Source organism: Vicia villosa, linkage group LG3, assembly GCF_029867415.1.
Source record: "Vicia villosa cultivar HV-30 ecotype Madison, WI linkage group LG3, Vvil1.0, whole genome shotgun sequence".
In the NCBI taxonomy this organism is placed as follows: Eukaryota; Viridiplantae; Streptophyta; class Magnoliopsida; order Fabales; family Fabaceae; genus Vicia; species Vicia villosa.
In genome coordinates, this window is record NC_081182.1 from 77,595,478 (window position 1) to 77,667,566 (window position 72,089).

Here is a 72,089-nt window from a genome sequence, read left to right on the forward strand (position 1 = left end):
GCGTCTTTTAGGGAGTTTATTTTCTTATCATTTTCTCAGTATTCAGGGGCTTGTTGTTATCTCTCTCGTTAGTTATCCTAATAGTTTGATAGAATATTTCATATTGTTACAGTTTTGCTGGATTATTCATGGTATGGTTAATTTGTTTTTATGTTCAAATACTTTGATAACTTTAAGAGTGCTTATTTTGGTGCTTACTCATTTCTGATGGAACTTTTTGAATTTACAAATCAGATGTAATCAAATAGTATGGTTCAACATGAAAACTGTTAAGTTTAAAGAGTTAAGAGGTAATAAGATTCATAATTAAAAATTCATAGAAGTTCGACCCCTTTTGTCCTTTGTGTGAGTCAGTCTTCTTCCATTTTGATATGAAGTTTATGAGTTACAATCATCATGTTTCAGTCTTCAAACAATTCTGATTCTGGATCACTCTGAACCATATTATTTCTTGGATTTTAAACGCAAGAAAAATCTCTTGGGGGAGAAAAGTATCCATCTTTTTCTTAAGGATCTGTGAAACCTATTGAATTTCTAACACCTCTTACTTGAAAATATTCTATGAGTGAAATTTCAGAGAGTATTTAAAGATTTTGGAAGAAAGTTAATATTCTATGTGTTAATATTCAAATCGATTCTCTTGCACATGGATCGATTCTCAACTCATATAACTTGAATCCTCTTGCAAGTGAGTAGTCAAAGACTCCATCATGGATCGATTCTCATCTCATATAACTTGAATCGATCCAATGACTCAAGAAAGAATGCATATATTCATATTTTGATGCAATAAATTGATTTTAAAGCATCTGCATATGAGATTATTAGATACATATACATTAAACAAAGCTATATAAATATGCTTAAGACCCAAAAAATATATGAGAGCACATTTATAAGTCCAACTTAAATTTCAAAAGGTATTAGATCATATATTTAAATATGGTTGAAACATCCATACAAAAAGCGATAAGAGATTTGAATAAAATTATATATCAGATATATCAATTATTCAACTAATCTAAAAAACAAAATTTGCTTATAATTTGTTACAGAGGAATATATCTATTTGTGAATTTGTTTTTCTCTTATTTAATATCTAATTTTTTACTTATTAATTATTATCGTGGTCATACAACAATCATTGGCAATTGATTATTATCTATCTTCGTACGGTAACATAATTGTGTTATGCTTTTTAGACAAACAACTTGATTCAATAATGAAAGTTATATGACTATGTGATTAACGTGTAATGATTAAATTGTTTTAAATATATAGAGTTGGGGAATGATACAAGATATTGAAATGACTTAGAAAAAAGTCCAAATTTTAAACCTTGTAGTAAATATTTGTGATATTCATTTATCTATAATTATGTGTGCTATGCTTTTTAGACAAACAACTTGATTCAATAATGAAAGTTATGTGACTATGTGATTAACGTGTAATATTTAAAGGGTCATGCTAACATGTGCCCTAAGGGCATATGTTAAGGACACTATAATTAGAAAAAGTTAAATATAATTAAATGCAATGAAGTCATATTTAAAATTTTGATACATTGAATACACGCGTTCCAAACAAATATTTCTATAAATATCTCTTTATTTTGTGCCCTTGGGGCACATGTTAGCTTTTCCCATATTTAAATTGTTTTAAATATATAGAGTTGTGGAATGATACAAGATGTTGAAATGACTTAGAAAAAAGTCCAAATTTTAAACCTTGCAGTAAATATTTGTGATATTCATTTATCTATAATTATGTGTACTTTTTGTGTGTATTATTAGTTTATTAGTCTTTTTATAAAATTTATTTCTTGACAAGGAGAATGTCAGGAGGACAAAACTTTTAATATTATGCCATAAACACGTGATAAACATTGTCTCGACCGACATTATTGATTCTTGGGAGAAAGTAAAATATATTTACAATTACATATTAATAATTTTTACTGCATAATAGTTTGTTATTATTCCTAATTAATTATTTTTCCATTTCGTTCAACTTATAAATGTTTAACGACAAGACATCATTCACAAAAGAAGACTTAAAAGACGCCTGTTCACGTTGGGCATTTTGTTTCCATGAGATTTATAAGTCAAGTCAACACTAATTTTGTAATATGTGTGCAATATTGATTTTCATATTTTGGTACAAGATGCATGACATTTTAGTGCATATATAATGTATAATTTTGTTCCACATTTTGGTGCATATTTTGGTTTCATTACAGTTATGGTAAAAGTATGGTATACAAAATACAAATTATAATGAAATTATATGTAAAATTAAAAACATTGGAATTTCCCATGGTTGTTGGATCTCCCAACCGTGGTGAAATGTTATCCCCCGTCACACCCACCCCCTCGGAAAAATGTAATAAATTGTGGATAAAAGTCGACGCGCCAAAATGCCACAATGATTTAGCTAGAAATTGAACAAATTATCAAGCCACTTTTCACCTCGGTAGACAAGCCTGATTATGAGAAAAGTGGTGCACTATCCAGTTTTCCATCCCATTCATTAGTCTGAGGGGAAAAGTAGCACACTTTATATGACACTCTCTGTTACCACAGACAACCAATCGTGGTGAAACTCTTTTCCTAACTAAGGTGATAGATACTTTTTTGTAGTAGTCTCTCTCTCTCCCTCTCTCTCTCTCTCCCTCTCTCTCTCACGGAAAAATCCTTCTTGAAGTGACATGTCATATGACAAGTAAAACCATTTAACTTCGACTTATCATCACTCAATGCATGGTTGTCTTGTAGCATAGGGCGCTCAAACTTTTGGGGCCCAATTTTTTAAAGACGTAGCTTGATTTTTTATGTTCCACTCAATGCATGGTTCAATTCATAGGGTATTGTTCATTTATAATATAATACATTAACATGAATATATAATTTTAAATCACTCTCTTAGTTTACATTTGAACGTGGCATATACTAGTTTCTAGTCTCCAAATATAACACTATTCAATAAATATTTATTTTTAAATATTATATTTAAGATTATCTTAAAATTTTCTTTGCATTAATTATTTTTCGCACATACTTATTTATTAAATGCTTTTTAAAAAGATAATATTATAATAGGGAGACTAAAGTTGCAATTAAGTTTAAAAATAAAGTTAATTATTATTCAATTTATTTATTTTTTACTAATTTTTTTATAACATTTCATCATGATATACTTGTAGGAATATTAATAGGAGTTTGAAAGAATGGTGAAATAGATTAACCTGAATGTTCTAGTTAAATTTGAAGGGTGTAACGGTAACTCAGCCCTTATCCTTCACAAATGTAATTAGTTCTACAATCTTTAGGACTTCAATTTTTTTATTGAAAATAAATTTATTTAAAAAAAATAGAACATTAAAAATATAAAGTTTAGATTGCTTTTCCAAAATAAGTATTAAAATATATATTTTAAAAAATTTAGCCTCATTTATAAAATTAGAACAGGGCCTCCGAATCGATTGGGCCGACCCTGATCATCACCCCTTTATATGAAATTTGATCAAATTCTCCCCCTTTTAGCTTTTCTTTATTCTCACGCATTCCTCTTGAAACACTCAAACCTTCATCTTGAAACACTCAAGCCTTCATCACTATAGCCAAGCATTAAATCTTGCATACTTGATAGCGCATTAGACCTTATAACTTATTAGACTTCATCTAAAGTGAAACACCCTCATTTCCATAAATATGGGCATCCTTGAAATGCTTAAAGGTTCTAGGTAATGAACTTAACTAGAGTAAATCCTTGTTTGCACCGTCAATCTTCACCTTAATATTTTGCAAATCATTAATAATCTTGTGAAATTTTGTCATCCATATTAGATTTGTTCTCCCATTTAAAATGAGAAGAGTTTTTATTTCAAATATAATGTGTGAGCCAAGAACTTGACCTTATAAGATGATTCAAGGTTGACCCATATCTTATTCGTAGTCTTCTCCATGTCGACTTCCTTTGGGATTTTATCTTTGAGGCTTAAGAAAATGACACTCACGACCTTATCTAGCATCTCAGTTTTATCTACTTATGTTAGGTTTTTATGTAACAATGTTTTTCCATTCAACAAACTTTCGCTGAATTAAGATTGCTTGCACCTTTGTTTTCAACAACCAATATTTTTCGCATCTTCACCTGTAAACTTAACCCATTTTCTCCACAGTGGGTGTCGCTTGTTGTGAAATAGGTGCGTGGGATAAATAACATCGACAACCAAACCTTGAACGGGCCTCCAACAAAAATTAATATGCTAAATAATGTAATAAAAATCAATAGAAAAATAAGAAATAAATACGAAGACATATACATGATTTGTTACAAGAGATTACAAGATGAGTTACAAGAAAATAACTATCCAAATTCATAAGATCATATCTTAATTTTTACCCCGAGTGTTTCTCAACCTCTCATTATCTCAATATATGAATTATATAAATTCAAGGTATTTATAAGTATTACGATTGTAGGATTCAAACTTACACTTAACATGTAGCTTACACATTTAATGGTGATTTTGAAAATAACACCGAATTTGAATCTAGTTAGACAGACAAAATTGATTGAAAAGGATTTCAAGATTTGTGTCGCGAAAATATTACATAAATGCAGTAAAATCGACAATTGAGCCTAAATAGTAGAATAATAAGTGTGTTGAAATGTAAATGACGTAAATGCAAAATGCATATTGTAATACTCTAAACCCCGCACATGAATATTTGTATGAATTAATTGTAAATACAGCCACAAAGGGTGTCACATACATCATAAATACACATCTTGCTCCATAACACAAGTTTCAACATAATAATTGATAACATCTATTTTTATTCCCGCTTCTAATTTAAAGTATCATCCAAGCCTAATCATAAACTAAATATAGTCTCAACTTTGATAATCAAGATAAGAGAGTTGTAAAAGGCCAACTCAACAACCAAATACTCAACAAAATAAAATAGTCTTACGACTTCAATATAACAAACATAAGGAATAAAAACAATTGTTCCCCATCCGATGTTACATAATCAGAGCAATACATTACTATATAAACGATGAACTATGGAAGTAACTTCAACACAATCTTCCACTTACTTCAACAAGCTACTCTTGAGTATATGCCCGATGCCTATTAAAGGAAACATTCAAACAGAAGGTGTGAGAATACAATTCAATAATCAGCAGTAATGTTATACCCAAAAATTTGCCCGCATCTTTTTCAGAAAGAAGGCAACAGACTTCTGTCTAAAAATTGGGAGTTTCATATAATTTTGGATTTTATTTCATAAATATCCTGATTTTATGAACACTCGGTTTTTAATTTTTCTTATACGGTATTTTGGTTCGCTGTTGAATTTATTCTTACACAAACACCAATTGTTGTTTATCACTTCACACACGCTATTTATTTGAGATTTATTTGCAGATAAATAGTACTGACGCAATTGGTACAGAATTAAATTTTTGCAGGCGCAGAGTCCGGGGATTCAGACTGTACTGGTAACGAGTAAATTATTATTAGTTTTTTGTTTCCAACTAATTTTTGTACTATATTCTATTATTTTCAAAATCTTTTCCTTTCTTTTCAAATCTCTTTCTTTCAAAATCAAATCCTAACTTTATTTTATACATCTCTCTTTTCAAACCCTACCATACACTTTCTTTCAAATCCTACTACCACTCAAATTTTCCTCTTTTGTACGGAATCACTTCATTCCCCAACGTCTCTATCTTTCTTTTCACTCTATAAATACCTCTCATTTTTTCCATAAATTCTCACATCAAATTTCAACTCATCTCTCAAATTTCTACTTCATATTTATTTTCTCTTCTTCCCCAGCAAAAATGACGAAGTGGATGGATACGTGTTTTCTTATGGTCATCACCATCGTGGTGGTGATCATGTCCTTTTTCTGTCTGCATAGTCCTGAAAAATGCGGACCTGGGTTGTTTACACTCCCGATCATCTATATGTTGTTATTTATAGCATGGGTTTTTAATCGTCATTTTTAAAGTTTGTCGTATCTTTTGTTCTCAAATAATGTACCGTTTATTTGTCGTACTGTTCATTATATTATGTAATATTTGTACTGTCAGTATTAAATGTCGTACTATCTGTCGTACTGTAATTTAATTATCCAGATAATATTTTGTGTGTTTTCTGCCAGTTAAATATTTATTTTTCTGTGCCTTAAATATTTTTCAAGGTTATTATCGGTAATCGTTCGCGTACAGTATATTTTATTTATTATGTCTGTGTTTTTCTAACAACTCATGTAAATAAATTTTCACCATTAACACAACAAAAAAAAAGAAAAAAAGAAAAAAAATTAATTTTAACTGTTGAATTTTCACTTTAACTGCTACGTTAATGCCTGAACAACCAGTTGACAGTCAAACCCGCTGACAGTGCAATTCTCCGTGTTTTTTACCATCAATCAAATCAATCTTTTGCATTTCAAAATTTCAAGATTTTTGTTCTAGAAGTCTTCTGATAATCACATGATCAGCAGAGACTCAACACTGCACAAAAATCAGGTACGCTTAACTGTCTCTTACACAAACAGTCCCTATCTAGGGTTTTTGTTTTTTTCAGGAGAACGAGTTTTTTGAGACCTCAAATGGATTTCATGGACCTCCATATGTCTCAAAGTACCACCATACAAATTTTCAAACTTCAATTCGCTCAGACGCACAGTCAGCAACTCAAACAGTCAACAGACGACCAGTTTGACCGAAAAGTCAACAGACAGTCAAAAATGAAATTTTTTGTCAACATCCATATTTTGTCAAAAGATTCATCATTTGATCATTGGTTGATCATAATTCATCAAGGAAAGATCAAAAATCAACAAAATCCTAAGTTTCAAAATTAGGGTTTTCTCCTAAAAATTTAACTGAATTTTAACCGGCCATAACTCTCTCCTCGTTCATTCAAAAAATTCCAACCAAAGCTTGTTTTGAAGGAAATTCAATTATCTTTCAAATTCAATTAATCCCATGGTCATTGGATTCACCATTTGAAAAATATGAGCTCTGACATTACAGGTCATTTTCAAAGTCAACAAAAAGTGGTTTTTTATCAAAGGCCATAACATCAAGATAACTTCTCCAAATGAAAAAAAGTTTCCAAAGTAGCTTGTAGAGGACATCTTGAGGTTTCTAAAAAGTACAAGAACTCCTTCATATGATCAAAATTGAGGGATATATGCCTTGTTGAAGTTGGCTATTTTTTGGGAAAATGCATGAAACCAACATTGATCAAAAATGTTTTTTTCAAAAAGGGGCCAAGTTTCCATGATCCAAACATGATTATAACAATGTTAAGGGCCTCCCACGACCAGCCTAAGGCCCATAACATTTTTATTTCTTTTTTGGTTTAATTTTATTACATTTAAAGTTAAATTGAAAAAGAAATGGTGCAAGATCATTATCCAAAGCTTTGTCTCTTGTTTGAGTCATCAAGATAGCTTATTTTCTGCAACAAAGAGAAGTACAAAGCAGGCCTAGAGCAAGAGAGACCAAGAAGATCAAGCCATGGTCAACAATTCAAAGATTTTTAATATAAAAAAATCAAAAGTTCAACAAAGCAATCAATGCTTCTTAGCTTCAATTTTAAGCACTTCATTGCTTATAAATGAAGTAGAACACTTCAGTAGGAACACACACAAGTTCAGAACCAATACTATGCTTATACCACTCTTGTAGCAACTTGTAATTTTGAAGAAAATTTGAAATTCGAATTTTAAATTCCAGCCCACTTCAATAAAAACTAAACACTCAAACACGTTCCCTAACCTTCATTGAATATATCCCAATCATTTTCAACAAGCAAAGCACTCATAATCAAGCTCCATAGCTCACGGTTTGCTCAAACAAAAACTAACCAAAATCTCTTTATACATGCATATTTAGCACGATGTAATCATATATTTGAACTTGGTTTAATGTTCTGATTGTTTCTGGACATTTAATTAAGGTTTGGTCAAGTATTCACGAAGCCACCATTTTAGGGTTCTTGATCTCAAAATTAGGGTTTCTCGAATTATGCAAAATTACAGGTTCAAAGTGGTCTCATTGAATTCGTATGAACCAGACGAATTGAACCATGGCCTCGCGCCAAATTTCTTTCACGTTTTGCTTGTATTTGTTGTTGTACAGGTGTAATAGGTTGAAGTTTTTTACAGCACCTGCAAATGAGCGGTGTAAAAGATCCATTCTGATGAGGAAGACGAGACGTGGCGTCCTCTGAGTGGTTGGTTAGCGCGCGCGTGTATTTTGAAGTTCAGACCAATCATGTGCTTCACATTCCACTATCATATCATGTGCCCTATGTATGCAGCCATCTGATTTCATTAATTCAAGATCCAATGCTCACGAATGCACATCCATATCATGGACTCCACTGATTATCACACAGGATCACCATTAATATATTTTTCTATTTTATTTAATTTTCTTTCAATAATTATTTAAAAAATAGTTTTAAAAATCAGAAAAATATACAAAAAATATTTTTAGGTTTATAAAATAATCTATTAATTTTTGACACAAAAATATTTTATTTTTCTTAATAATTAAAATATTTTGTTTAATTAATTAGTACATATTTAAATATTTGCTTTTTAATTATTTTAACCCATCAAAAAAATCAAAAAAATATTTTCTTTTTATTTAAATTAAGTTTATATATTATAGACTAATTTTGTACATATTTAGAATATTTTTCTCTTTAAGTTTTAATTATGTGTGTAATTATTTGTATAATTATATGTTAATTTAACTTAATAATTTTCAAAACAACTTCTAAAAAATAAAAAAAAAATAGTTTTATTTTAAAATTAATTAACAAACAATATGAACATATTTTAGACTTAATTTTTAGGTTTAAATTTTATTTCTACCTTTTTCTCATTTTAATTAAATTAATTATGCATTAATTCTAATTAAAATCAACCATCTAAAAATCCAAAAAAAAAAAAATACTTCCTTTTATCTTATTGCAATTTAAATTCATAGATGAGTGTATAGGTTGTCAAAATCATGTAAATAGCGTAGTTTACATTTCCCGCACAATCGATGTAATAGCGTAGATTTACTTTCCGCATTTTAGATTCCTGCACTTTAATTTCTGTACATATAAAACTGCGTGTATGTCAAAGATAAAAACTGAAGCGTTAGGTCACTAACTTCAAAGATAAAAATATCTAAATCAAAACACAATCACACTTGCACCTCTTAGGGTAATCCCTCTGTTACTCTTTTCAAAATCAAATTCTACTGTTTCAAATGCAAATCCAAAACTTTTGTTTACATCCGGTCAAAGGAGAATTTTCTAAAAGAAATGGGAAAGGACCTTATAAACTTAGGGTAGATCTCCTAATTGCTTGCTCAAATCAAAACAACAAATGTCTCATATATCATTGTTTTTTTCAAAATAAAACTTTCAAAAAAAAAAAGACAATACTTGGTATATATCCAAACAAGGATCATTACGAAGTTAAAGCTCTTTTTTTCAAAACATCTTTCGAAAGATAAAACACTTTGTGTACATCTGCACAAGGATCATTACAAAGTCAATTTACAAAAATGAATTTTAAGACCACGTACAAGCATTTCAAGGCAAGACAAATGATTCAAACAAAGTGAGCTAAGCAATTAAGAGCCCATGGATAACCATGGATACAAAGGGGTGCTAATACCTTCCCTTTGTATAACCTATCCCCGAACCCAAAATCTCTTAAAGGTCTTTTTCTGTTTCTTTTATAAACCTTTCCTTAATTGGATAAAATAAAAGTCGGTGGCGACTCTCTGATTTTCAAAAACTCAAAATAAAAGAAGAGTCTGTTCGTATCTCTCACGAGATATAAAAAACCGAGGGCGACAGAACTGGCGACTCTGCTGGGGATTTCAAAAACAAACTGTTTTCAAAAGGGGTTACCTTAGAGTTTAGATCATTTCGATGTTTTCAATTGCTTGTCTTGATTGTTCTATTTTTCAAAGGTTTGTTTGGGTATTTGCTTGTGTGAAAGATTCTAACCCGAATCTCGAGATACCTTAAGTATGTGACAATAGACCAAGGAAACTGTACGACATGTACCGATACGGTTGATCTGGTAGTCACCGTTAGTGCGACACTTTAGTCTGTACTGATATCCCTTGAAAACGATCAAGGAGTATGTTAGGCTTCCGAAGTGTCATCAAAAACTAATTTGTCTTAGAACCTTTAAGTGGGGAGGGTATCACATACTAAGTGACTTGTGGCTTATTAAGTGACTAGCTTTGAAATTGATCGAAGTTAGTTATCCTCGAGAAATATTTTGATCGACCGTCCGAGCGCCGTATTGAGATGTGTCTCCAAGGATCATAGAACCCGAATACTATTTTAGGACAGGTTTAAACCAACTCAACTTCAGTGGGGAGGGTATCACATACGAACCTCATGCAAGCCTTTAAACCTAAGGCTATTGTTTGGTTTGTTTGTGTTTGCCACATGTTTGACATCATGACATCATAAGCATCATAAACATATCATTTTCTCACTAATCATTTCAAGGATCAAAGAGTTTACCTTTGTTCTGTTTTTGCAGGTAATGGCTCCCACTACCAGAGATTATATCCGGATCAACATTTCAACAATACCATCTGAATTAAAGGACTTAATATCAGAATTTCCCAGAAATGCTCAATTCACCGAAAAGCACGGTCACCTACTCCATTTGGTTACCTCAAAATTTGAAGAAGACTTGATACGGGTCCTATTCCAGTTCTTTGAACCCGAACATCATTGTTTTACATTTCCTGATTACCAGTTAGTACCCACTTTGGAAGAGTTCTCTGAACTGATTGGGTTACCTGTTCGAGATCAATTACCTTTCACTGGTTTAGAAAAGATTCCAAAACCTGAAATCATTGTTGCTTCCTTACATTTGCGAAAGTCAGAAATCGAGTCCAATTGGGAAACAAAGAGTGGAGTCAAGGGTTTGCTTGCTAAATTCTTAATGGAAAAGGCTCGATTACTACTAAAAAACAGAAGTTACCTAGCTTTTGAGGAAGTTGTGGCTCTTTTGATTTATGGGTTGGTTTTATTCCCTAATCCCGACCAGTTCATAAATGTGCACATTATCAACATTTTCCTAACTCGCAACTCGGTACCTGCCTTGCTGGGAGACATACTACATTCTCTACACACTCGTACCACGAAGAAACGAGGAATTCTTATGTGTTGTGTACCATTACTGGCTAGATGGTTTACATTACACCTTCCCCGATCAGTGTTGAGAAACTAACAAAGGATGCAATGGTCTCGCAGGATTATGTCTTTGTCTCATTCAGATATCCGGTGGAACAACTTCTTTCAAAGAGACATCACTCTCATTGACCATTGTGGGGAGTACCCTAATGTGCCACTCCTTGGCATCAAGGGAGGCATCACTTACAATCCCTCTCTAGCTTTGCGCCAATTCGGATATGCACGAAGAAACAGTCCTCATGACATGATTATCCGTGGTATTATGTTCGACTATGAAGATGATTCCCAAAGACATCGACGAAGGTTTATACATGCGTGGGGCAGTGTCTACAAAGTAGAAAGCAAAACTTTAGGAAAATGTAACTCTATTCCCATTGAGCCTTACCTCAAATGGGTGGGTGCTCGTGCTCAGAAGCTCTTCATGTCATACCCCGCTATTCTACCTATGACTATTGAGCCAGAAGTCGAAGGGAGTGAACCTCGAGTTGTTCTACATCCGGACATGCCAACTGACCTAGAAGAGCTGCAGAAATCTTGGGTTTAACTAAGAGGAGAAAGAGACACCTTCAAAGCACACTATCAAGACTATGAGAGGAAAGTGTTGGAGCTCACCAGTAGGTGAAGGTGAAGGAGACAATCACAGCAACCAGGGTTCTGCCAAACCCTCTCTTTCTTCTAACGAAGAAGATTATCATTCCGAAGACGAAGAGGGTGATGACAAATACCAGCAGTTGGAAGAACGCATGAAAGCTATGGAGATACAAAAAATACCTGGTCTAGACTTCAAAGATCTTGGACTCGTCTCAGATATTGTTATCCCTCCGAAATTCAAAGTTCCTGTCTTTGCAAAGTATGATGGAGTTTCTTGCCCAAAACTACATCTGAGGTCCTATGTAAGGAAGATACTACCCCATACAGCAGATAACAAATTGTGGATTCACTTCTTCGAGGAAAGTCTGTCGGGTACACAACTCGAGTGGTACTACCAACTGGAAAGTGCAAAAGTTCACACCTGGGAAGATTTGGCTGCTGCTTTCTACAAACAGTATCAATACAACGCTGACCTTGCACCAACCCGTACTCAACTACGGGGCATGTCTATGGCACCAAAAGAAAGTTTCAAAGGGTATGCACAAAAGTGGAGAGATCTGGATGGAAGGGTTCAACCACCCTTATTTGATCGCGAGCTGGTCGACATGTTCATGGGCACTTTAACTGGCCCATTCTACAGTCATTTGCTGGGAAGCTCATCATCAGGTTTCACTGACCTGATATTAACTGGAGAGCGTGTCGAAAGCGGTATTCAAAATGGAAAAATTCAAATAGGCTCCTCCTCTGGTACTACAAAGAGGCCCATCAGTGGGAGAAATGAAATCAATACAATGCACAGTCAGAAAGGTCGCAAAAGTGAGCATCACCAATCTGTAGGGGCTGTTCTGATCTCTGCATCTGCACCTCAAAAAGATCAACCGCCGAAGTATACACGTCGACCAGATGCACCAAGAAGAAATTTCACCAGAATTAATATGCCAATCTCTCAAGCATTGCAGCACTTGTTAAAAGCAAATCTGATCACATTGAAAGACCCTCCAAAGAATGTCAACACTTCCTCTCCGAGTTATCGCCCCGATGCAACATGTGCATATCATTCTAATTGTCCAGGACATGACGCAGATCACTGTTGGGCCTTGAAAAATAAAATACAAGACATGATAGATGCTGGGGAAATTGAGTTCGATCCTCCAGAGACTCCAAATGTCATCACTGCACCTATGCCGAAGCACGACAAGACCGTTAATGCTATCATAGACACTGTTTACATCTATGATGTGAGAGAATTGTCAACTCCGCTTCTTGAAGTCAAAAGAAAGCTAATCCGAGCTGGTTACTTTCCAGGTTGTGACCCTGATTGCTTTTATTGTGCACACCTACCCAATGGTTGTGAAAATATGAAAATAGGAATTCAAAAGTGGATGGATCGCCGTATCATTATGTTTGAGAGGCTCCCTTCTATGGACGATTTATGCGAAGTTTTTTTAAAACGGGATGAGAATAGAAGACGTCTCAATGGTTTCTAACATACCATTGAAAATACCTACCAAAACTCCTTTCAAAATTTCTGCTGCACCCAAAGTGGCATCTGTAATCATCACCAGTCCGACTCCATTTCCATACTCCTCCGACAAAGCTGTCCCTTGGAGTTATGACACTAATGTTTATATCCATGGAGTTAAGCAAGATACCTTGGCTAAGGAGGCCATGAATTTTACTACTCCAACTGTTGATAATATTGTGGGTACTAGTAAGATTACGAGAAGTGGAAGGATCTTTTCACTAGAAATTTCTCCAAATGTTGCTACTAATCCGGTCCAAATCCCGGTTCCTAATCAAGATATCAACGCTCGAGGCAAAGAGCCACTAGTTGAACCAGTTCAAGTACCGGTGGAAGTCACTGTTGAAGATCCGTCAAAGCAAGAAATGGAGGAAATATTGAAAATCATCTGCAAAAGTGATTACAATATTGTCGAACAACTGGGGCACACTGCTTCAAAGATCTCAATGATGTCTCTGCTGAAATATTCAGAAGCTCATGCCAAGGCCCTGATGAAGTTCCTGAAAGCTTCCCATGTACCACAGGAGATTTCAGTCGATCAATTTGAAAATTGTGTTGCCAATCTATCAGTGAATAACAGTCTCGGTATCTCTGATGCTGATTTAACCCCTGCTGGGAAAAATCACAATAAAGCCATGCACATCTCTATTGAATGTAACGGCACCACTATGTCTCATGTGCTGGTAGATAATTGTTCTTCTTTGAACGTGTTACCAAAAGCAGTACTGGAAAAACTTGACTTCGAAGGAGTTGTGTTACAACCAAGCGATGTTGTGGTAAGAGCCTTCGACGGGTCAACAAGAACAATGTACGGAAAAGTGAAGCTCCCAATCAGAGTGGGCTCTCAGATCTTTGATTCTACCTTCTACGTAATGGAAATTCACCCAGCATATTCTTGTTTACTAGGACGCCCTTGGATACATAGGGCAAATGCTGTAACTTCTACCCTGCATAAGAAGTTAAAATATCCGGTAAAAGGCAAGGTCGTCACAGTTTATGGCGAAGAAGAATATGTGGTTAGCCACTTGAGTAACTCCAAGTATGTTGAGATGGATGGTGAATTCATCGAAACTCCCTGCCAATCTTTTGAGGTGGTCCCTCCAGATGTCTCTACTGCCAAACATATTTCTGCTACTCCTGCTACAAAAATAACTCCAACTATGGCTTCTCTCAAAGATGCTAAAGCTGTGATCAAAGAAGGTGGTTGCACAGTATGAGGACAGCTCCTCGATGTGCCTTACAAGTTCGATAAGCTAGGTTTGGGTTATGCTAATGGAAATCAGAAGAACGATCAAAGTCCTCGTTCTGGAGGATTAATGTCACATTTCATCAGCCAAGGAGTGAATGCTATTGAAGAAGATGGAGTGATCTTGAACCATATTATTCAGAAATATCCAAATGAAGTTCCACCTGTTTCCATGGAAGTTTGGGATACTTTGGGAGAACCAAGTGGCGGGTATGATTTTCTAGTAAAGTACACTGCACCTCAGAGTTCTTTTATTGCCATGGAAGACATTGCCCTAACTGGATGGGGTGATCAGTTTGAAGATTGCAAAAGTTTCACAAGTTCCATCACTGAGCAATACCAAAGTCCACCTTGTCCAAAAGAAGTATGGGATACACTAGGAGAACCAAGTGGCAAGTATGACTTTATGGTGAAGTATTCTGCTCCCCTGAGCTCGCAGATTGCTATTGAAGACATCACCCCAACTGGATGGGACAACCATTTCGAAGACAATATGACATTCACAAGCCCTGTCGCTCCTGAAGAAGTGTGGGAAACACCAAATAATGAGAATAATTTCCTGACACAGTACACTGCTACCCAAAGTGCACAAGTCTCCCTCAAAGACATCATTCCAACTAGATGGGACGATCTTATCGGGTATCTCTCTCAGCCAACAGAGGTATCTCAGCCTGGGCTCTCGTATCCAGCAGAGTATCTTGCTCTCCCTGAAGGATCAACAACTCATTTCACTACCAAAGAAATCAATGCTATGGAAGACGAAGAAGACAACTACAACTGGAGCAGCTGGGTATTCCCTACTCACAACAAAGGATTGAACAACTGGGAAGCTGGAGATGTGATCTCCTTTGACCAGGAGTAAATGCAATTTCCTGTTTTCATTGTTTATAATTTCAAAGATAAAAATGGTTCCTGTACTATCGAACCATGAACTTAAAAGCCAGGTGCCTTTCTTGAAGCACACTAGTCCTTTTTATAAGGGTTTGTCATATCATGATCATGTTCATTCAATAAAATCATGGGACGTTTGCATATTCAAATTCTGTGATCCTTTTTCTTTCTTTGCTTTATTCATTTTCAAATAGCTATGTGTTCTTACACACACCCACATAATAAATGCAGATTCACATTCACTCTGGATCCTGTTGATAACGATTCTGCTATTGCCAGTCATGACTTTGAAAATCCGATCTACCAAACTGAGGACGAAAGTGAGGAAGATTGTGAAGTACCAAGGGAACTTGCAAGGCTATTAGAACAAGAAGAAAAGACTATACAGCCGCATGAAGAACCAATTGAGGTTATCAACTTGGGCAGTGACGAAGAAAAGAAAGAAGTCAAGATAGGGGCTGATTTAGAAGACAGTGTCAAGCAAAGACTGATTCAAATGTTACAAGACTACGTTGAGATATTCGCCTGGTCCTATGAAGATATGCCTGGCCTTGACACGGATATTGTGGTTCATCGCCTACCGATCAAAGAAGGTAGCATTCCAGTTAAGCAGAAACTGCGAAGAAGTAAGCCCGACATGTCCAAGAAGATCAAAGACGAGGTTGAGAAGCAATTCAATGCTGGCTTTCTGAAAGTTGTAAGTTATCCTCCTTGGATAGCTAACATAGTGCCTGTGACTAAAAAAGACGGGAAAGTCAGAATGTGTGTGTAGATTACAGAGATCTGAATCGGGCAAGCCTGTCGCTACCGCGAAAATTAACAGAGTCGTCACTAACATATTTATCCTGAAAAGGAAGGGAATGCCAGCAAACCACAAAACAAAACAACGGTCTCACGACCAGAGAAAAAGGGTAAGGGAGTCGGTTACGCGAGGGGAAGGTATTAGCACCCCACGCGCCCATCGTACTCGATGGTATCCACGCTTGTGCCTAAATCTATGGGTGTGTAAGTAAACTACGTTAATCTGGACTAAAATGAATGCAAAATGTAGGGAAAAGAAAGGATTATGCTTGCACGGGCCCTACCCCGCTGCCTACGTATCTGTTTTGCAGAATCAGAGCTACCGTAGCTCGGCTAACTAATTTCAGTTTGTTTTGTGTTTTTTAGGTGAACAAGTTACATTCACACTCCGCTGGTCGACCTTTGGAGACTTATGCTAGGAATGGAGCGGAAATAACAAGCTCTTAAGAAAAGAAAATCAAATAGTGTGGTTTGTGTTTTAGAGAATGCATGAGGAAAACCTAAGCTAAGGGGGAAAGCTTGCTACCTAATGTTATCATACAAAGGGTACAAGTCTAAGCTAAGCTAACAACCTACGAGGAAAAGGGAAAGCACACAAATAGCACACAAACGAGCATCCGCTCGTAAAGCAAACAAACCAACGGTACTGACCGAGTGGTAGAAAAGTGGTCCCGCCATAGGCAAGGGGAGCAGCTCAACCCAAGTCAACCAAGCATTAGACCTCGTGAAAATGATCGGGCCATAGACAAGAGGAGCGGATCCCTCTCAGCAACCAAGCCGTCACGGATCGTAAAGGAAAACGGTGCGTGCGTACACCGAGCATCAACGTCGAGCGACGCGAGCTATAGGAAAGACGGGGGTCCGGCTACATGAACCCTTTTCCTGACATACTCGATAACAAGATCTTGTGCAGGTTCAGAAGCAAGCGACATGTAGTGTGCGCATACCGAACAGACTCGATGAGACTAGGCGGGGGTTGATTGCTAACCCTTTCCGCGTGCCTTCTATGAGGAATTAACGGAGTGCCATATAGGACTTATTACACCGTGACTCCCTGCCGCAAAGCACAAATATAAACACACCAACAAAAACATAGCCTCTTTCGAGGACTTGGCCAGATGCATGCCTAGGTCCTACTTCTCATGTTATAGGATGATGCGGAAAGCGGTAAAAGGGACAAGGAGACAATACTGAATGGATAGCAAATCCGCAATGAGCTAGCAAGCGTAAGCAGAGAGGTCTGGAATACCCCGTGTAAGCCATCATCAAGCAAAGCGAGTCAGAAAGCGTCGTCGTGAAAGTAAATCACGAGTCACATGTGGTAGACGTCGAGCATAACCACACAAACCTGCAAGAGAACACAAACCAAATAATACAAGAGTATACATCTCAATGAATGAGAGATCAGGTGACTGGCATCGGAAATAGGTTCGTGTCCCACAAATAAAGTGGAACACGAAGCAAGTCGAATCACAATCAAAGGCTCTCTCGAAGTATCTCGCACATCTCAACAAACAAATCAGTGATAACAAGGAGGCAAGCACCCGCCGTAGAAAATAATAGAAATTAAATTCTAATTAAATCCTAAACAAAAGTCTAACAAGATTAAATGGTTTGTATGGTATTTCAACTAAAACTAAAATAGAACTATGTAAGAAAACAATTAAAGTCTAACAAGCAAAATAATACATGTTTTTGATTATTTTTTATCAAGCAAAATCTAATCAAACATAATATTTTTCAAAGATAAAAACTGAAGCGTTAGGTCACTAACTTCAAAGATAAAAATATCTGAATCAAAACACAATCACACTTGCACCTCTTAGGGTAATCCCTCTGTTACTATTTTCAAAATCAAATTCTACTGTTTCAAATGCAAATCCAAAACTTTTGTTTACATCCGGTCAAAGGAGAATTTTCTAAAAGAAATGGGAAAGGACCTTATAAACTTAGGGTAGATCTCCTAATTGCTTGCTCAAATCAAAACAACAAATGTCTCATATATCATTGTTTTTTCAAAATAAAACTTTCAAAAAAAAAAGACAATACTTGGTATATATCCAAACAAGGATCATTACGAAGTTAAAGCTCTTTTTTTCAAAACATCTTTCGAAAGATAAAACACTTTGTGTACATCCGCACAAGGATCATTACAAAGTCAATTTACAAAAATGAATTTTAAGACCACGTACAAGCATTTCAAGGCAAGACAAATGATTCAAACAAAGTGAGCTAAGCAATTAAGAGTCCATGGATAACCATGGATACAAAGGGGTGCTAATACCTTCCCTTTGTATAACCTACCCCCGAACCCAAAATCTCTTAAAGGTCTTTTTCTGTTTCTTTTATAAACATTTCCTTAATTGGATAAAATAAAAGTCGGTGGCGACTCTCTGATTTTCAAAAACTCAAAATAAAAGAAGAGTCAGTTTATATCTCTCACGAGATATAAAAAAACGAGGGCGACAAGTAAGAATAATCAAAAGTAGATTAATCACAACATCACATACATATCACAACGACATGAACATATTAAGTATTCTCATACATACATCATAATACTAAACTAAATCATCAAGATGAAACACAAATACAATCGACAACTGACTCATCATGCATGTGGTACCAAATTATAGACACTTAGGTTAATTTCACTCCATGATCCCCACCATAGGATTAATTCCCTATTGGAACCGGAGCATGCCAAAATCAATACCATCACCACAGACAACACTTACTAATCTCCTAACATAGGAATTAGCTACTCGCACCCAAACCATCACCATAGGATCGAGGCTCAACGTAAAGAACTGAAGTTCAGACCATATGAATGCATGGACTCTCATTCATGCACCAACAACAACATATACACTTAATCCATCTTATGGCCGTGTATGCCACCAAAAATATAATCATCAAAATTATATCATGAATATAACAGAGCATCTATCATCATTAACAACATTATCATGATAGTAACGACATAATTACATCATTATCATACAACAATAGCACACAACACAACGATTCATTAATAAAATAGATAAAGCCAATCAAATCATCAACATATTCAGTCTATGATTATACTACCATTAGATGAGAAATCGCGTTAGCTTTCCAACACTTCAAACAGAAGTTAGTTTGGACTTACGGTTCAAAAGTTATGATCAAAATGTCTGGGAAAACAATAAATTGATGTTGTAGAACAATCGATTGTTCTGTTGTTCTGTCTATATTGTATTCATCCCTTAAACCTTCAAAACTAACCAATGGGGAATATACATGAACACCGTCAAGAAAAGCATAATTTTATTCAACCAATACCAACACTCATCATCAATTCAAAAAGAAAGTAAATCTTAGTCTACCCCTTTAATTCATACCCATAACTATTGAATCGGATTCCCATCCTTACTTGATTATTTCGGCAAAGATAAAAGAATCATTTATTTCTCCTAAGCCTTTCTTCTCTTTCCTCTTGCCTTAGTCTTTCATTCTTCTCTTTCAACTTTTCACATACTGACAAAAAAATCTCCTCTAATCCCTAACTCTCATCTTATATACAAATGCAAGGTTGTCATGATGGCAACCCTAGCCACGTGTCAACCTGATAGCAAATCTAAGAGCAAACTCTAATTCTAATTTTACCAATATGACCCTACACCCTAATTTTAATTTTACTAATTTAACCCTACATTAAGAATAAATATAATAATAACAATAAAACCAATTAAAATAATAATTAATTCAACATTAATAATTATTAATAATAACAATAATAATATTATTTATTAAATTATTTCTACATTATAATAATAATAGAATATTAAGCTATAATATTAATATAATAATAAAATGAGAATAATAATATAAAATAATAATAATAATAGAATATTAAACTATAATATTAATCATAATAATAATAATAAAATGAAAATAATAATATAATATTCAACTACCACTATCAAAAATAATATCATCTATATAAGTAATTTAGAATAATTTTAAAAAATCATGTTTTCTCCTTTATTTTATATATATTATATTTTATAATAATAATAGAATATTAAGCTAAAATATTAATAGAATAATAAAATGAGAATAATAATATAAAATAATAATAATAATAATGATAGAATATTAAGCTACAATAATAATAATAATAATAATAATAATAATAATAATAATAAAAAATGAAAATAGTAATATAATATCAACTACCACTATTAAAAATAATATCATCTATATAAGTAATTTAGAATAATTTTAAAAAAAATCATGTTTTTCTCCTTTATTTTATGTATATAATATTATATTTGTCTCAAAAAAATTTACGAACTTTTATTTATTTAGAATCATAAAAAGTACACAAATCAATTAAATAATAAAACATTTTTTTCTCTCTAAATATTAAAAAAATCAGTATTATTTGATTAACTATTTTAATAACAATTAATCTTATTTTTTTAAATTTTTTGTCTTTCACATTAAAAAACTAATAGTATAATTGCAAACATAATTTAAATGGTCTACAAAATAATTTTATAGGCAAATAAAAAATTAAATATCAACTATTATAATTTAGTCTACTTTCTAATGATACTGATTTAAATATATTTTAAATTTTAAGTAATGAGTTTTTTAAATTTACTACATTAAGGTTTACACAAAATTTTGGTTTAATTCCTCAACTTGCCATCAATTATTCGCACATTATATCAGCCAATATAATCTATTATTATTATCTGTATTAAAATAAATAGCGATATTATTTACCATATAATCTAATATTTGACATGTCAAGATATTATTTATCATATAATCTAATACCTGCCATGTTAAGAAATTATTGATTTGGCAGCAATTATCTACAAATTTTCATAATGTCATATATATTTTCTATAACTTTTAGGCACATATTATGAAACATATTTCTAAATAAATATATATATATATTTATTTGAAGCATCTATTAGTTATATCTCCGAATCCGTTACTCTTTTATATAATTAATTTGTTATAAATTAAATTTATGTGAATATAAACTTTTGTATACCCAAAAATATTAGTAAATGTTATGAATTAATTTTCTTAATAACTGCCTTTATGTATTTAAGAGAATTAATTGGTTTTAAATTAAATTTATTTGAATATAAACTTTTATATACCCAAAACATTAATCGTTATGAAATTAATTTTTTAAATAAATTGTTTTTGTATATTTATGTCCAACCTATCTTTTTCTATTCATTCCATAAGAATTTTTTTCTTAATTCCTTTACCGTAAAAATATTGCTTTGATATGAAAAAATAAATTTTGAAGCGGTAGAGTAGTGGTAAGTGTTTGAAGCAACTTATCTTGAAATTCATCAGTATCGTTGGTCTTGGGTCATTGTCAAAGAGTCATTAGGAGTCATTGTTTCAACCATGTATATGCCTTCGCTATCAATGTTACAATGTATCAGTCTACCATGTTTTTTTTTACTATCAATGTTGGTTCAGTTGGCAACAACTCCTTTCGTCATCACCGTTTCACTGGGTGTTTGTCATTCTTATGTGATGTTGCTCTTTGATTCTACTATGTAGGGAAATTTTAATCCTATTCATCATCATCGTCTCACTTTTGTCGCCGCCATTCTCATGAGATGCTGTTTTTTTAATCAATTCCATTATATAGAAAGAATTTTGAAGTTTTGTTCGTGGGAATAATTTAAACCCCATTCACCGTTTTTCTCATGTGATGTTGCTCTTAGAATTGAGATTAATGATGTCTTTTTTTTTATACATTCTTTTTTTTATGGATATTGTCATGTTGAACTATTGATGAAAATAATATCATTTAAAACTCAAATTGGATTCCATAATTCACGTAAGAATGTGCTTATAGATGTCTGATCTATAAAAATAGACACTTTAATTATAGTAAAATTATAGATACATTAATAAAAATATAGATACTTTTCACATATTATTTTACTAATGTAGAAAAATAGTAATAATTTCTACATTGAAAAGTGAGAACGACAATCTTTTTTAAATAAATTTTATTTACGCTAATTGCATTTTTACTAAAATAATAAATGATAAAATAATAATAATAATTTAAATTATTAATTAAAATTTATATTAATACAATAAATGAGTGAATGAATATAATTAAAGAATTACAAAATATCAACAAAAAAATTAATTCAAAGGTTTATGATTATGGATAGAACAATAATAATTAATAAAATAATAATAATTTAAATTATTAATTAAAATCTATATTAATATAATTAATGAGTAAATGAATATAATTAAAGAATATTAATTATAAAATAAAATAAAAAAGTCATTCAAAGGTTTATGATATTTTGTAATAACTTTTCTTTTAACTAATTCAATGGTTTATGAGTTACATAATCACATATTTTGTAACTCCTTTTAATTATAAGTAGTTCAAAGGTTTATGATATTTTGTAACTCCTTTTCTTTAATTATATTCATAATCATATATTTTGTTCTATCCATAATCACTCTACATATAAATATGTGATATTGAGATATCATCATTGTCTACAAACAATTTTTTGATAGTATGGTTCGATTTTGTATAAAAGTTTTTATTTCTTTTCACGCCTTTATATTCATTTTTGTGGAAGAATACAAACTCAAATTATTTTATTTAAATATTTAAACTTTTTTTATTGATTTAACTTTTGTTAATTTAATATTTTAACTTTCTTTCTAATTTTATTTTATTTCTTGATATGAATATGGTTTTTTATGTGAATTATGTGAAGAGGATAGATTTATGTTGCATCATTTTTCTTGAGAAGTCAATGAAATGGTTGTTCATGTAAGTATATATTTTTATTTTTATATGTAATAATTGTATAAATCAATTATTTTTCTATTGATATATATTTTTTGTTAGTTCGTTTTTTTATCTTCCTTTCTCATTTTCTTTTATTTATTAATGTGTGGTTATTTTTCATGTAAATCAGAAAAAGAAGAAGATAAATTTAAACAATAAATGAAATGGATGTGCTAACAAACTGATAAACCAATGACATATATTATAAAATTTTATCTGATGGAATACACTGCGACATTTTCTTCAAAAAGATATTTCAAAAACCTTTTGACCTTCATGATTTAGTTTTTTATTTATAACCATACTTATTATTTCTTTAATTTTTTATTACTTATCATTTCCTTAATTTTTTATGACTTATATTTTTTATTATTCATATTCTAAACTAATAATTAAATATGAAATAATATACTTTTATGTAATTTAGAAAAAAATTGATTTTCCATTCAATAATAATTAATTAATAAGTTCTTTGAAGATATATCTATTAAATGATATTGATTTTCATGTTGTAACTTCTTTGATTTATAAAATTTTACATGAAATATTATAATATGATTTAATAATAATAATAATAATAATAATAATTAATATTATTATTATTATGAGTATATTACATGTTACTATATTTATTAAAATGTATTTATTTATTTAAAATAATATTTAAGATAAAGATTCCAATCAATCCCGTGCGGAGCACGGGTCGAGAATCTAGTATTTATAATAACTAACTCTTCAATTGGACTTTTCCCTTATACCCTCACTTACTACTCTGACTCTCTACGCTGTCCTCCCTCTTCTCCCAAATGCCAACCTTACCCCTTGTCTCTCTATTCTCCTATTTAAATTAAATACAAAAATCATATTTATTTTAATAATTAAATAATTTTAGTAATTTTAAATTACTCAACTCATCTCTAATTACTCTCCACACCCATGGTCACACACCCAATCATCCAAAATAATTTAATTTAATCAAATAAATCTCACAAAATTCATTAAAATTATAAATAAAAGATATAATCTAAATTTGGGTGTTACACATATAAAGTAAATTAATTAAAAAACAAAGATCTCTGTTGAAAATATAAAAGAAATTTAAAGACAATGGCAGATATATTTAAAATTTTGGAAAGTTGGAGTCTATTTGTGTTTAGGAGTATGCCTTATAATTTATGTAACTGACTATTTGTTACTTTGCAAGAACTTTTGTTTATAGAAAAAATAAATTAGATAACTGACAGTCTGGCACTCCAATGAGAAAACCACGAATGTGACAATTATTTTAATGAGCTAACCTCATTATTTTGTACTCTCTCTGTCCCAAAATAAGTGTCTTTTTAGTCTTAAAAAATTGTCCCAAAATAATAGTCTCTTTACTTTCCCAATGCAATATTAACTAACTTTTATCAACTTTACCCCTTATCTACACTCTTTTCAAGACATGATAATACTATAACACCCAATAGATATTAAGGGTAATTTTGTAAAAATGTTATCTTTATTGACTCAATAATTACTTTTCTTAATCTGTGTGTAACAACCTTAAACGACATTTATTTTGGGACGGAGGGAGTATGTGATAAATTGACACACACTCCAAAAAATTCTATTTGTCGATTGATATTCCTTCAAAATTGTGTTGTTAGTTAATATTCTCTAAAATGTCAGTGGACATGTTGAACGTGTGAGAAAGATCCACTTTCTTCATTACTTATACAAATATGACACACTTTGAAGTTCTTCATTTCTTATAATCGTGCAATATAACTCACTTATTATGTCGATAAACCCCCATATTATCGAAGCCTTCAATTTTTTCTAGAATATTTATTATCGATAATACCCGCGTAGAAAAATTATATCAAGTTTTTAGGAATGTTTAAGCAAACCGAGAAACTTTTTCAATGTTATTTAGTTGATAATATTGACAATTATCAATTTTTTTAAAAATAATTATGAAAAAAATTTATGTAGAAAAAATATTAAGTGGGGATGACTTTATGATAGAGGTGAAAAACGGATCTGACTCGTCGGACATGTCCGTTTTGTCAGTAATTTTTCTTGAATTGGATCAAGGTTTTAGACGCTCGCTCTCTAAGATGTTCACTCCGTTTTATTTTGCAGGCACAAATATTAACAGTGAGTTTTTAACTTTTAACTTATAGTGGTGCATGGTCTGCATGCCTGCCTGCTCCGCTCTCATTTTTTCTTTTGCAGGATATGGATTAAGCTTTTAGCTTGACAAACTCAACTATGTACGTCTTGTTCTGTCTTATTTTTTTGCACAGTTTTATAGAGTGAGTCTAAACGGAGCGAACATGCCTATTTTCAATTAGAAAAAATTGAGGATAAGAGTGAAAAAATAAAATGATTAAAATATAAATGAGAAAGGGTAGAAGTCACAATTTTTTTTTTTTTGAATTTGGAGGAGCAATGACTTAAGTCTGTGGACTTGTGGTTGGTTTACTTATCCTACATCCACAAAAACAAAGAAGGCTGCGACCCACCTTTGTAGGAAATCAGGCCCGGTCTGCCCCTTTCCAACTCCATCAGTATTCATCCGTCCTTTATACCGCTTCTTCATCTATCTAGCCGCACGAACCAGCTAGGGTTTCGCTTCTGGTAATTTCTCTCCCAAATCACTTTGCTACTCGTATTTCATCCTACTCCGTTAACATTTCCCTTCAATTTTCCGCAGCTGTGAGATCTGTAGCTGATTAGTCACTGATTATACATAAAAATGAGGTATTTATACTCTAACGACATTAGTTGAATTTCACTGCCATATAATTTGTGCTTTGTAATGCATTTTCTGATTCTAGACTCAAGGAAAATTGAAAAGCTAGTGTTTCTGATTTATTAATGTTTGATGGATTTGTAGTAAGCTTTCGAGTGATGCAGTGAGAGAAGCCATCTCAGGAATCATGGGTGATTCCAAGGACAAAGGGAGGAAGTTTGTTGAAACTATTGAGCTTCAAATTGGCCTCAAGAACTACGATCCACAAAAGGATAAACGTTTCAGCGGCTCCGTCAAGTTGCCTCACATCCCTCGCCCTAAGATGAAGATTTGTATGCTTGGAGATGCCCAACACGTTGAAGAGGTAAAGTTCTTCTCCAATTATCGAACTTTTTCGTGAATATTCAAATGTTGTGCTGAAGTGTTATATCCGTGTATATAGATATTAGTTGTGAATGTAGGATTAGAAACACGCAACAGCACCATTGAACTTGTAGATTTCAATAATTATCTGAATAGTGGTTTCAGAATTCGGTTATCCATGTAACTTACTGGCGAATTGTAGGAAGAGGTTTTCCATGTATAGATATTAGTTGTGAATGTAGGATTAGCTACACAAAACAGCACTATTGAACCTAAAGATGTCAACAATTATCTGAACTATGGTTTCAGAACTTGGTTATCCATGTTACTTGTTTTAAAAACACAAAACAACAATGCTCTTCGATAATTATCATTCCAGTTTTTGCCTAGTCATTTGTGTTAAAGTTACTCCAATTCGCAGGCAGAGAAAATAGGTTTGGAGTCGATGGATGTTGAAGCTTTGAAGAAGCTCAACAAGAATAAGAAGTTGGTGAAGAAACTTGCCAAGAAGCACCATGCCTTCTTAGCTTCTGAGTCCGTCATTAAACAGATTCCCCGTCTCTTGGGTCCTGGTCTTAACAAAGCAGGCATGTTTTTATCCCCTGGCTTAGAATTTTGGATATTTTGATCATTTTATATTTTGATAGCATTTAGCACAGCTGTTTTGATCATTAGATATGATGTATTGGAGTCTTTTTATTTGTCACTTGTTAATTTATCTTTTGATTTTAAATACTAGCATCCTAAACATTTTGAGGATTTGGCATGGTTCGTCCAGTGAATTAACTTTAGATTAAAATGTTTATTGTGTCTTAACTTTAGATTTCACAATTTGATTTCACAATTTTCAATTATGGCTGAAGTTGTTGATTTTAATATATTTATATTACTTTTTCAGGTAAGTTTCCAACACTTGTCTCCCACCAAGAATCTCTTGAGGCCAAGGTTAATGAGACCAAGGCTATGGTCAAATTTCAGCTTAAGAAGGTGCTCTGCATGGGAGTAGCCGTGGGTAATGTTAGCATGGATGAGAAGCAGATCTTTCAAAATGTTCAACTCAGTGTTAACTTCCTTGTCTCTTTGTTGAAAAAGAATTGGCAGAATGTGAGTATATCATTTATCGTTGAGTAAAATCTTTGCTATGTTTGCTTCTATTCATCTTAGATAATTTGCTCTGCTGATTTCAGGTCCGTTGCTTGTATTTGAAGAGTTCAATGGGGAAGTCTTACCGTGTGTTTTAGGGTGTTTATTTTATGATCAATTTCCAAATATTCAGCGGCTTGTTCCTCTTAGCATTAGTTATCCTAATAGTTGGATATAATATTTCATCTTGTAACAATTTTGCTGGATTATTTATTGTTAATTTTTGTTTTCATGTTCAAATACTTAATTTTAAGCTTGTTGTTTTTGGTGCTCTACTCATTTCTGATGGAACTTGTTGAATTTATAAATATGATGATGTAAACAAATCTTGTGTTGCAGCATGAAAACTTGTGTTTCAAAGCTCTGTACAGGATAAGCTCATTATATTCAAGGCGAACTTATCTTGTAACCCTGATAATTTTTTCAAAGACGAAGTTATCTCTCTCTTTGAGAGTAATATTAATATCTATTTGATATTCATTTAATGAGTTCAGACTAATTTATTTTTGATGTTCATTTAAGAAGTTGAGACTTATTTCTTTTTGATGTTCATTTGAGGAGTTGAGATTTCTTAAAACATTTTTTTTAATGCGCATGGACCTCAATTCGAACCTTTAATTGGGTTAAGAAACCATAAGTCTAGTTATGATACTATATATATAAGTTTAATTGAAGCTTTGATTTTTTTTAACAACTTGGTTTTTTTATATCAAAGTTTCTGCACTCGCATTTTGTGTCTTTTTTTGTTTAATGCACAATTGTCTTATCAATAAAATTCATCTTCATTTTTTGGTCAAATTATTTGCCATAATATGGATCTCATACTCTATCCGAAAGAGTTCTTACTCCTGTCCTTCTGAAGTTTAGGACAATCGTACTTGACGTGTCCTAGTTTGTTGCATTCATAATAAATGACTTCTTTGTCGGTAGACTTCTGTTGACCAGAAGTAGACTCAAAGCGACCATCAGTCCTTTTAGCGCTTCTAATTTTGTTGCCTTGATTTCTCTTTCAGAGACGGTTAACCCTTTTGAACAGCACAGACAACTCATCTTTAACTTCATCAGAATCTTTTTCTGAATCCTCGATCTCTTTAGCCTGAAGAGCTTTGGCCTTCTCAGATCTTCTGACACATTTGAGCGCAATAGATTTTCCTCTCTTATGAGGTTCATCATGTTCAAGCTTAATTCCATGGCTTCTCAAGGAACTCACTAGTTCTTCTAGAGAAGTGTTGTTCAGATCCTTTGCTAGCTTGAGTGTAGTTACCATAGCCCTCCATTTGGATGGCAAGCTTCTGACAATTTTCTTCGCATGATCTGATGTGGAGTAAACTCTGTTCAGAGCTCTCAGTCTTGCAACCAAGGTTTGAAACCTTGAGAACATTGTCTCAATTGTTTCATCTTCCTCCATTTTGAAGGCTTCATACTTCTGAATCAAGACCGACGCCTTGGTTTCCTTGACTTGATCATTACCTTCACGAGTCATTTTAAGAGAGTAAAATGGAATTAGCTGAGTTCTTATTTGTGATCTTCTCATACTCAGTGTAAAAAATATCATTCAACAAGACGGTTCTTGCTTTATGATGATTCTTACGATCCTTCTTTTGTTGATCAATTATAGCTTTTCCTTCAAGCTGCTTTCCATTTCCATCTGTGGAGTGTTCATAGCCATCTACTACCATATCCAAAAGAACTTTATAGTCTATCTTTCCAATATTAAAAAATTTCTCATCATCAAAGATGAGAGGTTTAAAATTATAGATTTCATTTGAAACTGAAGCAGGAGGTGGTGGAGTAGGATCAACCATAGTGTTTCTTGAAACTCGTCTGGATTTTTATCCGACACGGTTAAGTGTATACAACCAAAATTGGAGATCTGATGCCAATTGAAGGTGCGAGAAACACAAGAAATGGGGGTTTGAATTGGGTGGCACCAAATATAATCTTTTCGCAACACACAATATAAAGTTAACAAGTGAGTAAAAATAGATGAACACAATTTTTTTTATCTTGGTTCAGTGTTAACTAAGTTACTTCAGTCGACCCGCCAAGGTGATTTTTCATTCTTATCAAGGACTTAATCCACTATAACTAAACTGATTATAGACAACCACAATGACCGCAACCACTGTCTTCTTGAGACTTCTGACTAACACTAGTCTCTCAAGAAAACAACGACAATATGCGTATGATCAACCGTGCTGACAACCTCAACAAGTTATGTTGATCCTTATCGTGAAACCACTATGACTGCAACCACAGTCTTCTCGAGGCTTATGACTAGCACCTAGTCCCCTAAGGAATCTAATCAACCACATTGATTACAAGTGTGTATTACATGATGCTTCTAATAAACATATTACACAATGTTTAAGTACAACAACACAAAAGTCTTGATAAGTAAGATACGAACAAAAAACTCTTTGCTAAAAATACAAAACTCTACAGAGAATTTCTCTAAACAGAGTTTGTGTAGCACTTTGGTGTAGTTTTGTAGAACCGATTCATCGATTTCAAATTCTTCTAATGACTTCCGTTATAGAGAAGGATAGATCTGTTATAGGGTAGGGTAGAATATGAAAGCAAAATACAGCTGTAAAGTCCCCAACGATCATGGTGGGGATGGTAGATAACAAGTACATGTTAGACTGTCGTTATGCCTCCCTATAAAAGTAGAGGTCACAATTTACGTTAGTACTTTTATGCTTACCATCACACGCAAGTTGTCCTTTATCTTCTAAGCCTTTAGGGACTTTTGATTGTATGTTGATTGAAGTATGTTGTAGATGATCATAACTTGAGTATGTAGAACCTAAGTCTTTGAGTCTTCAAAACTTGTTCAGTAGAACCTTGGCTTCAGAGTCTTCAACACTTGATCTTGAGAAGCGGTGTCTTCAGATCTTCAGAACTCGTTCAGCATAACCTTGTCTTCAGCATCTTCAGAACATGAGACACAAAAGCAAAGTTTTAGAAGCTTGTCTTCAGATCTTCATAACTCGTTCAACAGAAGCTCTTGTACGTTCCTTAGAACCGTTGTAGAAGTAGTGTTCCAGAATCTTGACTTCCATTGTAACACAACACTAATATTCTTTTAGAGTGTTAAGTTCAGAAGTTGATGACGTCGCACGCCTTCTTATCAGAGTCAGAACCTGCAAGACAAAAGCCACACACTAGAAAGAATTCGTTAGCGGATACAATTGTTCCTTAAGATAACATGTAACGTTATCATCAAAACTCAAGACCAAATGCAGAGCCTATCTCATTCTTATAAAAAGATTCACAAATAAATCTTTTAGTTAAGGGGTGTTGCGGTGTTTTGGAAAAAAAAAGAAACTTAATTGCTAATATAAACGTGAGAAAGATAAAAAATAGAAAAAAATCGGGTTAACAAGATACTCTATGGGACAAGTTATTTTATTTTAAGTGATTTAAACTTTTAATTACTTTTGCAATAGATCGGATGGTTATACGCACGTTTCACAGGTGAATCGTCTAATTGATGACTCACTCTAGAAGCCATCATAACTTATATATTATAATTTTTTCATTTTTATTTAAAAGATATACAAATCAATTTTAATTAATTGATTAATAGTAAAACATTTATTCACATATGTATGAAGCTTTTTAAGTGATACATTTCTGAAAAATAATGAATAATTGTAAAAGAAAATTAGTTAGTATAATATAATCGTTTTAATATTTCTGTTGATGATTTTAAAAAAACTTAATTTATGCAATTATTTTTATGCTCAATTTTTTAATGCTTTACTTTAAGTGATTTTTTTAAAAAAATAGTGAATAATTGAAAAAAAAAACATTAGTTAACAAAATATATTTTAAGAATGATTTTTATAAAAAGTTATTCAAAATAGTAAATTAAAGTAATTTTTTTAAATTTTAAAATATATTTTTAAAGTTATGTCTTAATGTAGAAAATATGGAATCACACAAAAAATAGAAGGAGATTAGGCTAAAACTTACTCAAAAAGAAAAAAAATCTAAAAAAACCCAAAAATTTATAGTAACAAAATTAAATATTTAAAATAATATTTTATAAAAAATAATTTAAACTGTATAATTTTGAATTCTCTAATATATGCTCTAAAAATATAAGTGATGGTTCTAAAAAAATAGTGAATAATTAAAAATAAAACTTTAGTTAGCAAAATATATTTTAAGAATAATTTTTATAAAAAGTTATTCAAAATAATAAATTAAAGTATTTTTTAAAATTTTAATATATATAAAATAATGTCTTAATGTAGAAAATATTGAATCAAACAAAAAATAGAAGAAGACTAGTCTAAAACTTACTCAAAAAGAAAAAAAAAAATCTAAAAAGAACCCAAAAGTTTATAGTAAAAAATTGAAATATTTAAAAAAATATTTTATAAAAAATAATTTAAACTGTATAATATTGAATTCTCTGATATATGCTCTAAAAATATACAAGTGAGCATGATCATATAATTGTATACTACTAAGAAAAATAATACAGTCTTTTATCTTTAAGGAATAAAATAAAAGTAAAATTTATATTTAAAGAAAAAAATAAATACAAAAAAATAGGTTGAGCTGTCTTAAAATCAAAGCAAGCTAGCAAAGGGATTAGTAAATACTAGTAACGTCTCTTCGCGAATCATGTTCTTTTCTGCAATAATTTAATTTATTTTTAATAGAAAATTACACCCGCTAATTGCTTTATTAGCACAGTATTAGTGACATAACCCGATATCTTTGCTTCTCTGTCATTTTCTTTTTCAAAGAATTTCCACTCTTATTCTCTAACCCCGCTTTATTAGTGTCTCTAGCACCTCTTTTTCTTCTTCTTTCACTTCTCTCTCTTTGTTTTCACTTTCTGAGTCCAAGTTGCTTCCAGATCTTGACGGTTTTGGATCCATTTTTGACTCTTCTTCTTCCAATTCAATCACCGCCGTAGATCTCACCTCCGATCCAAATCACCATGGCGGCGGCCAACGCTCCGATCCTCATGCGAGAAGCTCTCACCGTCAGTTCTCTCTCCTTTACACTATTTCCTCATTTTTTTCTTTGCTCGTTTACTACTATTACTATTTCTCAACTCATCCCAATAGTGACAACACAAATCACATATTGATCGGTTATGATTTTTCAATTAGAGTATTATAGTGTGGTGGATTTTACTATAGTACTTTACTTTGTAGTGGTTGAGTTTGCTCAGATCTAATTGATTATTGTTATTGTTTCTGAAATTTATAGTCTGTAAATTTGATGTGAAGTTGTTGAATCTGTTTTGTTTTGTGATGTGATTTGTAATTGCAGTTGCCAAGCATTGGTATAAATCCACAGTTCATCACATTCACGCATGTGACGATGGAATCTGATAAGTATATATGTGTTCGAGAAACATCTCCGCAGAATAGTGTGGTTATTATTGATATGAACATGCCAAATCAGCCTTTGAGGAGACCGATTACTGCGGATTCTGCTCTTATGAATCCAAATTCTAGAATTCTTGCTTTGAAAGGTTGGCAACTTTTACTTTATGTTCATCTTTTGAACTTGCATTTCAGTATTGATTTGAATTTTGTATGTTACGGAAAATATCAATATTTATTTGATTTGATTTCTGTTATTTACTACCCTCAAATATAGAAAATATTGGAGAATTCAGTTTTTGAAAATTTGTAATACGGTTTCCCATAAAACTTTCCATATTTTGTTTTCTTAACCCATGGTCCTATTTCCATTTATGCAACTATTTTCCTGAAAGATAACTGCCTAGTTCCAATTCGTTTAACTTCGACTAGGAGCAGACTAAAAATTCTTGTAGGTACTTGCTTCATGCATCCCGATTGCTAGTGGTAAATACTTGTGAAGACCACATCGTAAATTTGGATTTGTAGGTTTTAATTCTGTGTATGAATCAGAAGGCCATGTCGTAAATTGATGTAATTATATTCCTGAAATGACACTCACGTCCATAGAGGCGTGCTAAAATGATACTCACCTGTTCCATTTTTTAACAAAACACTCACCACTCTTATTTGTTCGGGAAATTGCAGTCACCTTTTTAAGTTTGTTTAAATGTCACACACCCTCTATTTTCCTACAGAGTAGAGGGAAGAATGTTTGCATAATAGTGAGGGATATGTTGCATTTAATCTCATCTCAAGGGAGGTGGTGAGTCACGAGTGCAATTTACCTAATTATATGAAGAGACAAAAATCAATACTTCTGTTTTTATATTGCATATTAGGGCATGAGAACTATTGACTTAGGAAGAAAAAACTGTTATTAAGATGATATTAGTTGACAATGCTTCCAATCATTTGCGTTGTTTTCCTTATTTATATACCTTGAGAATTACGAATATATTCACTTAAGCTATATTATTCTCTTGAAGCCCAACTCCAAGGAACAACTCAAGATCACCTACAAATATTTAATATTGAACTTAAAGCAAAGATGAAATCTTATCAGATGCCTGAGCAGGTACCTGTCGCATATTATTATATTGTATGCATGAATTGCAAAATATCGATAATAAGGACAACCTTGTTAATCCTTGTGAATGTCCTCATTTCATATGCAGGTAGTTTTTTGGAAGTGGATTAGCCCCAAGTTGCTGGGTCTTGTGACACAGACCTCTGTATACCATTGGTCAATTGAAGGTAGGATAAGGATTAAATACAATTTGAGTAACTCTTTATGGATTGTTGTTCTGGGCATCTGTAGCTTGTTTGCAAACTGGTAACTGGTGTCTTTGTATGTGATATTGTAACTTATAGGTGACTCTGAACCTGTAAAGATGTTTGAGAGAACAGCAAATCTGGCAAACAATCAAGTAATTAATTATAGATGTGACCCTACAGAAAAATGGCTGGTCTTGATTGGTATTGCTCCTGGTTCCCCTGAGGTATATCTTTGATATTTGTTATGTTAAGAAGGTTATCACGGTGAATTAGACTTCAAGTGTCAACTTTAACTCCTATTCCCTTGGTCTTTCATATTCTTTGATTAAATTTTCTGAGTAAAATCTGTTGATACTTGTTAGATATAAAACTGAGCAACACAGACTTTAGTGCAATTGATCCTTGGCATTAGAGCCTCTTTGACTTAATAGTGGGGATCTTCATTTTGTTTCGCTCATTTTATAAAATATTGTATTTCAATACAGTGTAATATTGTGCTTATGTACGAGGAGGCATGTTAGATATACAGCTATTTTTATTTCAACTAGCTGATTAATACATCAAGTCAGTTAGTTTTTGAAAACAATCATGATCTATTTTACTATAACTTTCATGAGCCTGATCTAGTTTGATTTATTTCTTTATATCCTCTTGCATTATAGAGGCCACAATTGGTGAAAGGAAACATGCAACTCTTCTCTGTGGAACAACAGCGCAGCCAAGCTCTTGAAGCACATGCGGCATCATTTGCTCAATTTAAAGTATGCCTCTTTGTGCATATGTTTTTGTTTCTCAATATTTACTTGAATAACTGTACACTACTTTATCGTTTTACTATGTTGACAATGTTGAATTGTTTTTGAACAGGTTCCTGGGAATGAAAATCCTTCTACTTTGATCTCTTTTGCCACCAAGACACTTAATGCCGGCCAAGTTATATCCAAGTTGCATGTCATTGAGCTGGGTGCACAGCCAGGTCTGCGTAATTTTTTGCTGTCACGTTTACCTCTTTTGTATTAATCTATGAGTACGGCTGTAAGATTAATCTGTCTTGTATTATCAATTTAGTTGTCACATGTTGAGTTCCGAGCATGCTTTCCCCTATTAAATAGAAATATAAATTTTAAATTGGTAGATCAGATTTTGAGATTAGTCAAACAACGAGAGAAGATTTGAGGATTCCGTTGTAAGGAGAGTAGATGAGATAGAGAGTAGTCAAACAACTCGAAGTAGGAGGAAGACCTAGGAAAATTATAAGAGAAACCATTAAGAACTCGAGATTAACAAGTTGGATAGAAACATGGTCTTTAATAGAACGTTATGGCGTGATTTGATCCTTGTAGCCTACCTCATTTAGTGGGATAAAGCTTGGTTGTTGTTGTAGTATAAATTTTAAATTGGTCATAACTTGTATTTCAAGAGGTATATGAGAAAACTAATCTTTCTTAAAGATGCCCCTAAAACAGAACTTTTTCTTGCAATCTAAAATTCTTCAATTCTGAATAATTATGTTATAGACTCAACATTGTGGGTCGATGAATCAAAGTGATCTTGTAGTGGACTAAGCAAATGGAGGATGTTACTCATCATTGTTGATAGTTTTAGTTAATGAAATAACTTGCCTTATGTTGCTGGGGCATGCTCCTGGGATTACTTTACGCATGAATGATCTGATTGTAACAGACTTGATTTCTTTTGGAGGTTAATCTCGGATAACGGCTTAGTGCTGGACCCCCAAAATGCTATAGCAGCATAGCGGATAGTGGGATGACCGCTATTGTGAAGACTAAAAAACAATGTATATAGTAAATATACATTCCAACAGCATACATAAATACTTCAAAATATAAATTACAACATATATAGTAGAATTCCAGCAGTAATCATAAGTTCCAACCTACTGTTCCTCTCCTGCCATGGCCAAACTTATGAAGGATGGCGGCACCATACGTCGAATATCGCTGTGCCATATGTTGGATTTTTGGCTCTCTGCCATAGTCTGCCATCGATACAACTCTTTGGGCCTTCAATGAATGATAAGGCTATGGAGCTTCTCTAAATACATGTTAGGCTTAAGTGGTTTTTGGTGGTTAATTTCACAATTCCTAAAGCAGGAAGTTAGTGTGGGCATTTAAAGATTGATCAGGATATTGTATCAATAATAAATCTTTTGTATCATTTATAACTTGTGATTCAGTTGATAATCCTTCTGGGATTTAACTTTCCAAATTTGTTGGCAGGCAAACCTTCATTTACAAAGAAACAAGCAGATCTGTTCTTCCCCCCTGATTTTGCTGATGATTTTCCGGTTTCCATGCAGGTAGAGAGGAGTTGATGTTTGATGTTCTATTTGGTTAACTGTGCAAATAGTTGCTTCTTAATTTGTAATTTGTTGTTTTGGCAGATATCCCACAAATACAGTTTGATTTATGTGATTACCAAACTTGGTCTCCTATTTGTCTATGATTTGGAGACAGCTACTGCTGTATATAGGAACAGAATCAGTCCCGATCCTATATTTTTGACGTCAGAAGCTACATCAGCGGGAGGCTTTTATGCCATTAACAGACGGGGCCAGGTGTTACTGGCTACTGTTAATGAACAAACAATTGTGAATTTTGTCAGTGGTCAAGTATGTTCCTAATCTTGTCATTACTTCTATGATGTAAAGAGGAAAGAAATACGCACTGTTACTAATTTCTGTTGGTTATTATCACAGTTAAACAATTTGGAGCTAGCGGTAAGTCTTGCCAAGAGAGGAAACCTTCCTGGTGCTGAGAAGCTGGTAGGTCAATTTCTAATTAAAATATAAATATGTTTTTTTTGTCGTTGTCATATAATTTTATATAAAGTCCCTAGAAATTGAAAGTTAGATGCAATTTGGTTTCCAAGTGTGGATTTGCATGAAGTCTGGCTCCATGGTTTTTCTAGAAAGTTCAATATTTTAATAGATACTTTGATAATTTTTTATGCTTGGAAAAGATACACACTTTGTACAAGAAAGATTATGTGCATGTTTGGATTGACGGTGAGTTTGGAAAAATCACGGTGTGGGACTGTGATTTTAGCGAAAGCTACACTTTGAAGCTTTAAAAAACTCACCGTCAATTCAAACATGTACTATGAGGGTGACCTGAATGCTGAGTTGTCACCAATCTGTTGGTATAAAGGGCAACCTATTGCTGTTGATCACCACCATGTGAGGTCTGAGGGTCAGACCCCTAGTGGATCTATTGTAGGCAGCCTTGCATTGTATTTACTAGAGGCTGACCTCCATTAACATTGCAGCAACACCTATCATTGTGCCGTGGTTTTATTTTGGTAATTTGCAAAATAATTGGAATTGAATGTTATATTGGATTATGCATTAGACTCTTCTGAAATTGTTTTTTTGTTTCTGTTTTTTATTAAAACATTCTTGTTGACAATACAGGTAGTGGAACGTTTCCATGAACTATTTGCTCAAACAAAATATAAAGAAGCAGCTGAGCTTGCTGCTCAATCTCCGCAAGGAATCCTTCGTACACCCGATACAGTTGCCAAATTTCAGGTTTCTTGATAGGATGTAGCAATCAAATATTTTTTCACCCTGTTTCTGCAGCAAAATATATGCAGACAATCATCTTTTTCTTATTTTGAGGGATAAATGTGCTGCACTGTTCTATTTTTCTGGTCAATTAGACTATAGTGGTTAGGGTTACAATGTTTTCTATGTTTCAGAGTGTTCCTGTGCAAGCTGGGCAAACTCCACCACTGTTGCAGTATTTTGGAACTCTTTTAACAAGAGGAAAGCTGAATGCTTTTGAATCACTGGAATTGTCACGGCTTGTTGTGAATCAGAACAAGAAAAATCTGTTGGAGAATTGGTTGGCAGAGGACAAGCTTGAGTGCAGTGAGGAGCTTGGAGATCTTGTGAAGGTTGGTTTGCAATTGAAAATTTGAAATTTGTTTATTATTTTTTTGCTTCTTTTCCTTTCTGATCTTTTTCCTAATGACATACTAGTACTATTTCTAGTTGGGTTTACTTATGGTCAAATGGCATACATTTTTTTTAATGTCATTCATGTTCTCCATTGTAGACTGTGGATAACGATCTTGCTTTAAAAATATATATCAAAGCCAGAGCTACTCCAAAAGTCGTTGCTGCATTTGCTGAGAAAAGGGAGTTTGACAAGATTCTGATATACTCTAAGCAGGTAGAGAGGGCTTGTTTTCTTATCAAAGAATGTTGATTTTAAATTCATGGGATTGTTTGTATGGGCATTATATTGTACTTCGCCTGTATTACTGAAGTTCTATTATATCTTGCCTTTTCATTTTCCTGGAGTCAATCAAGCCTTAACATTTTCACTACTCCTGACTATCTCTATAGGTTGGATATACACCTGACTATCTCTTCCTTTTGCAAACAATTCTCCGGACAGATCCTCAGGTATGTCAGAAATCTTTTGCAGTTCGTATTGTTCAATTATTTAAGTTGAACTATTTCTTGGATTACTCCCATTTCTCCCCATCTTGTAGATGGTAGTCACTGATTATTTTTCTCTGCACCATACATCACTAATTTATTTATTTATTTTGATTTGACAAATTATAGTTGTGCAAATTAACCACTTTTTTTCATTTTTGATTTGCAGGGTGCTGTTAATTTTGCATTAATGATGTCTCAAATGGAAGGTGGCAGCCCAATTGATTACAACACCATAACTGATCTGTTTCTTCAGGTTGTTATCTGCTGCAATTAATCTATTATATGGTGATCTCGTACTGTAATATTCCTGCAATTTTGCAATGTGTTACTGGACGGTCCATTTATTAACTTATGGTTAATTTTTTTCCTGCTCAGAGAAACCTGATCCGCGAGGCAACTGCTTTTCTCCTAGATGTTTTGAAGCCAAATCTACCGGAGCATGGATTCCTTCAAACAAAGGTTTCAGTCATTTCTAATTTGCTATAGGCGTTTTACTCTTGAATTTTTTTCTCTGCACTAATTCAATCTTATACATTGTTCAGGTGCTAGAGATAAATCTTGTGACTTACCCCAATGTTGCTGATGCAATTTTGGCCAACGGCATGTTTAGCCATTATGACCGTCCTCGTATTGCCCAACTCTGTGAAAAAGCTGGTCTTTATGTGCGAGCTTTGCAAGTAATGACCGTCATACTTTTCTTTCTCTATGTTTTCATTTTCTAGTCTAGGGCTGAAAGTCATCCCTCATATCGATTGCACTTTTGTTGGCGCAGCATTACACAGAGTTACCAGATATAAAACGTGTGATTGTAAATACACATGCAATTGAGCCACAGGTTAATATTTCCCATTGCTTTTATTTTTTTCATGATATTTTATATTAAATTATATCGATTTCAATGTCATGGTTTAAACATGCTTAGTCATGTTATTTGGTTTTTGCAGTCACTTGTTGAATTTTTTGGTACTTTATCCCGAGAATGGGCTCTAGAGTGTATGAAAGATCTGTTGCTGGTCAATCTTAGAGGCAACCTACAGATAATTGTGCAGGTATGGAAGTATGATTTTTTTTCTTTCCATAACTAGAAATTAGTACTACATAATTGACTGAAGCTTGCGTACGTTTGTCCAGGTTGCTAAAGAGTATTGCGAACAACTGGGCATTGATGGTTGCATAAAGATTTTTGAGCAATTCAGGTCATATGAAGGACTGTATTTTTTCCTTGGTTCCTATTTGAGTTCCAGGTAATTATTTCATTTTGAAAGATTTGTTTTAGCTTGTGGACAAATGGATCCCATTTGCACTGAAGATTGTCCAATGCATATATCTGCTAATATTTCTTTTTCTGATTAATATGGGATAGTGAGGATCCCGACATTCACTTTAAGTACATTGAGGCCGCAGCAAAGACTGGACAAATTAAAGAGGTTGAGCGTGTGACTAGAGAATCAAGTTTCTATGACCCTGAGAAAACGAAGAACTTTCTGATGGAAGCTAAGCTTCCAGATGCACGGCCACTGATTAATGTTTGTGACCGATTCGGATTTGTTCCAGATCTAACACACTATCTATACACAAGTAATATGCTTCGCTACATTGAGGGTTATGTCCAAAAGGTATTATAGTTTGCATTTATATTGTAGCAGCCCTTTTTATTGCAATGCCAATGGCGCCATCTATTCTCTCTGCTGCAGTCATAACGCTGTGCCTTGCTTTATAGGTGAACCCAGGGAATGCTCCTTTAGTTGTTGGGCAGCTGCTAGATGATGAGTGCCCAGAAGATTTTATCAAAGGATTAATTCTCTCCGTTCGTTCGTTGCTGCCAGTGGAGCCCCTTGTGGCGGAATGTGAGAAGAGGTGGTATCCATTCTCTAATACAAATAATGTTTTGCATTCAATTTTTCTGATTTTTCTCTGGTATATCTTTTGGAGTGCAGGAATCGGCTTCGTTTGCTATCACAGTTCTTGGAACATCTTGTAAGTGAGGGAAGCCAGGATGTGCATGTTCATAATGCACTGGGTAAAATCATCATTGATAGTAACAACAACCCAGAACATTTTCTCACTACAAACCCATACTATGATTCCCGAGTTGTCGGCAAATATTGTGAAAAGCGGGATCCTACTTTGGCCGTTGTGGCTTATAGGCGAGGACAATGTGATGATGAACTTATCAATGTGACAAATAAAAATTCCTTGTTTAAACTACAAGCAAGGTTTGTGGTGTGTATATATATCTTTTACACAATAATTATCTGTGGCTCCATTGCTTACATGTTATGTTATCGCTGCAGATATGTTGTTGAGAGGATGGATGCTGACCTTTGGGAAAAAGTTCTTATCCCTGATAATGCCTACCGAAGACAACTTATTGATCAAGTTGTATCCACCGCTCTTCCTGAAAGCAAAAGCCCTGAACAAGTATCTGCATCAGTTAAGGCTTTCATGACTGCTGATCTACCTCACGAGCTGATTGAGCTTCTTGAGAAGATTGTGCTTCAGAATTCTGCTTTCAGCGGAAACTTTAATCTTCAGAATCTTCTTATTTTGACTGCAATAAAGGCTGATTCATCCAGAGTAATGGATTATATCAATAGACTGGATAACTTTGATGGTCCCGCAGTTGGAGACATGGCCGTTGAGGCTCAGTTATATGAGGAGGCGTTCGCAATTTTCAAGAAGTTCAACTTGAATGTTCAAGCAGTCAATGTCTTGCTAGATAATATTCATAGCGTTGATAGAGCTGTGGAGTTTGCTTTCCGAGTTGAAGAAGATGCCGTTTGGAGTCAGGTGGCCAAGGCTCAACTCAGGGAAGGTCTAGTTAGTGATGCAATTGAGTCGTTTATACGGGCTGATGATACCACCCAATTTTTGGATGTCATTAAAGCTGCTGAAGATGGCAATGTTTACCAGGACTTGGTGAGATACTTGCTGATGGTAAGGCAGAAAACAAAAGAACCCAAGGTGGATAGTGAGCTTATTTATGCATATGCAAAGATTGATAGGCTGAGTGACATTGAGGAGTTCATTCTCATGCCGAATGTGGCCAATCTTCAAAATGTTGGCGACAGATTGTATGATGAAGAGCTTTATGAGGCTGCGAAAATTATATTTGCCTTCATATCTAACTGGGCTAAATTAGCAGTCACACTTGTGAAGTTGAAACAGTTCCAAGGTGCTGTTGATGCAGCAAGGAAAGCTAACAGTGCCAAAACATGGAAGGAAGTTTGCTTTGCATGCGTTGATGAAGAGGAGTTCCGTTTGGCCCAGATATGCGGGCTGAACATTATTATTCAGGTAATATGTTTGATTTTTGTTTATTCCTTAACTAAATGTAGAAATGAACTTTTGAAGTTTTTTATGTACTCAGATGTGATCTGATTTCAATTTTAAAAATTGAATAATTTGAGGTTATAGAATGTAATGAAAAAATGACATCCGTTAAAGTATGTTGTGAACTTGAGATGGTGGAGAGGTTTTGTGATCATTGCTTTGATCTATAGTTAGTAAGCTTATTTATCATATTAGTCTTTCAAATGCTTAAAACGTCAATTTTTTGTAGGTGGATGACTTGGAAGAGGTAAGTGAATATTATCAAAACAGAGGCCGCTTCAATGAATTAATATCCCTCATGGAGAGTGGCCTAGGATTAGAACGGGCACATATGGGAATATTCACCGAGTTGGGAGTTCTATATGCTAGATACCGTCCGGAGAAGCTTATGGAGCATATCAAACTATTTGCAACCCGGCTCAATATTCCTAAACTCATAAGAGCTTGTGATGAACAACAACATTGGAAGGAACTGACCTATTTGTATATCCAATATGATGAGTTTGATAATGCTGCAACAACCATCATGAACCATTCACCTGAAGCATGGGATCACATGCAATTTAAAGATGTTATTGCCAAAGTCGCTAATGTGGAGTTGTATTACAAGGCTGTTCACTTCTATTTGCAAGAGCATCCAGATCTTATCAATGATGTTCTGAATGTCCTTGCACTTAGGGTTGACCATGCACGTGTTGTTGACATCATGCGAAAGGTAGCACCAAGATTGTCAAAAATTTCATTAATCTTGGTTTATACATTATAACCTGTTTATTGTATTACTCAAATGTTTTTCTGTAACATTCTATAGGCTGGTCACCTCCGTCTGGTTAAACCATACATGGTTGCAGTTCAGAGCAATAATGTGTCAGCTGTTAATGAAGCCTTAAATGAGATATATGTTGAGGAGGAAGACTATGATAGATTGCGCGAGTCAATCGATTTGCATGATAATTTTGATCAGATAGGCCTTGCACAAAAGGTGAGCTGCATTTATCCTCCACGAGATCATTCTTTGATTTAACTGTAGTAATCTAATATATCATTATCATCATATGCATTACAGATTGAGAAGCACGAGCTCCTTGAGATGAGACGTGTTGCTGCTTATATTTACAAGAAGGCAAATAGATGGAAGCAATCCATTGCCTTGTCAAAGAAGGATAATCTTTACAAAGACGCAATGGAAACAGCATCACAATCGGGTGAACGTGAACTTGCTGAGGAGTTGCTTGTTTATTTCATTGATCAGGTACCAAATTCAGTTTCAACTGCATATGCTTTATATGATCTCTTTTAAGTCAGACATTGGTCCAGCCTAAGCCCTGGATGATTTTGGATTGATTCTAGCTCTTGTTTCAACATGTGTTTTCTGAATGATAAATCATCATGTTTTGGATGTTGCTTATTGGTGCTTGTGTAGTTCCAAGTATTACCTTTTGAGTGATGATATTTGGATATTTTTAGACATTGATATGATATGCATACAATCGAGTATAGTCAATCAATATATTCTGATTTCCAATATTTGTTTCCACATGCTTATGCAGGGAAAGAAGGAATGCTTTGCCTCGTGTCTGTTTGTTTGCTATGATTTGATCAGGGTAGATGTTGCTCTTGAACTGGCTTGGATGCATAATATGATTGACTTTGCTTTACCATATCTCTTACAGGTTTGTAATATTTTTGTGCTTCTTGCAAAACTAATATACAGTTTATATACATGTCTTTTTCATTTTGTTATCTAGTTCTTTTTTTTCACTGTCTTCTCTTTGCTATTGTAGTTTATCCGTGAGTACACCGGCAAAGTTGATGAGCTGGTGAAGCACAAAATTGAATCACAGAACGAAGTGAAGGCTAAAGAACAAGAAGAGAAGGAAGTAATTTCACAACAGGTAATTTGTTTGCTCATTTTATGTTACCTACTAATAACTTGCCATTTCAATGATTCTATCTCTCCTTCATCCATCACTCTTAACAAATTGAGCTGTATAATACTAGTATACTACTGAATACCTATTGAATAAAATATGTTCTGTTGCAGAATATGTATGCTCAGTTATTGCCCCTTGCTTTGCCCGCACCACCAATGCCTGGAATGGGAGGCGGCGGTTTTGCCCCTCCACCTCAAATGGGCGGAGGATTTGGGATGCCTCCAATGCCTCCTTATGGCATGCCCATGGGCAGCAGCTACTGACAGGCAAGGAACGGACCACGATTTATTCAGCACTGGACTCAAGTCTAAAATTGGAGACCAGTGCAGCAGGTTCAATGTTTATATAAATTTTCAAGTGGGATATTAATGCAGTATTCTTTCTCTGCTTCTGATGAGGTGGAGGCTTAGGTCAAAATAATTTCGAGTTTCTGTTTGGGGGTTTGTGCTATAGTGATATTTTTTTGTAGATGAGGCATTTTTTGGGCTGCTAGCAGCAGAGGATTTTCTGTATGATTTTTATTGTATTTAGATGATTTGGGTCTCTAGTATAATGCCAAATGGTTGGCTTGTTTGTTGCGTGTATCTTTTCTTTTCTTTTTTTTTTTCTTTATAAAAAAAACACGGTTTATTGAGACTTATTTTCGTTTTGAGCTTATACACATTTCCGGTGCTGTTAGTGTACATCAATTTGACACACCTGATTGAACTATTGTACCCTACATGTTTTTACCAATTTTTATAATTGCTGGCTTTTGTGTTGTTTACGAAGTTTTTAAATTTGATCTTAATAAATTGATGGCTTAGTAGTGTCCTTGTAAACACTAGCGAAATCTAGTGTGGAGAATTCCGTACCCAGTTATCCAATATGTAACCAATGTTATTTTTGTAGCTTTGGACTTGCATTTATATGTTTGATTATCAAATTGTAACTAGGTTTTTATCAAGCAGTTGTTTTTGCTTTTTTTGTGTGGCTCTTTTTAGGTTTATTGAGTAATAAATGTATCTGGTTTATATAAAAGACCAGATATATTTATTATTCAATGAACTTAAAAAAAGAATATTTGCCTATTTTATATGTTGTGTTCAAGGGCAGGCTACTATACGCACAAGCTCAAGTCCCCTATCAAACTCTATCAAAACCGAATTGTTTTGATTTAATTTCTGTTGGAAATCTTGGAATGATGATGACTTGAAGTGGAATTGGAATGATTTATTGATATTAAATGGACAATAAATGAGCACAATAAATGAGGACAAGTAAGAATTAATATGGAAGTGAAGTTAAAAAAAAAAAAAAATCATTTTAGACCCACATAGGAACTAAAATGCAAATCGAAGTAACATAGGTTGGAACATATATACACTGTCAAACACATTACAACATATAAATTCAAGTCCCAAGCTACATTTTTTTTTTATAAGCAAAGTTTATTAAATAGAGTACAAGGGGTACTCAACCCGATACAACAACGCTTAGTCAAAAATTAGAAAATCAAGAGGTGAATGTAACCAAAAATACAAAGCGGTACAACATGCTCCTTGTTGCACCCCAAAATTTGCCCACCTAATTTTATTTTAACTGGCTTAAGCATTACATTTCATCTGCATATCCCTATCAGGTCATCTAACACTTCATACATCATCTTCTTCAAGGCACTCCTATCACGTGTTCACCAAGGCAAGAGATTTTTTAGAGTTAAAGGAAGGTTAATCTGGATTAAATTTGATAATTGAAGTAAAGGGCTGTAGCGCAAGATTAATTTAATTTGATCACATGGATCCTTTGTTTGGAATTGTTTAAGGAAATTATCTAATGTCAGGAACGCAAAGTGGTTCAAGCTTGCGATGTTGGTTCATACAGCTCTTGCAATTTGAAGGAACTAAGCATACAAGTCAAGGGTATCCGATGCATACTAGCCTCACGCTATCATTTTCAATGCCCACTCAAAGACCTATCGTGGCCCATTCAAGGTTCTAACACAAATCTAGAATTCAAGAGACACAAAATATAGGAATCCACCAAAGCCCATTTCTTATTACAAAAATCCATTACAAAATCCAAATACAATTACATCATTACACCATTCTAAATTCTTTACAAAATAAACAAAGAGTATGCCAAAAATAAAATAATAATCAAAGCCTATAGTGCACTTCTCTTGAAATTCTTCATGCCATCAATGCCCATTTAACATGTTGCCCTGCTAAAAAAAACTCACACACTTTGCTTCAAAAAAGACCATGCAGCTTAACATCACCATTTGAACCTGCAAACAGTTCCAAACCATTTCAGTAAACCAAACTGCACTGCCAGTCCTGCAAACCAGTTCAGATCTGCACCAAAACAAAGACTAGCATCAGCATTTCATCACACTTATTCATAACAGTTCTACCTACACAGTCCAAGCAAGAATCAAAACCAGTCACGTCGCGAACTTAACTTACAGCAGGATAAAACACTAGTAAAGAAAGTTCTACACTGAATATGTTTCGGTTCAGCAAAACAAAAAGGACACGACACAATGCCACATAGTCAGCAAGTGTTTAAGTCAGAAAACAACCAAGACTGAGCATCAGTATGGACCCTATTATTTGAAGTGTTTTAGCTTACCCGAATAGTCGATCCACGTGACATCCTTGCTTCCCATATAAACTGAATGTGAAGCTCAATCCGATAACTAGTTCAGCCAGCATCGTACCAACGGGGGTGTGCCCTGCAACTCAAAGAAACAGATATAAACACATTCAAACACAAGCAAAATCCACACATATACATTCAGATTCACTATCCTACAACTAACCAATAGTTTCCTACCTATTCACCCTAACTCCTAACAGAATTGATAAAACCTCTAACCATAAATAACTAACCCTTCCCATCACTAACCAAACCTATTCTCAATACATAATAGTAACTGTAACTAACTTTCAGTTACTAACTAACAACTCCTAACCAATTCTCCAAAACAGAGATAACCACTTTATAACTTCTAACAGAATTAGTTACCCAGCATATAACTAACTTTTAACCTATTCTAACAGTTATAACAAACTTCTAACTACCCTAACAACCTATAACAGAAACTAACTAAAATCAGAGTAACTAACCTTTTAGCCATTCAACTCTTCCCTTCACTTCTATAAATCCAAACCTTCACCCAATTCAGAGACTCTCCACCATTCACACTCTCCATTTTCAGTTCTCTCTCTCCACATTCTTCAATTCATCTTCATTCAATCATCATCACTCTACAACTTCAAGCTCTCGATTCACTCTCCATCAACTCTAACCATTCTCATCTTCATCTCTCATACCCTGCGAACCTCCATTCATCATCATCTTCATACCAAACCCTCACTACACGCTCCTCAATTCTTAACTGCAAGAGTTTCTCCATTAGAAACTCTTGACAGTGGAGCTAAGCCTGCAACTCGTAAATCTCACACTCAGCTACACGGTTCACACAACACAGAAAAGACTCACACAGAAAAAAAACAACAACGGAAATCAGAAGAAAGATCAAGAAAAAAATTCAAAGAAGAAAGAGTAGAAGAATCTGAAAATCGAAGCATCGAATCCTTACCTGGAATTGCAGTTCGTCCTCTATCAGTGCGTTTATTTCGCACCGTCTTCGCACCGAACTGGTCTTCAATAATCATCTTCACCTCCCACTTCAGGTAAGTCGTTTCTTCACTCCTTCTTCGACCTTTTGTGATTATGTGGTAGATTAGATCTTCGTGAACAATTCCCCTAAGGTCTCACGCATAGGTTTCGTGTATGTACCATTCGTCTCCGCTCTTAGAGGTTAGGGTTTCGATTGGAATAGAAGAGCGACGCAAGATGAGAACGAATTGGAGGTATTACGTTGTGTGGTTAGAGTAGTAGATCAGAAAAGACGTCGGAGAAGGAAGCATTGGCGCCGTTAAGTGTCGCCGGAAATCGTATTCGTGAAAGAGAGTGAGAGACGAGTGAGGAAGGGGGAGCGTCACATTTCATTTACCCTAATTTCCCCCTTTTCTTTATTCCGTTTTAATATCATTTGATTGTTTTTATTTTTAATTTTGAAAATAATGAAATCTGAATGAAATAATAAATGGATCACATAATAACATCTGGGCCGGATTTCAGTTCACACCCCCCTGTGGCCCATGATACATCGTTTTTGGCATAAGAAAATCTATAACAAAATACTCACTTTTGGGCCAGACATGGGCCCTGCGCCCCTGCTATTCAGACCACCAATAATTGCAATTTGCACCCCTTGTTCATATTAGATTCAAGTTTTAATTAGTTTTTCCCATTTCTTTTAGTAATAAAATCACTAATCTTCACTATCACTTTTAGACTTTGATACAAACTTATTTCTTTCATAAATAGAATAAAAAATATTAGTTTTAGGCTATTTGTTTTAGTCTTTTACTTGACTTGTAATTCAATTTCTTTCATAAAAATCAACATAAAAATAATAGTATTTTAACTCACTTTTGTGCTATATTTTGACTTGTTCTATTTCATGCTCTTGTACTATTTTCATGTATTCTACTTGTTGACTTCTAATTGTGATCTTTATTTTCATATTCTTTTATTCCTAACCTTAGGTAGAAACCATGATAACATTAGGTAGAAATTCCCTTCATATTTAGGTTAGTTTCTTTTCCTTTTCAACTTTAAAACACTTAACAAATACTTGAATTAAATCCCCATAAAAAATACCAAGAAAACACTTAAAACACTAATAATCAAAGTGAAAATTCTTAAAAAGGGAATGGAAGCTTGAACCTCCCTTGCTTAAGGGAATGTTCGAGTGCTTGGATCTCCCTTGCTTAAGGGTCCCATTCAGGCGTAAGTTCCCAACTTCTAAAAAACACAAACCATAGAGTAACTCGAGTTTCCCTTGCTTAAGGGATTTCCTCGAAACGCTCAAACTCTCTTCTCTATCTCGCCTCCGAGGCATTCTTTAATCGGACACGTTATTTCCGCTCCATTCCCAGCTTAAGACTCCAGAGGTCGAGCAGCGGAGTGCGAATGTAACTTCGTCCACTAAAAAACACAAAAACAAACAAAAACTAAAGAGCCGAACTACGGCGCTCTGATTCCTGAAAAGGATACGTAGGCATTGGGTCGCGGGGCCTAAGCGAGCACAATTATTTATAAACCTTATTTTCCCCGTGTTTCTTTTCTTTCCTTTGCATGCATTCCCTTAGTAATTAAGCTTTAGATTTACACACCCTTTAGATAGCAACAAACATAGGTGGATACCATCGAGTACGATGGGCGTGAGGGGTGCTAGCACCTTCCCCTTGCGTAACCGACTCCCGTACCTTATCTCTGGTCGCAAGACCTTCTCTTATCCTTATTCTAGGTTTTCTAATATTCCTTTCCCTTATGGGATAAATATATTGGTGGCGACTCTGTTCATTTTTTCGCGAGCGTGCAACACTCCTCTATTGCCAATGCTATGCCATGACCAAGCCATCACTTTGATGTTCATTATTAAATCGTCGAGCACCAACCGATCGCCTTTGAATATGATCTTGTTTCTCCATGTCCATATCGTCCACACAGTAGCTAACCAAACTAAGCATAATTTCTTCTTCTTTATCTTCCCCTGTAAGGCTTGAGTGAAATTCCTCAAGTGATGCACACCAACAAAATCCTTCATGTCTTTGATATCCAACCAAACATAGATGTTGTTCCACACCTTTTGACTTATCTTGCATTTGAACAATAGATGATCAAGGTCTTCTGCCTTCTCATTACAGAATACACAAAGTTCTTGTTCATTTCGAATTATCCCTCTTTTTACAAATTGATCTTTTGTAGGTAACCTATTGAGCGCCACCCTCCAACCGAAAACCTTCAATCTTGATGGAATGTTAGTCTTCCAAATCCTATTGAGCGCTAGCTTTGTTTGAGTTTCCACCACATCTTCCAAATCACAGTCACGAAATAGATTGTAACAACTTTTCACATTAAAAACTCCGTCTTGATTCAGCCACCATAACAACTTGTCTTTCACCTCGGTAATGGGCCTGATATTTGTTAACAACTCAATTAGACTAAAGGCTTCCTCTGTTGCAATCGGATCCTCTAGCATCTTGTCTGCCTCGACGTGCAGGTTCCAATTCCATTCGTTGACGTTCCAATTTCCCATCTCGCAAATCTTTCCCATAGGTTTTCCAGCAAGCCTGAACAGGTTTAGAAACATGGATTTTAGTGGTGCCTCCCCAAGCCATTTATTATGCCAGAAAAAGATAATGTCTCCTGCGCCTAATTTAGCTGATAAGCCACCTGCAAAACAATCAAAGTTAGTTTTTAAAGTACTGGCTGAAATCACATCCTTCCACCATGCTGAATTTTTCTTAGTCTTCTTAGCATCAATGCCGCACATCACAGCTTGTTGCAAATTCCCATATCTGGCCTTCAATATATGTTTCCAAATAGTATCATCTTCCATCAGTATTCGCCACTTCCATTTACAAAGCAAGGCTTTGTTAAAATGTCCTATGTGTCTTAAACCGAGTCCGCCTTCTTCTTTGGGTCTGCAAATGTTATTCCAACTCACCCAATTAATACATCTTTTATCTTCCTTACCACACCAAAGAAATCTGCCTTGTATTTTGATTATCTCCTTTATAATCTTGACAGGTGCCTTGTAGAAGGACATGGTATAGATTGGAATGCTTGAAAGAATCGAGTTCAGCAGTGTTACCCTCCCACCAATTGATAACAACCCCGCTTTCCAGCAAGACAGCTTTTTCTTCAAACTAACCAACACCGGATTCCAAGAATCACATCTTCTAGGATTTGAACCAACCTGTATTCCTAGAAATTTGAAAGGCAAAGAGTCTCTGCAACAACAAAGGAAATGGGATGCAGCCTCCATAAAACTCTCATCCACGTTCACCCCGTATATTTTACTTTTAAAGAAATTCACCTTGAGACACGATACTAATTCAAAACCCCTGAAAATAGCCTTGATACTCCATAAATTATTCCAATTCCCCTTCCCCACCATAATTGTGTCGTCGGAAAACTGAAGGAGTTTGATTTCCAAATTTTCATCCATCTTATAACCCTCATATCTTCCATCCTCCGCTGCTTTATGGACTAATGCTGTTAATCCTTCGGCCACCAAAGTAAACAAAAACGGCGATAGCGGGTCTCCTTGTCGCAGGCCCCTCTCCACCAAAAAATCTTTAGTTGGGCTCCCATTTACTAATACTGACATTGAACTATTAAATATGCAAGCTTCCATCCATCTACACCATAATTCCCCAAAGCCAAACTTCAGTAGCATAGACCGCAAGAAATTCCAATTGACGCAGTCATATGCTTGTTGAAAGTCTACTTTAAAAATGAAGCATTCTTTCTTCTCTTTCCTTGCATGATCGATAATTTTGTTCAAAGCCAAAACACCATCCAAAATCTGTCTCCCTGGTACGAATGCTGTCTGAGATGGTGAGATAATCCCTTTCAGGACTGTTTTAATTCTATTAGCAAGCAGATTTGCCAGAATTTTGTATAAGCAGCCTACTAAACAAATAAGCCGAAATTCTTCAAGGCCTTGGGGGTTAGGTGTTTTGGAATCAAAGCTAAAAATGATGCTGTTATAGCTTTAGGAAGAGAAGCATTCAAATGAAACTCCTTAACAAACTTTGTTATTTCATCCTCCAATAAATGCCAAAATTCTTGAATAAACCTGAAATTGATTAAATCAGGTACAGGACTTTTCTCTCCATCTGAATCCCATACCGCTGCTCTAATTTCCTCGCTTGAAAAATCAGCCTCCAAAAGCAACTTCTCCCTATCTAAAATTTGATTGAACCTCAACCCTTGGCATACAGGTCTTTCCAGACAATTCTCCATAAATAAATATGCTTCTAAAAACATTGAGAATTTCATTCCTAATGCCCGTAACATCTTCAATGCACTCCCCCTGGCTGTTTTGAACTGAAACTATAGAATTCATGCACCTTCTGCCTTTTACTACTGAATGGAAGTACATGGTGTTTAGATCCCCCTCGTTTAACCACTTTTGCCTTGACTTTTGCTTCAATAAACTCTCTTTAAGATGAAGGTGTTTCCAAAAATTGTCAACCTCTTCTTTCCTTGTTGCAGCCAGCATATTGAGATTAATTTCTGCATCTTCTAAATCTGCTTCATCACATTCTCTCCTCTTCAACCCTGCTTCCTCCACCTTGAGATCGATCCAACCGAAACACTCCTTATTACAAACCCTCAATTTGTTTCTCAGCAGCTTGAACTTTCTTTCATGACATAAGCTTGTTTACAAACAATCACCGAAGATCTCCAAACCTCCTCCACAAATCCTTTAAACTCCTTGTTTTCAAACCAACAAGAATTCACCCTAAAGGGCTTCGGTCCCCAGTCCTGATCGTTAGCTTTCAACCAAATTGGAGAATGGTCAGAAATATCTTTATCGCCCGTGTTCTGTCCAATGATCTTCCAATTATCGATCAAAGCTTCTGATAATAGAAACCTGTCTATCCTGCTTCTCGCGCTCCCATCCTTATTAGACCAAGTGAATTTGTTTCCTATTGCCGGCACATCCACGAGTTCGATAACATCAATAAACTCATTGAATTCGTTCATGTCAGTGGATCTACACTCTTTGTTCCTTCCCAATCTTTCACTATTTTCTCTCATAGTGTTGAAATCTCCACCCACACACCACCAACCATGATCATATTTGTTTTTGAGATTCACCAATTCAGACCATAACACTCTTTTCCTCTCTAACAGACAAGACGAATAAATGTTAACAAAATAACACAGTTGATTTTTATAATAAGCACATACCCCAATTGAGCCTTCTGTTCTAAAGCTGAATATAGGTGATATCGCCCCTGTCTTCCACATGATAAGAATCCCACCTGAAGCTCATTCGGAATCTTTGGCTGACCAACTCACGTCCTCTCTTCCCCACAAACTTGCCACTATTTTTCCATTCATGTTTTGTACTTTAATTTCTTGAATAAACACCAAATCTGCCTGCCCTCTACTAATGATTTGATTCAACCTTCTTCGTTTCGAAGAAAGACAACATCCTCTAATGTTTAAAGATACAATATTCATCACAACAAAATTTGTTTCGCCTTCCTTGATTTCAACCCATCTGCATCACACAACTCCATCCCCCTAATTTCCTCCTCAAAATTATCTTTCCCCCTTCCTCCTAAAATTCCCAGTTGAGTGATCTCCCTCCAAACCTTTGCTGCCAGCTTTGTTTCCAAATTAACTTTGTCTCCATTATTAGATAAATTGCACTCTGTTTGAGACTTGCTGCAAACAATAGTTCCTTCTGATGATTGTACTATTTGATCCTTTGAATAAGAAATTTCCGATTCAACGATGTTGTTACTATTCCCCTTTCGCTTTGGTCGACTGAGAATCGAGAAAAAGGGTTTAGAGATATGAATGTCACTGTTGTCGATGGATGAAGTGTTGTTGTTGGTATCCCCTAATTCATTAAGTGCCACGATATCAGCCACCCACCCCCAATACTATGGGCTTTGTTGGTTCTCATCACACGAACTTTAGATTTTATTTTTTTCTATTGGCCCAATATCCAACCCCCACATTTGATAAAGCTTTTGGGCCCACAAAGGACTCTTTACCCACATCCCATTCACCTATTTGTAAATCCACTGATCCTCTAGATATTGACTTTTGGATACGATGGTAGGTATTTCTCAGTAAATTCTAGACAATTTTTGTCAATGTTCAGCTTTTCTGAAACATCCTATCAACCCCCTGCTGCGCCTCCCGCTCCATTTGCAGAGAATTTAATGTTTCCGTCTTCTGATGGCTCAAATCCTCACACTTCTCGATGTTATCGGTTTTTGACTCTTGGACAAAAGAGTCTTCTTGAACCACTGCATTGGGTTGTAGTTCTAGTCACCATCTTCATCTTCAGAGCTTTGCCAATAATCGCTTTTCCCTGAAACCTCTGTTCCTGAGCTCCTTGTTGTAATCCTCATGTGTCCATGGGAATCCTCAACAACCTTGATCCTAAAGACATTCTCATTGATTGAGATATTGTATGTCTCGTTGAGCACCAAACAGTATTTAGTCCTAACAAGAATCCTCGCAACATCCATGTTTGACTGTTTGATGGTTTCAGCGTCTGAGCTAACGTAATGACCAATAGTTTTCGTCGAACACCTTTGGGTTCCAGGCGTGACATGGCAGACCATAGATTCTTAGCCAGGTTAATCTTTCGTTATCTACATCCTGCGGTCTCCATGGCCTAATCTCGATGAACCACTGATTAATCCAGTTTGGTGCTTCCTCAATCAACGCTTTCAATTCTCCTTCCTCATCTTCTTCAAGCAAACAAAGATTGGAGGCCAGAGGTGTTGCTTTGATCCCAAAATACCCCTCTATGTTAAAATATATTTTTGTATGTTGTAAGTCGTTCCTGGGTTCTCGACCACACCGCCAAAAGCCCTCTGAAACCTTGCCAAATCTTCAGCTTCCATATTGTATTCTGTAAGAACAAGCATACACTCACAAATGAGTTTTTGATTCATGGCAAACATCACAAGCAACCAAATACAAAAGCATAAATGAATGACTCAAGACAATGGAAGATTATGAAGCTCAAATCACTCAGAAAATGGTATTGCATCTGTTAGGTCGACCAAGCAAAGCCCTAGGTCGACTCAAAACTAGAGCAAACTCAGCAAAACTGACAAGGTCACTGTTAGGTCGACCTACCCACACTCCTAGGTCGACCTAAACTGAAGGGATTTACAGATGTCACTGTTAGGTCGACCTACCCACACTCCTAGGTCGACCTAAACTGAAGAAAAGTCACAAAAATGCATTTCAACTGACTTTAGGTCGACCTAAACCTTCAACAGGTCGACCTAACTGGAAACAACTGCATTTAGGTCGACCTAAACCTTCAACAGGTCAACCTAGCTGACTTTAGGTCGACCTAAACCTTCAGCAGGTCAACCTAACAGATTTTAGGCCAACCTAACAGGTCAACCTAACTGGGACAACTTCAACTCTGCTTCTGTTAGGTCGACCTAAGCACTAAAGTAGGTCAACCTAATTGCTGAAAACTTCCCAAATTATGTGTTTTCTCTGCTCCAACATACCAGCAACTATATATATCATTCCATGTTAATTATTCAAAACACCAACGACTGAAAGATACACAAATGCTTCTGTTGAAAGTATTTGTGGGTAAATATTTTCTGTAATATATCGTATCCACAGGGATTGGTTAATATCACTGCCGTTCTATAGTTGTTTATTTTGAGTTAAGAAATTTGGTTCGGTTTGTTTTATACTAATAATAATATCAAAAGCAAATAATAAAATAAAAGCGAGTAAAGGACTTTGTGTTAACAAATAAAGAAAGATGTTGAGTCTTTAGGGTTCATCAACCTAATCCTATACAATTATCAATTAAATCACAATAGAACAATCCTTTGAATCATTATCTTCACTTATCCTCAAATAAGATTCCATGTCTGCAAATCAAATTAGATAACTTTTACCGGTATGAGATTCGATCTCTCCAAATCACAATAACGATAATAGTAATTAAGAACGATAATTATGAAAACCCAATTACAATTCCATCTCTGCAAATTGCAATTGAATCAATATAGTAACCTAGGGCAAAAGTTAAATCCTTTCTTTCGATCAAAGATTCAACGATAATTTAAGAATAAAAACAAGGTTTCTTATTGATAATGAATTCAAATAATTGTTCACAGGAATTAATCAATGGTATTGTATATTCATAGGTTAACTACTACCTTAGACTCAACAAGAGGGATTTAGCTCTCCATAGACATGAAGAACACACAAAGATTAATGGAAGAATTCATCTTCATCAAAGGAATGTCTTCGCTTGATAGAGAATTGGTCTTCAATTGATGCTTGTGGCTGCACCTTCAGATTGCTCTCCTAATTTCGCTCTTCACAAAAGTCCCTCTTCACTTGGAAGCTAGGGCTTCTATTTATAACTTTTGGGCTTTTAACGCCGAGGCCGCGGCGCGGCATCGGACTGGCGCGGCGCGCTCACAAACAGAGACTTTGGCGCGGCGCTGGCTAGAACTCCCGCGGCGCGCCCTTACAGACTTCAACTTTTTGCTTTGCCTTTGAGACTTCCAGCTTCCTTTCCTCTTCTTGTTTTCCTAAAGCTTCAGTTCAGCTCTAAACCTGCATAAATAACACCCACAAGTGATTCGATTTGCTTTATACATGAACTAAATTTATTCAGTTCAATTCTTCATAAAAACCTATGGATTCATCACATTTTGCATTGGTTTGGAGACTAAATCACTTATATTAACACATGAATTTACCATTAATTTACTCCTAACAGCTTCTCATCTTCGTTCTTCATCATCTCCAACACAATTACACATAATCATTCTTGCGTTGCGGGTTAGTGATGAGTTCGATAACGTCCATGGAACGGAATTGAAGATTCATAGTGGGTGAAGGTTTGTGGGGTTTGTTGGTGAATAAAATCTGCGGGTTTTGTCCTCCACGACGGGTGGTTCTTGGGGGTTTTTATCAAGAGGCGTTCATTGAGGATTCGGCTGAGTGTAACGATTGAGGAACGGGGAGTTCAAGGAATCAAGACACTGCAGAAGGGAATCAAAGTGAAGCTCTTGGATAACCTTGATCTTGGTCAAGATTAAGGGGGAAGAAGATTCAAAGGATCGACATAATTGGTTTATCGTTTATCGCTTTGTTATCTTCTTTGTATATACTACTTTCAACATTAATGAAAGATTACCCAATTTCAATTTGGAATTGGGGGCAGACGTAGTCGTAGCGAGGACGGTCGACGAACTGCCTAAACAAATATCGTGTTCTTACCGCTTTTATCTTTTTCTTTTTATTCTGCTCATAATTGGTATAATTGCTAAATTGATCAATGATTCAAGTGTTAAAATTGTGAATTAAAAGTTCTGCATAAACATCACAATTCACCACATCTTGAATTAGCATCAATTTGATTATTGTCACCAAGTGTTTGTCTATTTGCTTAATCCACCTTACTGCATTGTAAATCAAAGTTTGTCAATCTAGAAGTTAATTGATATTCAGTTGTGACACGTATTGATTCGATAGCATATCTCCTTATCCGGAATTTCGAATATCTTGTGGTTTTGTAACACATATAACCCTTTGCAATAGCGGTCTGGAATAGACGCAAGTCGATTCAGAACCGCTTTCGCTATAGTCTGTAAAAATCCCGGAAAAACTGTGTTGGATCTATTCACCCCCCTCTAGATCCTTAGGCCAGCGTCTAACAAGTGGTATCAGAGCTCTGGTTTATTCCGTGCTACGTGAAACACTTATTGGAAAGATGGCTTCCGGACCTAAAGGGGCTCATAATAGAGCTCCAGTTTTCAACGGCGAAAACTACGGCTATTGGAAGGATTGTATGTGTGTCCATATCAATGCAATTGATAGGAACATCTGGACATCTATTGTCAATGGTCCATTCCAGATCACCATGACAAATGCAGCTGGTGCAGTTGTTCCAAAACCAGAAGATACTTGGAATGCTGAAGATGAAAAGAGATATGCATACGATTGGAAAGCGAGAAACATTCTAATCTCAGCTCTAGGAGTTGATGAATACTATCGCGTTTCCCATTGTAGATCAGCTAAAGCTATGTGGGACACATTGCAAGTTGCCCACGAGGGAACGGATGATGTCAAACTAGCTAGGATCAATACGCTAACTCAAGAGTTCGAACTTTTTCACATGGAAGATGGTGAAACCATCGAAAGCATGCAGAAAAGATTCGTTCACCTGAAAAATCGATTAAATTCTCTTGATAGACCTGTTTCCAATGCAATTGCTACTAACAAAATCTTAAGGTGTTTGAACAGGGAATGGCAACCCAAGTTACAGCAATAAAGGAAGCAAATGATCTAAACACTTTAGACATCACAACTCTATTTGGTAAACTAGAGGAACATGAACAACACCTTAAATGCCTTGACATGCATGAGAAAAGGACAAAGAAAGAAAAGAACATGGAGAAAGAGGTAGAGAAGAAGTCAATAGCTCTAAAAGCTTCGAGCTCTAAGACCTCAAAACGAGAGCCAAAGGATAGTGACACAAGTGATGACGAAGACTCCGATGATGAGGAAATGGGACTGTTTGTGCGAAGATACAACAAATAACTAAAGAAAAATGGAGCAAAACATTCCGACAAAGGCAAAAGATCGTATACTCCTTTATATAGTAAATACACTTTTGTACCAAAAGTATCAACTAGCAAAACTCCATATTCTCATCATATTACCTGTCATTATTGTTGCAAAAAGGGACATACCATTGAAAAATGCAAATTTAGGAGAATTTTAGTTCCTAAAGGAGTATTTCAATGGTTGCCTAAGTGCAAAAAATTGTGTACTCACTGCCAAGGACCCAATGAAAATTGGGGACCTCCCTCTTTAAATTAATCTTGCAGGAAAAGTGTCTTGACATTTCCGAAAGGTTGTGGTTCCTTGATAGCGGATGTTCAAGACACATGACTGGAGACCTATCTCTTTTCGTTGAGTTTCAAGCAAAGGAAAAGGGGTATGTCACCTATGGAGATAACAATCGGGGAGCCATACTTGGTAAAGGAAGTGTAGGTAACCCTTCTACCACTACTATAACTGATGTGCTGCTAGTAGAAGGTCTTAAACATAATCTTTTAAGTATAAGTCAATTGTGTGACAAAGATTTTAAAGTAATGTTTACAAATTCTGGCTGCACAATAGAACATACTAAGAAAAGAGACATTATGTTTAAGGGCTTAAGAGTAAACAACATCTACATGCTAAAGCTGACGAGGGCATATTTCGTGGTTACTCACAATCTAGCAAAGCATATCGGATATATAATAAGAGATTACTTATAGTAGAAGAGTCAGTACACGTGTCTTTTGATGAATCTTATGCAAAATATGTCGAGAAAGGTCTTTCATTTAATGGTGCAGGTCCGTCCACTGAAGACATTGTCAAGGATAAGGAAGACGAGAATGAAAGTATTGTAAAGAAAGATGCTGAGAGAGAGAAAGATGAGTCTCACAATGAAAATGAAAAAGAAAGCATCTCAAACAATGAAGAACTTCCCAAGGCCTGGACAAATGTGAAAGACCATCCAATTGACAATATAATAGGAGACATCTCAAGGGGCGTTACAACACGCTCAAAGATAAGTAACTTCTGTCATCATTTTGCTTTTGTTTCACAAGTTGAGCCGAAAAATGCTAAGGATGCATTACTTGATGAGCATTGGCTAATGGCCATGCAAGAAGAATTAAACCAATTTAAACGGAATGATGTTTGGGACTTAGTCCCTCATCCGGGAGATCATCAAGTAATAGGCACTAGATGGGTTTTTCGTAACAAACTTGATGAAAACGGCGTTATGACTAGAAACAAAGCTAGATTAGTTGCCCAAGGTAATAATCAAGAGGAAGGTATTGATTATGAAGAGACATACGCTCCTGTAGCACGTCTCGAAGCTATTCGTCTCTTACTTGCTTATGCTTGTTCTAAAGACTTCAAACTATTCCAAATGGATGTTAAAAGTGTCTTTCTAAATGGCTATATAAATGAAGAAGTCTATGTTGCTCAGCCACCCGGCTTTGAGAATTACATGTATCCAACTCATGTCTATAAGCTGAAACGTGCTCTATACGGTCTTAAACAAGCCCCTCGGGCTTGGTACGAACGTTTGAGCAAATTTCTCCTTAGTCAAGGGTACTCTAGGAGTAAAGTTGACACTACTCTCTTTATTAAAAGAAAGGATAAAGATATTCTCTTAGTCCAAATTTATGTAGATGACATTATATTTGGGTCGACTAATGCAAAACTTGTCAAAGATTTTTCTAAGCTTATGCAGAGTGAATTTGAGATGAGTCTCATGGGTGAGCTAAATTTCTTCCTTGGCCTACAAATCAAGCAACTCAGTCATGGAACGTTTGTGAATCAAACTAAATACTGTACGAAGCTGCTCAAAAGATTTGGAATGAGTGAAGCAAAAGAGATTGACACACCTATGGCAACAAATACTAACCTAGACAAAGATGAGAAAGATATCAATCTTGTCCAAAGGAATCTCACTTAAAAGTTGTCAAAAGAATTCTGCGACATCTACGTGGAACTCCTACATATGGCCTATGGTATCCGAAGGGAAATGAGTGTTATTTGGTAGGATTCTCCGACTCAGATTTTGCTGGCTGCAAATCCGATAGAAAGAGCACCAGTGGAACATGTCATCTATTCTCAAATTCATTGATAAGTTGGCATAGCAAGAAACAAGTATCGGTTGCATTATCTACTACTGAGGCAAAATATGTAGCTGTCGGAAGCTGCTGTGCGCAGATATTATGGCTCAAGCAACAACTTCTTGACTTTGGTATTAAGCTTGATCGTATACCTATCATGTGCGACAACATAAGTGCCATAAACTTGAAGAGCAAGAAGCAACTAGCTGACATCTTCACCAAACCTCTTGCAACGGAGCAGTTCTTCAACATTCATAGAGAATTAGGGATATTAGATATCTCTAATTTTGAGCTAAATGCGTTTGTTTCCTTAATTTTATTCCTTTACTTTATATATATTGATTATGCTCAAGCTAACATCTCTCTCAGTATGAAGGTAGTTCATCATCAAATCAAGCATCACTCCACATTGACTAGAGGAATATACTTCATTATACGAAATGATGACGAGATACCTACAATTGAGAAAGTGGTAACATGTTTGTTGTTCACTTCCAAAAATATCATTGATGCTATAATATGCTATCAATTAACATGTTTATAGTGACTTCTTATATGCTTCTCCACCTATCTCATTTACATGTATATGTTGTTCATCATTACTCATAACATATCATGTTTGGACATGAAAATAGTAGAATAAGCATACATCTAACATGTTTGGGCAAACGTTAGTGAGTATTGCATTAGTTCATTTCATTGCATTGCATCTCATTTCTGTCATGTTATTATGTCTTTATTACTTGAACTTAAGCTTGGTTTGTACCTTTAAATATGTTTGGATATTATGCTCTATTTCTTTACTATTGTGTTATGTAAGACATTGTTTTGTTTAGACTATTTTGTTATTCTCTTCTACTATTCTCCTGGTTTCTTTCTTTTTGATGTTGACAAAGGGGGAGATGAGTTGAGAGTACGGGGGAGCTTAGTACGGGGGAGCTTAGTACGGGGGAGCTTACGCATACAAGACCGGGGGAGCTTTCGCCATTTAATCAAATGTTTGCCATCATCAAAAAGGGGGAGTTTGTAAGAACAAGCATACACTCACAAATGAGTTTTTGATTCATGGCAAACATCACAAGCAACCAAATACAAAAGCATAAATGAATGACTCAAGACAATGGAAGATTATGAAGCTCAAATCACTCAGAAAATGGTATTGCATCTGTTAGGTCGACCAAGCAAAGCCCTAGGTCGACTCAAAACTAGAGCAAACTCAGCAAAACTGACAAGGTCACTGTTAGGTCGACCTACCCACACTCCTAGGTCGACCTAAACTGAAGGGATTTACAGATGTCACTGTTAGGTCGACCTACCCACACTCCTAGGTCGACCTAAACTGAAGAAAAGTCACAAAAATGCATTTCAACTGACTTTAGGTCGACCTAAACCTTCAACAGGTCGACCTAACTGGAAACAACTGCATTTAGGTCGACCTAAACCTTCAACAGGTCAACCTAACTGACTTTAGGTCGACCTAAACCTTCAGCAGGTCAACCTAACAGATTTTAGGCCAACCTAACAGGTCAACCTAACTGGGACAACTTCAACTCTGCTTCTGTTAGGTCGACCTAAGCACTAAAGTAGGTCAACCTAATTGCTGAAAACTTCCCAAATTATGTGTTTTCTCTGCTCCAACATACCAGCAACTATATATATCATTCCATGTTAATTATTCAAAACACCAACGATTATGTACCTAGATACATATATCATTCCATGTTAATTATTCAAAACACCAACAATTTCTCCATTCTTGCACATTATGTACCTAGATACATAATGATTATTATCCATAAGCTTCGTCAATTGTTATATTTCAGTTATATCCCCTCTTATCGCCTTGTTGTTTAGGCAGTAACAATGTATATTTGCTTGATATTTGAGGTTTTTTCCATTTCAAAGTTGCAAGTATGTTTTTGGGTTACACCATATTCAATGTCATGTCAGAAACAATTTCATTTTCTCTATCCTTAAGGCGGCATGCAATCGGATAATCGACTAGCTTGTGACACATGTCATGATTATGTATACCACAAATCACATTAAATCTCCATGTATTATTTTTCATAAAGTATCCATGCAACATAAAAGGATATTCACATTTCCTCGAACCGATGCTTTATTAAATTTTCCGCTTGACAATTTCAAAAAATGCACTACAAAATATTCACTAAATTGAAAAATACATGCAACCTGGTATTTTTTTTCTTCTAATTCGCGCTTGACAACTCTGGAACTACACTTTCGTATTTGTCACGAAGTTGTTAAATTAACAAAATCATTGTAGGGGTTTATCTGGAGATACACATCCAGATTAGTTTTGAAAAAAATTTGGGTGTGTCTTAGTTAGAACTTGTTTTGGTGTCTTACAGGCTTGTGAAATAAACAAAATCATTGTAGGGATTTCTTTGAAGATACACTTCCTAACTGGTTTTTGAGAAAATGGAGGCGTGTTTCACTTATAACGTGTTCTAGTGTGAAATAAGTGTGTCCGGAGAAATCCCTACAATGATTTTGTTTATTTCACCACTAAGAGGGGTATTTTCCGAAATAAGAGGGGTATTTTCCAATTTTTATAGAATGACTCTCTATCACTAACAGTTGGGGAAATAATACCGATATCTATGTATAAAATAACAACCCTAGCATCACCCATCAAGGATCCTATATGTTAGTCTACAATTTATTCTACACAAATCAAAATTAGTGTTTAAAGTCAATTATTTAAGCATTTTCAAATGAATCACATTTTCAACATCAATCCGTTTTATGTAATCAAAAGTTACAATTAATTATAGCTCAAAAAAAACATTTCTAACATTCTTCCACTTTTGACAAAATCAATTATGTGATAATAATTTTAAATAAAACATTTTGAAAACAACTCTCGGATCATATTTCTTAAATTTGTTGGTCACTAAATAAATGATCCCAAGATGCAATACTTAATTAAAAATCTATCCAACAAGAATTAAATAATATTGAATGAATCATGACGGCAATTCTATCTATATTGATACAACATTTTTCAAAATTACAAATACCATTAACTCCCTCAACTAGTTGGAAAAAAAAAATCAATGAACTAATTAGTTGAAAATAAAAATAAAAAAACAAAATAGCTGATTTTTCTTTTTCATTGTAAATGAAATTAAAAAAAGGAATATGTGTGGTCACGCGCTATACGGCGTGTTACCATACCAAAGCATCGATTTCAGTCTTAGCGGTAAGAGCAAGAGGAGTGGCTATCCATGGTTGTGATTTCAAACACAATCATATCAAATGGTTTTATCTCTAAACCCTATCACCACCTTCTCCTCGACAACGGTAATTTTCTCTTATCACTTTCTTTTTCAACCATCTTAGTCTCTAGTTTCTTCCACATATTGTTATAGATTCAAGCTATGATAAGTAGATTATGCTTAACTTATGGAAATTATTCTGAAAAATTATTGTTACTATTAGATTTTGAGGTAGTGGAAAAAGTTTAAATTTAAGTTCATGTTTTGTCAAAATCGCTTTGTATGTCTATTTTGTGATTATTCTGGACAATTAAAATACCTTCTAATATGATAATTGGTTATTGTGTTTGTTTAATTCTCCATTAGAAGTTGGAAACAAAGTATCATGATGCATCCAGGTATTCTGCTGGAGCATCCTTACCCTTTTTGGTAAAGTCGTCTAGAACGAGAATGTTCGTCAAGGAGAAAAGATCCGGTCGCTGTTTTTCAGTTGCAAATAGTGATCAACTTTCAGCAAATGCGAGTAATAAGGATATTGGCAGTGCTGCAAATGATCAGTTACCGTCCACGAATCCTGCGGTTGAGTCAGACTCACAGACACCGGAGGGTTCTAATGGGTCATTAGGATCCGCAGCATCTCCTAATTCACAATCTGTGACCACGCGGTCGTCTCAGAAAGTGAGGGAGAGGATAAAGGCGGCTCGGGTTCTCAACCAGTCTAAGGAACCGAAAACATCTAAGTCGGATATGGGGAGTAGTGTGTTGGCTGCTTTTAGAGAAGGCGATAAAGGGAAGAAGAAGAGAAGATCGGGACTTCCGGAAGCCCCTGGTAATTTGTTTGACGATAGCAAACGGGGGATGCCGAAGGCAGGTTTGACTTTTGATTTTCCGGGTGGTTCTGATCTCTTTCTCATTATCTTTTCGTTTGTTTTTATCAGCACAGTGATGTTTGGAACAACTTACATTGTGTGGAAACTTGGTGCAATCCATTTTAATGATTAGTGAGATGTGATTTCACGAATTCATACTTCACCAGATATATAGAATAGCTTATTTATAATATTTTGACAAGCTTCAGCTTTAAACTTCATGAACTGCTGTTGATATTCAGTTTTTTGTGTTTTTGGTGCTCACCTTTTTATTTTTCTCTATTGTTTTTGTGATGGTTTCATATGGTTTATAATGCTAGCTGAATATGATATATAGTGCTATATTACACCTTGTAGTTATTTAGTTAAACCCTTCAGTTATTAGGTGATTAATTTATCCTATACCAGAGTAGCACTGTAATTTATACATATTCTTTTTAGCTCTAGGACTCTTCATTTTATACAATCCCTACAGAAATTCTTCGGATGTCATGGATTCAACTATTATTTTGGCTTTCTTCTGTAGTCTTGGTATTCATGGAACCTCTAGGTGAAGTGTCTAACATTGTCTTTGAATCTGGTCGAAGCCCATTCATTATAAAAGATTTGTATATGTTATGATGTTAGGGATTCTCAAAATCATGATCAGGCACTGTTCTGATTGAACAATAAAGTTATGCAAGAAAGGAAGAAGATCTCACAATAATGATGGATTGCTGGAAGAAAGACTCTACAAATGATGGTGGACGGCCAGAGTCCATGTCGGCAACTACTCCTGTTGGTGATGCTCAAGCCCCAGTAGATGATTAAGGTGAGTGAGAGGCCAAGAATGAGTCGTACCTTGAGTGATGATCATGAGGCTTATATAGCTCTAAAGTGTAACTGTTTCTGTTATGAAAGAGGTGATATTGGACTTGAGCTAACTCAAAAGTCCACTCTGACAATGTTGTCAAATATTGGTCATGGCGGAATATGGTGGCGATTTTTTTGACAACCACCATGGCCAATTTGTGAAGGATGGCAGCACCAGAGTTTATAGCGACGCTGTGGACCGTCCTTTCGGGCCATACCCCTCCGTGGGTGGGATACGTGAACTGACTCTTTTTTGTCGATCGGACGCTTTCGCGTCACTTTTGAAAAAGTTTACAGAGTCGCCACCGACCTTTTATTTTATCCAATGAAGGAAAGGTTTATAAAAGAAACAGAAAAAAGACCTTTAAGAAATTCTGGGTAAGGGGGTAGGTTATACAAAGGGAAGGTGTTAGCACCCTTTGTATCCATGGTTATCCATGGGCTCTTTAGTTTGCTTAGCTCATTTGCTTTACTTTTCAATTGATTCGGAATGCTTTACCTGTGTTTTTGAAATACCTTTGCAAATAGAATTTGTAATGATCCTTGTGCGGATATATACAAATGCTTGTTTATCTTTCGAAAGATGTTTTGAAAAGATCGTTAATTTTGTAATGATCCGTGTTTGGATATATACAAAATATTGTCTTTTGGAAAATTCGTTTTAAAAAAACAACAGTATATGAGAATTTTGTTTGTTTTGATTTTGAGCAAGCAAACTAGGAGGTCTACCCTGAGTTAGGAGGTCTTTATCCTTGTTCCCTTTAAAAATCTATCCATTCGTCGGATATAAACAAAAGGTTCGATTTTGTACTCGAAACAGTAGAAATGTAACTTTGATTTTGAAAAGAGTGAAAAGGGGTTACCCTAGGAGGTGCAAATGTGATTGTGATTGAATTCAGATATTTATCTTTGAAGTTAGTGATCTGACGGTTCAGTTTTATCTTTGACATACACGCAGTTTATATGTGTGCTGGAAATTAAAATGCAGAAATGTAAAGTGCAGAAAGTAAATCTACGCTATTACATCGATTGTGCAGGAAATGTAAACTAGCCTATTTACATGAATTTGACATTCTATACATTTATCTAGGAATTTAAATTGCAAGAAATAGAAGGCATGTTTTTGGATTTTTTATGATTTATTTTAAATATAATTAATGCATGATTAATTAATTTAAAATGAAGAAAAGATGAAAATATGATTAAACTTAGAAAATAAGTTTAGAATATGTACAAAATGTTTGTTAATTGATTTTAGAACAAAATTAATTTTTTTGGAATTTTTGAAATTGTTTTTGGATTTTTTAAGTTAATTAAAACATAATTATGCAAATAATTACACAAATAATTAATACTTAAAGAGAAAATTATCCTAAATATGTACAAAATTAGTTTATGATATATAAACAGTATTTAACACAAAGAACAATTTTTTTTTATGATTTTTTGACTAATTAAAATAATTAATAAGCAAATATATAAATACATACTAATTAATTATGTAAAATATTGAAATTTTGAAGAAAAATAAAATATTTTTATTTCAGGAAATAATATATTATTTTAGAAGTTTAAAATATTTTTTGTGAATTTTTTTGGGATTTTTTAACTATTTTTAATTATTTTTGCAAATAAAAATAAAATAAAATAGAAAATTAAAAAGGATACTAATCTGGTGTGGAAGTCAGATGAAGGTGCATGGTGTGGTTGTGTGTTATGGTGCGTTGGATTCGTTTTTAATGAGGATCTATGGCCCAGATTGAATGGAACATGATGCACGTGGCTAGAGGGATAACATGGAATTATGCTGACTTTGAGAGTCCAGCGTGGGACCCACGTGCGGTTGACTGGCGAATAGGAAGAGAAGGACTTGCCACGCGTGTGGTCAAAGAGTCCTCATCACTATTCATCATCTTCAACCTATTTCCTGCGGATTTAGCTGCGGACTTACCTGCGATTTTACCTGCGGATTCCACCTTCGAATTTCTGGATTTTTGAAACCTACAAAAACGCATGAAAATAAAAACCACAAGGGCCCAGATCTACTAAAGATGACCTCCTGAGTCCAATGGTGAGGTTAGTTTTCTCATTTGACCACGTTAAGTATGAACACGAAGAGGTTGAAGCTTTGAGCTTCAACCATGGCACCCCACGATTCAGGGCTTTAAACTCACATGTTAAACGTTAGATCTACCCCATATGATCTCAAATGGATGGCAAAGGCATTAGATTGTGTTTAAATAAGCTTATAGTTTAGATATCACAAGTTGATAATATGCATGAATATGTTATTTTTGAAACACGATTTCTATGAGTATATAGCCATGGTTATTGCTTCCAACTTACTATATTAAGTGCCAGGAGATGATTAGAGCAATTGGTTTGTATTGATAGTGATTGAAATATATAATTCGAAAATTACAAAGTTTGGAGAATTTTGAGAATTTTTAGAGGTTTCTTGGCTATGCTCTTGCTATATTTCGTGTCTCTCTCTTTTGCTGAAGTATGATGCTTCTTTTATAGCCCAAAGTTGCTTGGAACTCAAGCTAAGAAGCTTTGTTGTCTTTGTTGAAAGTTTGATTTTTAAAATATTAAAAATCTTTGAATTGTTGACCAAGCTTGACTCCATTCAATGCTCTTGTCTTGCTCTTCAATTCTTGCAGAAAAAATGAAGATTCCTTGAAGTGAGTCATACTTGGAGGCCAAGCAACCATTATCCATGCATTTTCCTTTTAATTTTAATCTTAAAGTAAGATAAAATTATGCAAAAAATGGCCAATAAAGATGTGGGCTTTGTCTTGGTCGTGGGAGGCCCATAGTAACATGGCAAAGATGTTTGGACCATAAAAACTTGGACTCATTTGGAAAAAAAACATTTTTGAGCAATGTTGATTTCATGCATTTTCCCAAAATTTAGCCAACTTCAACAAGGTGTAAATCCTTCAATTTTTGTCATATGAAGGAGATCTTGCACTTTTTGGAAACCTCAAAGAGTCCTCTAACCAATGTCTTTGGTCTCATATCAAAATGATTTTTGGTTCTCCTTGTGTGTCCATTTGAAAAAAGTGTCTTTTTGTTGACTTTGAAAATGACCTGTAATGTCTTTGGCCATATTTTTCAAATGGTGAATGCTATGACCATGGGATCAATTGCATTTGAAAGATAATTGAATTTCCTTCAAAATGAGCTTTGGTTGACATTTTTTGGATGAAGGATGAGAGAGTTATGATCAGTCAAAGTTGAGTTGACTTTTCAGGCAAAAACCCTAATTTTGAATCTTAGGGTTTTGTTGATTTTTGATCTTTCCTTGATGAATTGTGATCATCCAATGATCAAATGTTGAATCCTTTGACAAAATATGGACTTTGACAAAAATTTCATTTTTGACTGTCAGTTGACTTTTTGGTCAAACGGGTCGTCTGTTGACTGTTTGAGCTGCTGACGGTGCGTCTGAGTGAATTGAAGTTTGAAAATTTGTATGATGGTACTTTGAGATGTATGGATGTATATGACATCCATTTGAGCTCTCAAAAACTTGTTGCTCCTGTAAAAACAAGAAAAACCCTGATTAGGGACTGTTTGTGTAGGAGACAGTTAAGCGTACCTGATTTTTGTGCAGTGTTGAGTCTCTGCTAATCATGTGATATTCAGAAGACTTCTTGAACAAAAATCTTGGAATTTTGAATTGTGAAAGATTGATTTGATTGATGGTACAAAACACTGAGAATTGTACTGCCAGCAGTTTGGCTGTCAATTGACTGTTCAGGTATTGAAACAGCAGTTAAAAGTGAAAAATTAACAGTCAAAGTTAATTTTCTCTTTTTTTGTTGTTTTTGTTTTTGTTTTTTTGTTTTATGTGAAAAATGAAAGTTTATTTACTTGACTTGTTAGAAACAGAAACATAATAAATAACTGATATTTACGGTATGCGGGCAAAATTACCGATAATAACCTGAAAATTGTTTACTGCACAGAAATAGAAATATTTGACTGGCAGAAAACACACAAGTTAAGATTTGATTTTTGAAAAAGAGATTTGAAAAGATTTTGAAAATAATGGAATATAGTACAAAAGTTAGTGGGAAACCAAAAACAATTGTTACCAGTATAGTGTGAGTTTCCTGCTTCTGCGCCTGCAAAAAGAGTTAACTCTGCATGATTGTGTTAGTACTATTTATCTGTAAATAAATAAATAGTATTTGTGATGTAATGAACAGTATTTGGCGTTTGCGTAAGAATAAATTCCTCTGTAAGCCAAGCTACTGTATAAGAAAAGTTTCTGAAATTTAAGTACTTCATATGCTAGGATATTTGAAATAAAAATCCATGATTATATGAAACTCTTAATTTTCAGATTGGAGTTTTCTTGAAAAAAGATGTGGGCAAATTTTGGGGTATAACAGTTGCCCCTATTCAATCTTCTTAAACCTGAAGAGATTGTCTGAAATCTGAAGGTAGAAGATGATTGAATAATTAGATGCCCTGAAAATTTGCACTTACCTTGATCAGAAGAGATGTTGGAAGCTGCATTTGAATGTTGTCTGCGAAATGTTGTTGGCAGATTGAAACATTACCTGAGATGGGCTTTTCAGATGCCATCTGGAAAATGTGTTGAGGGTTTGTTCATCAGAATGAATCCATTGATTATATCTTGATGAAGGACTTGAAAGTTGATCATTGTGGAACCGTCTGAGGTATCACTTTAGATCTGCAAGATTAGATCGTTCTGGAACCGTCAGAGGTATCGCCTTAGATCTGCAATGTTAGATCGTTCTGGAACCGTCGGAGGTATCGCCTTAGATCTGCAATGTTAGATCGTTCTGGAACCGTTTGAGGTATCGCCTTAGATCTGTAATGCTAGATCGTTCTGGAACCGTTTGAGGTATCGCCTTAGATCTGAAATGCTAGATCGTTCTGGAACCGTCGGAGGTATCGCCTTAGATCTGAAATGCTAGATCGTTCTGGAACCGTCTGAGGTATCGCCTTAGATCTGAAATGCTAGATCGTTCTGGAACCGTCTGAGGTATCGCCTTAGACTAGCAATGTTAGATGATAAATGAGTTGAGAATGAGAGTTCTTCAGAGTGAATCTTTGGTTTGATTGTATCTGAAAGGACTGCTTGTCTGAATAAGATTCAGGATGAACACTGCATGTGAGTGAGAACATCTTTGCTGAAGACATCTGTCTACCTGAAAAATCAAGTTAATAATATGCGATGTCTATGATGCATGTATGATATGAGATCCTCGAGCTAGAGGAGAAATATGCAAGTTATGTTGTGTATGAATATGCGTATGATGCATGATTGTGAATGTGAATATGAGTGTGAATGTGATGCATGGTTTATGCAGCTTAGAGCGTGTCAAGCTCCTGATTGGGAAAATAAATCCCAGCTTAGTCGTCAAGAAATGAAGGCATTGTGATTGGGAAAATAAATCCCTGCTAGCCATTTGGAAGTGAAGGCATCGTGGTTGTTGATGATCTTCTGTCTCGCTTGAGTACCCTGGGTTGGGGAAATTCTTTGAGAACCAGGATGTTCTATTGAAGGATCTTTGATTACTGCTCGGGGATGAACAGTAGTTTTGAGAGTTCGGACTGTGACGCCCTTTGGAGTGGGAATGAGGAAGATGCATAATCCTCCGATGCACTATCTGACCAAGTTTGGGTGCGGAGATCACACCTTCTGAAGACAGTAATCTGGAACAACCCTGCTGGGGAATAAGACTTCTTTCGAAAGAAAAATCTTTTTGAGGGATTTGTTGAGGAATGTGTCTCCATTGGGGAAACTTCCTTCTGATGCTGGTTTAGGATAATGTCCAAATAATTGGGACATGTCCGGAATGCTATTCCTGTTTTTCCTGGTAAACATCAATCATATTCAAATGCATATGTTCATTCAAAATATCATTGGGATGCTCGCGTATTCAAAACAGAAAAAATGAAAATGTTAGTTATAAGCTGCATTGATTTTTGAAAAGGTGCCGTGATAGGCGGATTAGTATAGGGAGACAACAATCCTAGAAGTAGGAAATTGTCAGAAAGTTTTGAAAAGTATTTATGAAAAGAAATAGCTATGTGAGAACGATCCAGTCAAGTTTCAATTCTGCTATTGCCAATCTGTCTTCGAGCATCTCATCCCTCACTTGTTGGAAGAAAGTGATTGGACTGATCGGTGTCTTTGAGGTGTTGAACCTTGTCGGTGAGTAGGCAGCTGAGCGGGACATAGTTGTATGCTTTATTCCCTAATTTTTGCCTAGGCTGCCCTTTCAGGTTTTCAGCCTACCGGGATTGTATTTGTTTTGTCTCTAATTTTTGCCTGGATCGCCCTTTCGGGTTTTCAATCCACCGAGACGCTCATTTTTGCCTAAGTTGCCCTTTCAGGTTTTCAACTTAGCGAGCTGTTTTTTTTTTTTTTTCAAGAGAAGTATTTTTTGACTATGTCAGCATTCACAGGGTGTGGGAAATCCTCGCCATCCATGGTGGTAAGCAACATGGCACCGCCGGAGAATATTTTCTTGATTATGAATGGTCCCTCGTCGGTGGGGGTCCATTTGCCTCTGGGATCACCTTGTGGTAAGATGATGCGTTTGATAACCAAGCCACCAGTTTGGTATGCTTGACTTTTGACTTTCTTGTTGAATGCTTTGATCATGCGCTTTTGGTATAGCTGGCCATGACAGATAGCTGCAAGTCTTTTCTCATCGATCAAGTGTATTTGGTCGAATCGAGTTTGAATCCAATCGTCTTCGTCTAGATCGGCTTCTTTCATGATCCTTAAGGAAGGAATCTGGATTTCGATTGGGAGAACTGCTTCCATACCGTAGACTAACGAGAATGGAGTTGCCCCTGTTGAAGTACGCGCAGATGTGCGATAACCATGAAGAGCAAAAGGTAACATCTCATGCCAGTCTTTGTAGGTTACTGTCATCTTTTGTATGATTTTCTTGATGTTTTTGTTGGCGGCTTCGACAGCGCCGTTCATCTTTGGTCG

General features: G+C 34.9%; 6 protein-coding genes across 6 annotated transcripts in view; 4 read left to right on the plus strand and 2 right to left on the minus strand.

Moving 5' to 3' along the window:
* The window catches only part of LOC131656137 (large ribosomal subunit protein uL1z), a 1,764-nt gene extending 1,594 nt beyond the window's left edge, over nt 1-170 (plus strand). Inside the window, exon 6 of the mRNA XM_058925899.1 lies at nt 1-170. This exon is cut by the window's left edge and continues 43 nt beyond it. Coding sequence (XP_058781882.1) covers nt 1-11 — 11 coding nt within the window. The 3' untranslated portion in view covers nt 12-170.
* A 25,484-nt stretch (nt 171-25,654) lies between these two features.
* Nucleotides 25,655-27,694, plus strand: LOC131661960 (large ribosomal subunit protein uL1z). Its single transcript, XM_058931623.1, has 6 exons — nt 25,655-25,798; nt 25,875-25,921; nt 26,058-26,277; nt 26,698-26,863; nt 27,175-27,380; nt 27,464-27,694. Exons 2-6 carry the CDS (start codon nt 25,917-25,919, stop codon nt 27,515-27,517), a joined length of 651 nt encoding a protein of 216 aa, XP_058787606.1. The 5' UTR covers nt 25,655-25,798; nt 25,875-25,916; the 3' UTR covers nt 27,518-27,694.
* A 4,456-nt stretch (nt 27,695-32,150) lies between these two features.
* LOC131661961 (clathrin heavy chain 1) lies at nt 32,151-44,434 on the plus strand. Its single transcript, XM_058931624.1, has 30 exons — nt 32,151-32,427; nt 32,721-32,925; nt 33,805-33,893; nt 33,994-34,072; nt 34,190-34,317; nt 34,756-34,854; nt 34,961-35,069; nt 36,334-36,413; nt 36,498-36,725; nt 36,813-36,878; nt 37,527-37,643; nt 37,814-38,011; nt 38,173-38,289; nt 38,466-38,525; nt 38,731-38,817; nt 38,940-39,023; nt 39,107-39,241; nt 39,337-39,399; nt 39,509-39,613; nt 39,696-39,808; nt 39,928-40,180; nt 40,285-40,421; nt 40,502-40,780; nt 40,859-41,861; nt 42,127-42,612; nt 42,709-42,879; nt 42,964-43,149; nt 43,448-43,570; nt 43,682-43,792; nt 43,942-44,434. Exons 1-30 carry the CDS (start codon nt 32,383-32,385, stop codon nt 44,092-44,094), a joined length of 5,109 nt encoding a protein of 1,702 aa, XP_058787607.1. The 5' UTR covers nt 32,151-32,382; the 3' UTR covers nt 44,095-44,434.
* Nucleotides 44,435-45,486: 1,052 nt separating this feature from the next.
* On the minus strand, nt 45,487-47,855 carry LOC131661962 (uncharacterized). The gene is made up of 3 exons (XM_058931625.1): nt 47,418-47,855; nt 46,445-46,547; nt 45,487-46,167 (listed from the first exon to the last, which is right to left on the minus strand). Exons 1-3 carry the CDS (start codon nt 47,491-47,493, stop codon nt 46,038-46,040), a joined length of 309 nt encoding a protein of 102 aa, XP_058787608.1. The 5' UTR covers nt 47,494-47,855; the 3' UTR covers nt 45,487-46,037.
* A 300-nt stretch (nt 47,856-48,155) lies between these two features.
* Nucleotides 48,156-53,958, minus strand: LOC131658370 (uncharacterized). The gene is made up of 6 exons (XM_058927675.1): nt 53,760-53,958; nt 52,154-52,593; nt 51,841-52,034; nt 51,537-51,683; nt 49,348-51,450; nt 48,156-48,198 (listed from the first exon to the last, which is right to left on the minus strand). Exons 1-6 carry the CDS (start codon nt 53,956-53,958, stop codon nt 48,156-48,158), a joined length of 3,126 nt encoding a protein of 1,041 aa, XP_058783658.1.
* A 9,349-nt stretch (nt 53,959-63,307) lies between these two features.
* On the plus strand, nt 63,308-64,398 carry LOC131661963 (uncharacterized). Its single transcript, XM_058931626.1, has 2 exons — nt 63,308-63,462; nt 63,744-64,398. Exons 1-2 carry the CDS (start codon nt 63,418-63,420, stop codon nt 64,377-64,379), a joined length of 681 nt encoding a protein of 226 aa, XP_058787609.1. The 5' UTR covers nt 63,308-63,417; the 3' UTR covers nt 64,380-64,398.
* Nucleotides 64,399-72,089: the final 7,691 nt, after the last annotated feature.

Bases quoted from the DNA above. Each gene is read 5' to 3' on its own strand.
- LOC131661963 (XM_058931626.1), top strand. From the start codon at position 63,418: ATGGTTTTATCTCTAAACCCTATCACCACCTTCTCCTCGACAACG. The intron at 63,463-63,743 runs GTAATTTTCTCT...ATTCTCCATTAG, and splicing joins CCACCTTCTCCTCGACAACG to AAGTTGGAAACAAAGTATCA.
- LOC131658370 (XM_058927675.1), bottom strand. From the start codon at position 53,958: ATGGATGTTGCGAGGATTCTTGTTAGGACTAAATACTGTTTGGTGCTC. The intron at 52,594-53,759 runs GTGACTAGAACT...CTTGTCTGTTAG, and splicing joins AAGCTCTGAAGATGAAGATG to AGAGGAAAAGAGTGTTATGG. The intron at 51,684-51,840 runs GTACTTCCATTC...TTGTCTGGAAAG, and splicing joins GAGGGGGATCTAAACACCAT to ACCTGTATGCCAAGGGTTGA.
- LOC131661961 (XM_058931624.1), top strand. From the start codon at position 32,383: ATGGCGGCGGCCAACGCTCCGATCCTCATGCGAGAAGCTCTCACC. The intron at 32,926-33,804 runs GTTGGCAACTTT...ATTCTCTTGAAG, and splicing joins TAGAATTCTTGCTTTGAAAG to CCCAACTCCAAGGAACAACT. The intron at 34,318-34,755 runs GTATATCTTTGA...CTTGCATTATAG, and splicing joins TTGCTCCTGGTTCCCCTGAG to AGGCCACAATTGGTGAAAGG.
- LOC131661960 (XM_058931623.1), top strand. The intron at 26,864-27,174 runs GCATGTTTTTAT...TTACTTTTTCAG, and splicing joins TCCTGGTCTTAACAAAGCAG to GTAAGTTTCCAACACTTGTC. The intron at 27,381-27,463 runs GTGAGTATATCA...TGCTGATTTCAG, and splicing joins TGAAAAAGAATTGGCAGAAT to GTCCGTTGCTTGTATTTGAA.
- LOC131661962 (XM_058931625.1), bottom strand. From the start codon at position 47,493: ATGATTATTGAAGACCAGTTCGGTGCGAAGACGGTGCGAAATAAACGC. The intron at 46,548-47,417 runs GTAAGGATTCGA...TTTGAGTTGCAG, and splicing joins AGGACGAACTGCAATTCCAG to GGCACACCCCCGTTGGTACG. The intron at 46,168-46,444 runs GTAAGCTAAAAC...GTTTTGGTGCAG, and splicing joins CACGTGGATCGACTATTCGG to ATCTGAACTGGTTTGCAGGA.